Below are 66,899 nucleotides of genomic sequence, written 5' to 3' on the forward strand. Positions count from 1 at the left end.
TTTCTTGGGTATATAGTTTTCTGTATTATTTAATTTCTGTCTTCACCACTAGACTATGAGCTCCTTAAGAGAGGGACTACAACTATATTCCCACTCCTTGGCAGAATATGTGATAGATACTCAACCAACGTTTTTTGAATGAATGATCCCTGTAGCCTAAGCAATGGCTGCTTTTCATGAAGCTTCATCTAACTCCCTAGGGACTCTGTTTTGAACATAGTTTGGGGGGAAAAACCCTAAGTTTTCCTGTGTTGTGTTCTATGAAATCCTGTCTTTCAAAGAACTCACAGTGAGTGGGGAAGGTAGGATGTGTGTGTGTGTGTGTGTGTAGTAGGTATATTATGTGGCACTGAGTTCTGAGCCATATTTTTTCTTCTTTCTGTTTGGATAAAAGCCTCACACACAATGGATATATATATTTAATTCATCTTTATTGTTGTATTACAGCTTTCCCTCTTTATTCCCCATTGAACCCCTCCATAGCACCCCTGCCCCCCCCACAATTGAAATATTTTTAGTGCTCAGGGAAACAACAAATACTAGGCACATGCTTTTGTCAGAGATAACTCTAAAAGTAAGGGTCTTGAACCTTCTTCTCTACAATGAGTAAAAGGAACATCATAAAAACAACAATGGAGTTGGAATCTAAGGAAATTCATACATCATGATCGATGACATAATCTCTTGGTCTTAGAATGCTTGAGCTGCATTAGAATAGAAGATCCTGTGCATGTTTAGTTATATTTCTACATAAGTATTCCATTTTTAAAAAACAGCTATTGTAGGTGGTATTGCTTTTTAATTTTTGGTTTCCAATAGTCCATTGCTTTTATATAAAAATACAGTTGAAAGTGGATTTTTGTGTATTGACCTTGAATCTTACAACCTTTTTAAACTCACGTATTTGTCCCAAGCGTTTTTGTTGTTGCTGTTTTTTGCTTTTGTTGCAGATTCCCTGGGATGTTTCTATGTGGATAATCATAGTGTGTGAGAACAAAGAAAGTTTTATTTTATCCTTTCTGATCTTTCTTCCTCCCTTCCTCCCTTCATTCCATCCATCCTTCCTTTCTTCCTTCTTTTTTTATTTCTTTTTTTATTTCTTTCTTCCTTTTGTCATATTGTAGGAAGCCTTTCATTATACTGGTTAACAGCAGTGGAGGGACTGCACATCCTTGCTTTATTCCCGAGTTAGGGGCAAAGCATTCCATTTATTATCATTAAGTATGTTAGGTGAAGGTTTTTTTTGTAGATTTTTTTTTATCAGCTTAAAGAAGGTCACTTTTTCTCAAGTTGTGACATTTTTCCAGATTCTAAAACTGCTTGAGGTATGCCTTGGGTAGAGTGACCAGGGAAGCTCTTTCACTTCGGTCTTTAGATTAAGATACAACCACCAGGATCTCTTATCATGTTTTTCTTGAGATTCTCTATTTCTCTCTGAAGTTGCTTGCTCTCATTTTGGAATCCCTCCTTTAGTAACGTGGCCTGTTCCTAAAAAGGGACAAATAAAGAGTAAATAAAGTACAGCAGTAAGCAAATCTCAACTTCTAGCTAGTTTCCACATTCTTAGTATTTAATTTTTCTTGAAATTTTCTCTACCATAAATATTCATTATACTTTCTCTTGGACATCCTAGCTGCATGATTGCTTTTCTTGAGCTTCCTTTAACTAAGAGAGATTTTGGCTTATACCTTCTAATATAGTGATAAAATTAAATTGTAAGTACCATTACTTCTATACAACATATGTGGGCAATCTTAATCATATGTTTGTTTTCAAATTTTATAGACTCTTTTACACACACACACACACACACACACACACACACACACTCAGACTGTACACATGACAGAAATAAAAATTCTCAAAATCAAAGGAAGTGCCTGAATCTTAGATCAGGGAATTTGATTTAAGCCTCCACAGCTCGGTGGCAAGAGTAGCAGGATATAAGTAAGGACATCAAGGCCCCTAACTGTCCACACTGGATTTCTGCAGAAAACTCACTACATAAACTAGGAGTAGGGCATAGCAAACAGGCAGGAGTGGCAGACACAGGTGTGAGAGGCAAGGAGTCTTTCTGCTTATAAAGCTTCTCTTAGAACCGAAGTCATACCAGGTGTGACAGGAAAACAGAGACTGTAGATTCCGATAAGTTTGAAGGTGGTTCAGATATCTTACCGATATGTGTAACCCTATAAAAGCTCATCTTTTCTGAACCTCTGTTTCTTCTCCTAAGGTATAGGTACACAGCAATTCTTGCTTCATATAATATTAAGCAAGAAATACAGATAAGACATATTTACAGTGCCTGGAAGATAATAACTACCATTGATTGAAGAATGTACTGATGAAGGACTGGATATGAGATAAAGGAAAATATTTTTTTTTTTTTTAATAAGCACACATAGGCAGGCTCTGAGTCAGGCAGATAGACAGGTATTGAAAGGTATAATTGGGCAAGCAAGGTCCTTCCAGGTTTCATGTTCTAACAGACAGACAAACAGGTCAGGGAGAGTGGACAGAAAACAGAAAAACAGAAACCTCAAGGTGATGCCATTACATACCTTAAGTTTAAGAGCCAGAGCCCTCTCTTGCTCTGCCATTAATTGGGCCCTCTCCTGCTCCATCTTCTCAGTCAATTGTTTCACATGTTCCTGATAACTCTTTTCTTTCTCCTCCATCATCTGCTGACTCTTCTTTTGCATTTCCTCCAGCATTTTTGCTGCAGCCTCTGCAGATTCAGCTTTCACACGTTGCACTGCCAGGAGGAAAGGAAGAAGACAAATTCATGTGGGTGACCACCTTGCTTTTTCTTCTTTGTGAACTTATCTGTCATTGTTGCTGCTGACTGCATTTGCCCCACTGAGACTGACTTTGGCTAGTAATAGGCATCTTTGCTCATCTGGCTCTCCTTTAAGGACCCCAGGTTGTCCAAGCCAAATTATTTAAACTTTTAAAAGCTGTTGAGGCTATGTAGTTTCTTGACTTGCTCCTCACCTTCGATCTCCTTTTCCTTTACGGTGAGAGTCTGGTCTGTCTGTAAAATTGCATCAATCAAGGACTCCTTGGACATCAGGTATGTCTGAAGAACTTCTTCACTCTAGGACCCAGAGAAAATGGCATAGTGATAGGAAATCGCTGGAAGCGCTTATTCCTATTTGCCCACCATCTTTTCCTGTAGGAATCGCTTCTCTTGGCCCTGGTCCTTGTGCTGGTCAAGGTGCCCCTGTCACAGGGTGGGCACATGCTCCAGGTTGGCCAGGCCTGGCACCCAATGAAGCAGAATCCTTTGTAAGAGATTGTTATAGATTGAGAGCCTCTGTTCTCTATGTGAGGGCTCTACTTTTGGAGCTGTTGGTGCTGTGGTCCCATATGGGGTGAGGAATGAAGCCATCGTAGAGAGAGCAGATCCCAGGAAAGGAGGTGGAGGGAGACTGGGAGGAAGGGAAGTGTGGGGTTGAGGGGAGCCAAGGAAAGACAGATAAATGCTGGTTACCTGTATTCCCTTCCTGGGTTCCTGAACATACTTTTTCTTCAGCTCGTGCATAGTCTGCATTAAGAGATGATATCCTCCTGGTTTAGAATAAACCCCCTGCTTTATATCTTCTTCTAAAGAATGGAACATATCCTTAAGTAAAGCTGAGCAGCGATCTGATGATGCTTTGATATTCTCTTTACAAAAGTCATCTCGCCTTTTTTCTAGCTGGTCCTTTAATATGAAAATAGGAAGTAGAAAGAGTACAGAGAAAATGTTAGCTCAACCTTGGGATTTTTGGAAAGGCTTCTCAAAAACCAGTCTGTGATCCCTATACAACTTACAGGCACCTCAGCAGGACCACATCCTTCCTCCTGATCCTATCTTTCTATTGAAGTCCCTTTGTCCTTGGAGGTGAAGTTCATGGCAGAGATTGCTAGCTTTATGTTAGCATTTATGCTACCCATCGGCCGGTCATAGTGGGCCATGGCTTTTTGCACTGCAGCCGAGTTCTCTATCTGGGCCAAGGCCAGGACTGCGTTCTCCATGCAGGGCAGGTCCCCACTGCTGATGGCATTGACATAGGTCAGGACTAGGTTCTCTAGTCCTACACATACACCTTTAGAAAGAAACTTCTGCTTTCAGATTGGAACAGCGATTGTATATGGAAGAAATATGGCTCAATGTAAGCCTGCTCACGATAACTAAGACTACATCTTTCTTTGCTTTTGGCTATAATATTAAATAGTCTGATAACAGCAAGCATGTAACTTGATGAAAAGCTCTGATTGTTACTTGCATGCATTTAACTAAATTATGAGAAAGAGTATTAGTTTATGCATGAAAGGAAAAAAATGTTCAAAACTTTAAGTCAATCACAATGAAATTGGTTCTTCTTATTATAATAATAACAAATAGGGGTTTTTGTCATTTTTGAAGTCTAGTAAGAATTCCTTCTCTCCTAATAAATACCCATTTTATTTTCTAGTAGTACTTTGCTTTCTGAGACCCTAATCTATATAAACATAAGAAAAAAAATTACCGCTAATTCCCTTTGAAATAAATGGTCTACATCCTTGAAGGAATTCTTCATGAAGACTTCAATGGCCTCTTTCTCACTGGCCATGTGCAGGTCCAGGAGCTCTTGGAGGGTTTCTGTGGGCAGTTCAACCTTCTCACCCATCTGCTGGTCATAGTGGGCAATGGCCTTTTGCACTGCAGCCGAGTTCTCTATCTGGGCCAAGGCCAGGACTGCGTTCTCCATGCAGGGCAGGTCCCCACTGCTGATGGCATCGATATAGGTCAGCACCAGACTCTCCAGCCCTACAAATAAAGAAAAAAAAATAATGTTCGCTGTAGGTGGGGTGAGGAAACAGTCCATCCTCTAAAAATCTGGTGATATCTCTCAACACTCATTTGGCTCACAGCATCTATGTCCTCAGCATCACCTAGAAGTTTGCCAGAAATGCAGACCCTCAGCCTTTGCTCCAGATCAACTGAATTAAATCCTCCTCTGGTGAGATCTTGGGTGATATGGATACATATCAAAGGGTGAGAACCTCTGTTCTAGGCACCATAAACCTGTGTTTATTGAGTGCATGTGCTTTACCACTAAGCACCATTAGAATAGGAACTGTACCTCTCATTCATGTCTCTACCATCAGTTCTGGTCCATGGTAAGCATTTATAAAATCAATATTTGTGAAACAATGAAAAAGAAGTCCTCTGCCCTGGCCAGGTGGCTCAGTTGGTTGGAGCATCGTCCCATGCACCAAAAAGTTGTGGCTTTGATTCCTGGTCAGGGCACACACCTAGGTTGCCGGTTTAATCCCTAGTTGGGGCGCATGTGGGAGGCAACTGATTAATGTTTCTCTCTCACATTGATGTTTCTCTCTCCCTCTCAAATTCATGGAAAAACATCCTTGGGTGAGGATTAAAAAAACAAAAATAAATTTTAAAAGGAGTCCTCCATTTTATTTATTCTGGCAGAACACTGTCCAAGAGAACTTTCTGTGATGATGGTCCTGTGCTATATGTGCTGCCCAATATTGGAGACCCTAGCCATGTAATCAGAACTGTTAATCTTCTTTAATTCTAATTAGTCTACATTTAATTTTAGGTAAATGTAGCTACTACACTTGTCTAGTAGCTATTATATGGGATAGTACAGGTCCAGCTTATTAGGGCAATTTTAAGCAATAGAGCTTTTTTATTTGTCCTTTTCTATCTTTACTCACCCACGAAATCTGACTAAGAAAATCTATTAGAAATGTTGTGTCATCTAGAATGTGCCACAGTAATAGTAGTCTTAACAGTGAAAGTAATGACCGGGAAGTGAACTCACGGGGTCCATTGACTTGGATGCCTCCTGAAAGAGTTTTGACTTTGGAATTGGTAAAGATGTAGGAACAGAAGTCAGCAGCTTGTTGCACAAATTCGGGGTCCAGCTCATCATCACACATTGTCTCAAGTTGGCCTAGTTTCTTCCGATGAGTGGGCCGATCAAAAATAAAGCATTTCTTCTTTGGGAAGAACTTTCGGATACAAAGTCGGGGCAGGTTAAAATTTTTATCTTTAGGACTGGTACCTGGGGAGAGATAAAAAAGGGCTTTGCTTAATATAGGTGCCTGGAAACTTTTTCTGTAAATCTCCAAATGGTAAATATATTTTGCTTTGCAGGTGAGGTGGTTTCTTTTCCAAGTATTCAATTCTGCTTTTATAGCATGAAAGCAGCCATGGACAATCTACATAGTATTCATCCAGTAAAACCTATTTGTACGATAGCTGGCAGGCTGCATTGGCCATCATTTGCCTGTGGACTATAGTTTGCCAACCCCTGGCCTAGAGCATTGTTATGCTTTAATCTATTTTCTTTAAATAAATGCCCACTCTACTCCATATTCTTTGGCTAATTACAGCATCACAAGCCCTATGCAGGGAGATAAAAATCAATCTGATCACAGTACAGGGAAAGGTGAAAGATAAAGAAATTTGTTCTTAGAACAGGAGAGAATATACTTCAAAATAAAATCTATGAACTTAGATATAAAACAGGCATTAATTCTTAGAACTAGGCAGCTGAGAAGAAGTAGAAAACTATACATGTAATAACACTAAATAGAAACATAAAAGATTATGGTTGTAGTGGCTTGTGGTTCCCAATAATCAGTTCTCAGTCCCCGTTACCTTGCTTGAGTTTGAGTGAATTCTGCAGGTACTCGTCTGCTGAGACGGGTTGCCCATCTACTTCCAATTCTAGGGAAAAATCCCTCAGCGTCCACACAAAATCTGGAAAGAAGCTCACAAAGTCAGCTGAGTCCTCAACCTCATTTGCATCAGGTGAAGATTTTGCCTTGATTTTATCTGTCAGCTCTGTCACATAGCTGAGTAGCAAACTAAGGAAAAATGGTCTAAAAGAACAGCACCCCTCATGCCATAATAGTCCCACATATTCCAAAACTTTGTTTTGGCTTTGTTTCTAACCCAAGTGTTAATTCTTCCTGCCCTTGAATTATTTTTTATACTTTCTCTTTTTGTGCTTGATTCGCCAGGATTCACATTCTGCGAGCTGATTTTTAAGTACAGGGCTCCCTGCCGGGGTTCTTTTCCCAGCCTTTCAAAGGGTTCAGCATTATGGCGAAAGGGGCTGTGCGTAGATTCAAGAAGGAATCCAAAGACGACGAAAGATAATTTTGAAAGGCATTGGGGGTCAGAGGAGCCTCAGCTAAAGGGAACTGAAGACTCTCCTTCTTCACTCAGGACCCTGCATTTATTCAACACAATTTGTCCCAAGGCAAGGTGGACATAATACACTTCAAGGGGTATGGTATCAAAGGGTAGAGAAGCATTGTCAGTTTGGGGAATAGCCTACAGATGTTCAGGTGTTTGACCAAAAGGAGGCAATAAAATACCCTGAGCTGTCTGGCAGTTAACAATAATCCTATTCAGGTTTGGGGGAAGTGCCTTAGCCGTTTCCAACAGGTAAACTACATATGTGGCTCAGCCATTGCAGAGCCTCCCAAGTTTCACCAACCTTTTGGCGAAACTCTTGTAATTATTCCATGCTGGAATTGGTTCTCGGCACCTACCCTCTGATTTTGATGCTGTTCTGGATCACAAAAAGGATACTGCAATTGGTCCATGGCCTGCTGGTTTATGGTCCCCATGCTATTGTACACAAAGGTGCTGCTCAGCAATATTGCCAGGGCAAAGATCCAGGAATCATTTTGGTTGTCACCCTGGAAATCAGAACACATTTGGGCCAGGATTATGCTTTATTCTCATGGCACTTTCCAGATCAGCAGTAGTAAACGGATGCTCATTTAGTCCAGTGGCTTTTTTAGATTAATGACTTATAAGAGGAAAACAAATCCAAAAGAAAATGATTGTTAGTAAGACTTGGACTTTGAATACTCTTCTGATTAGTATTTTTGGTGACACGTATTCTCACTAAGTCCTCTTATGACCATTGGCAGATAATTGAAAAACAAATAGTCCAATCTGGTGGGCACTCTAAAGCCTTAAATGTAATTTGATTTTCTCTATGTTTTTACAGCAAAATTGACTTATGTAAGAGTAATAATACTTATACCTATTATATCTAGTCATTATTATTTACCTAACACTTTCCATTCTTATTAAATATTAAAAACAATACTATGAGGCAAATATAGACCGTTTGCATGGGTTTTACAGATCAGAAAGCTGAGGTTAAGACAAGTGAAATAATTTGCTAAGACCACTTGTGTTAATGACAGAGTTTAAATTTAAACAACAGTTTAGGACTTCTGAACATTAATCCTTAATTAAAGTTCTCTGTAGGATAGAACTCATGGCTGATTTTGTTTATAGTACCTTTATGCATTGGTGTTAACTGGTTTAGCTTATAACCTCTTGGTAATAATTAGAAAACTATATAATGACCACTATGCTCTTCTGGGATTCTGCCTTATATTTTCATTATCCTTGATTGCAAAACTTGGTCTCCTAGCATGTAAACAGAAATGAAAAAACACATATGGTTTAGTACCAGCTCTTATTTGAATAAAAATAATAATAATAAAATTTTAAAAAAGAAAAGAAAAAATATTAAATAGTGTAGACAACCCAGAAATGAGGGGATTGTGTCCAAATTAAATCTTTAATACTTACCTTCTCTACATCTCCCAGCCCCTCAGTGTCAAGCAGAACTAGGGTGTAGTCTAGTTTCTTAGGGTGAGGCACACACCACATCCAGATGCCTTTGGTGTGAGACTGAACAGTGGAGCCCAGAGAGAAGCCTTCAGAGGGACAGGAGAGGGAGGAAGTTGAGTTTTCATAGCAGATGTGTCTTAAAATGGAGATAAATGTAAACATAATCAAGGTAAGGAGAGACTATAACCAGTGGCCTGACTGGCGTGGCTCAGAGGTTGAGTGTCAACCTAAGAACCAGGAGGTCATGGTTCCACTATGGGGCAGGGTACATGCCCTGGTTATGGGCTCCATTCCCAGTGTAGGGTGTGCAGGAGGCAGCCGATCAATGATTCTCTCTCATCACTGATGTTTCTAACTCTCTCTCACTCTCCCTCCTCTCTGAAATCAATAAAAATACATTAATAAAAAACTACAATCAATATTGATTTTACAGAGAAACAGGGAAATTCAAATATCCAATACATAAAAACATTCAACCCTTTTTATTATAAAAACATTAACAAATTAGGACTAAAAGAAAACTAACTCAACATAATAAAAGTTATATATGAAAATCCTTCAGCCAGCATCACACTCTATGGTGCAAGAGAGAAAGCTTTTCCTTCTACAAAATTATCCAAAATAGTTCAAAGACTACATGCAAGAGCTAAAACTATAAACTTCATAGAAGAAAACATACGGGGAAAACTTCATAAAATTGAATTTGGAATGATTTCTTGTATATGACATCAAAAGCATAAACAACGAAAGAAAAATAGATAAGTTGGATTCAAAATTAAAGCTTTTGTGGGTCAAAGGATACTATCAACAGAGTTTCATAGGTATCCTATGGAATGGGGGAAAATATTTCTTAGTTAAGGGATTGATATCCAGAATATATAAAGAAGTCCTGCAATGCAACCCCAGAAAACAAACAAGCCAATTAAAAAGTGAACCAAGGACTTGAACAGACATTTCCTTAAAGAAAATATACAGATAACCAATAAACACATAACAAGATAATTAACAGCACTAGCTATCAATGAAATACAAATCAAAACCACAATGAGATACTAATTGATACCATTAGGATGATCACTATCAAAAAAATAAAATAACAACCTGGCCAGTGTGGCTTGTGGGTGAGTGTGGACCTATGAACCAGGAGGTCATGGTTCGATTCCCAGCTTGGGTTGTGAGCTCGATCCCCAGTGTGGGGCTTGCAGGAGGCAGACAATCAATGTTTCTCTCTCATTGTTAATGTTTCTATCTCTCTCTCTCCTTGTCTGAAGTCAATAAAAACAAACTACAATAAAAAACACCACACACACAGCAAAATAACACGTATTGGCAAGAATGTGGAGAAATTAGAATCCTGTGCTTTTCTGGGAGAAATGTAAAATGATAGAGTTGTTGGAAATGATACAGTGATTCTTTAAAAAATTAAACATAGAATTCTAGAAAAAGAATAAAAATTATGCCTTTAAAAGGGAAATTAAGGAAAGTGGGAAGAGACAGTGAGTTGACTCTTTCAGATCATAGTAAAGATAAGAACATAATTATAGATTAAAAGCTCGCTTTCAATATTCCTCCCCATCTCTACCTTGCTTTTCCTGTAACACCATACCCAAAGCTGGGGTGTGGGTGGACAGAAGGGATCTGGCAGAGCTTTGCTGGTGCCCCTCACCTTGTTTCTGCCCAGCCAGCTTGTTCATCAGGTAGGATTTGCCTGTGCGGTAGAGACCCACAATGGCCACCACCACAACAGGCTGTGTAATATCAGACAGGATCTTCAAAGCTTCTGGGTTAACCACTAGTTGCGTGTTAGTGTTCTCAATGAGGCACACCGGGCCTGGCATCTGGATGTCTGAGGCCATGTCCAGGGTGTCACCTTATCTGCAAGCAAGGAGATGGGATGGATTAGAACTTCCATTCTTAGTAGATCAAGAACTTTCACCAGGTTATTTTGATCCAGAAGGTAGAGTCATAAAATTCTCCAATGTGGCCAAAAGTTCTGTGTCAACAGTGAGATGGATGAGAGGAAGATTTGTATTATTTTAGAAAGTTACAGAAGTGCAATTGAAGGAGTACATTAAAAAATATTGGTATGACAAAGACATCAACATTTAAACACTTTAATGAACAAAATCTTTAATTTACCATAGAAAACTTTCTTTTTAGGTTCTCAATAAAATATTCATACTAGAGCCCGCCTGGTGTGGCTCAGTGATTGAGGGTGGGCCCATGAACCAGGAGGTCAGGGCTCATTTCCTGGTCAGGGTACATGCTTGGGTTTCAGGCTTGATCCCCAGTAGGGGATGCATAGGAGGCAGCCAATCAATGTTTCTCTCTCATTATTGATGTTTCCACCTTTCCGTCTCCCTCTCTCTAGACATCAATAAAAATATTTAAAAAAAATTATTTGCTAGGCATGCAATATAAAATAGAATAGGGTTTAGAGAGTAGTTTATATCCTGGCCATATGTAAGGAATTTAATATTTATTTGTTAATTAATTCTACTATGAATAAAGACTTTTGGGAATAAATGTTTCATCATTCGATGTATGCTCTTTGGACAATTTTCACAGATTTTTTTTTTTGGTAATCCCCACTGGAGGATATTTTTCCGTTGATTTTTAGGGAGAGTGGAAGGGAGTGGAGAGAGACAGAGAGAGAGAAACATCGATGTGAAACAGACACTTGAATTGGCTGCCTCCTGCACATGCCCCCACCACAAACATTCAATCCACCCTTCATCCAAGGGTTGACACTATAACTACTGTGCAAAAACAGGCAGGGAATTTTTCACAGATATGAAATGTGTGTTTTTTTTACTAGTTGTGCTTATTTTGCAGGAGGGTTCACAGGATTGTTTACACTGCTATTCTGGAAGTGGAACCAATATAACATACATTTGCAAATTTTATAAAAATGTATGACTGTATGAAAAACATGACTAGAACATGCCCAAAGCATTGATATGGGCTTGTGCAAGCCAGGGGCCCTATACAACAACTTCATTAGCTTCACAAAAAATTAGCCTACAGCTAAAAGGGGGTAAGACTACAGAACTGCAAATACTGAATGTTGCCAAAAACCATGTTTGTGTATACATGTGTGTGGTGTAAGGGAACAATAGACTATGAAATATGGATTAAAAGATCAGGAGGCAGATCAGGAGAGCCTAGGTTGCTTGATGAAAATATATTTCCAGTTATACACTTGTAGGTTTTCTGTTTTGTTCTGTTTTTCCATTTGGTAGAGGAGAAGAAGAAGCAGGAAGAAGACAGGAGAGGAGGAAAAGAGCTGAAAGGAGAGAGAGAGAGAGGTCTGTCAGACAAGTAGGTGATGAGTAAAGTTCATGCCAAGCCAAGGAATTCAGAGGCAGTTTCCAGAAAGCAAGAACAAACCTGCTTGAGAGCACAGAGAGGTCAGGTAAACAAAATGTTGGCTTTAGCGATGCAGGTTTATTAAAGAGAAAACTCTTTAGTAATGTAGTGGGGCCAAATTCTACTTGTAAGTGGTAAGAAAGAAGTTGGCCCTAAAAAATTGGATCTAGTGGACTGGGGCTATTTTTTATTTTATTTTATTTAAAAAATTAATATTTTTTAAATTACAGTTGATGATCAATATTATATGAGTTTCAGTGTGCTACATAGTGGTTAGACATTTGTATACTTTAAAAGGATCCCTTCTATGGGTCTAGTTCTAGTACCTACAGGTCAGCATACATAATTATTACATTACTAGAGGCCTGGTGCACAAAATTGTGCACGGGTGGGGTCCCCCGGTCTGGCCAGCGATCAGGGCTCATCGGAGCATCTTACCGAGTCCCAATCAGGGCTGATCGGGGCCAGCTGGACAGGGGAAGGGGCAGAGGGAGATTGGCCGGCCAGAGGGAGGGGCCCAGGCGGTTGGCCAGATGGGAGAGGGAAGGGCTGCAGAGGTTGGCCAGCTGGCAGGGGGGGGGGGTCGCAGGAGGTTGGTCAGCTGCGCGAGGTTGGCTATGGGGGCACACCGACCACCAGGAGGCAGCTCCTGTGTTGAGCCTCTGCCCCTGGTGGTCAGTGCGCATCATAGCGACCAGTCTTTCTGGTCATTCTGCAGTAATGGTTGCTTAGGCTTTTACTATATAGATTATTGACTATATTCCCTAGGCTTTACTTTACATCCCTGTGACTGTTTTGTAACTGCCAATTTGTATTTCTTAATCCCTTCCCCATTTTCACCCAGCCCCCATCCTTCCTCACATATGGCAACCAGAACCTGGGTTACTTTTAAATGAGTAATCCACTTTGAAACAAAGCTCATCTATATGACTGAAATGTCTGGTGATTTTGTGAATCTTCATCTTTCAGTCTGAGTTTCAGGTTTTTCTTTCTTCTTTTTTAACAATGTCAGGTGGCTGTTTATGCTGCATCTCATTTTTTATGCTTCTTTCTCATGAAAATAACATATCTGTAGCCCTTTCAGTGTGTCAGCTGCAGTCAGATCAGATTAAGCAAGTTCCGTCAAAGACAATGGTAATTTAACTGTGTCTGCAGCCAACACAACCTTGGCAAAGAGAAAGACAATCATAATGCATTTCAAACTCTGAGCTTAGCCCCATGTCTGCTGTTGACTAATTCCTCCAGGCACCGTAGTGACACTTAGGGATTGCAGCGACCTGATATCGATGGGATTGAACCTCACCATCTCTCCCACACAGGCTCTGCTGCAACCTATCTTCATGCTCTTTTTTTGGAAAATGATCTGACCCTTATAAATCTCTCCCACCCTGCCCCAACCTTATCCTAGACTTTATTTCTCAGAGTACAGGTCCTGTAGACATGGAGAGAAAGCTGCTTTGAAGAGAAAATAGTTCTTACCTGTTTTTTCTCTTCAGTATAGGTTGCAGTGGTTTCGTCTCTGCCTTTCACTGGATGGGATGATTGGGCTTTTATTTAAACTCTGATGTGACGTGGTGTTCCTGACTTCCTAAAGTACTTAACTAGAAATGAAGGGTTTAGAGTAATGTGAAACTGAAAGCACTGAGTAAAATGCAGTAGTGACTCAACAACCATGAAAAGAATTTCTGCAAGCTATGAAAACGTGAGGGTGCATGGCTTTTACAGGATTTCTTATTTTGTTCATGTCAGGCCAGCAGAGGACATTTGGCTCAGCTGGACTAGAAAGTCCCGAAGGAGAAAGTGGCCCCAGCCTCATTTCATGGAACAACCTGCGGTCACCCTATCTGGTGCAACAGGAGGCAGTCACACAGAGGGCAAGACAGCAGGCCAAGGATAACAACTGCAGCTTACAGCCCACAGCTCAAGAGCCAGCACTAATCGTGTTGAAGGACAATGGACTCCATCTAATCAGACTAGAACTCTTATATCCCCCAGCCTCCGCCCCTTGCGGTTTTGCACATAAAATTCAACCCCAAGGACAGTGGAGAGTGAGTGCTAACCTTCCCTTGTTGTGGCTCCATCCCCCCCATTCCCTCTAATGAACTTCCCTCCTGCTTGTTTGCTGTGTCCACCTAATTCCTTGAGTGACTCTAATCTTACAGTTCAGTTTGACAAAAGCTCCATTGCTGGTGCCTGGTGGGTGTGGTCAATAAGATGTGGCTCCCTCTACCCTCTTTCAAGCAGGGTAAGGTATGTCGCTGCGAGAGGCAAGCCACCAGTATTTCTCATCGCCTCCAACACTGAGTTGCAGACACTGGAGGCTGGGGCTCCCAACCTGCACCCCGGCCCACTCATAGAGTGAAGGCTCTAGCTGATGCATAGCAGGCTGAGATTGCCTGGCCTGATCACCCTCCCCCTGGCTCACTTGCAGGAAGGAGTTTCCAAGCTGGGAGAGGCAAGTGGGGAAGACCAGAGGCTACCACCTCTGCCCAGGGAGGAGCAGTGGCTCAGAGATATTTGTCCGGGGAGAGAGGCAGTGCATAGTCACTGAGATCTCTGAAGTTCTCTCCCAAATAACTGATTTTATTGAAACAGTGTGGGGACTTGAGGAAACTTTATTTCTAGCACATTGACTTTACAAAAAACACGAAAGGAGGTTTTCAGGCAGGAAGCAAGTGACTTCAAATGGAAAAACAAAGAACAGCGCTAAGGGAATTGTGTAATTATAAAAGACAGTATAAATGCAGATTTATTTTCCTTTCTTCTCTTAACTGGTTTAAAAAGCAATTGTATACAACAATTGTATTGCAGGGCCCATGACATACTTAAATGTAATGTATTTAGCATAACAGAATACAGATATGATACCTGATAGTAAGGTGAACTCATAGGAATAAAGAAAAACAGAAATTGTAAGTCAGAAAGCTAATATAACAAGCCCTATACATTTATTCTTTCTCCTTCAGCTTCTTTCAAGACATAAAATTATATAAGTTAATAACTTTCAAAATGTATTGTTGGTGTTGTTACATATACAGATGTAATTTGTAATATATATGTAAAAAATAGCACTAAAAGGGGGTAAGGGAATAGAATTTCAGGAGTAATAGTTCTGTATCTCACTGGAATTAATTTGGCAAAAATTCCAGGTATATTCTTTTTCCTTTTAATTTTATTGAATTTATTGGGGTGACACTAGAAAATAAAATTATATAGGTTTCAAGTGTACAATTCTGTAATGCATCATCTGTATATTGTATTGTATGTTTACCACCCAAAGCCAAGTCTCCTGCCCTCACCATTTAGCCCCCTTTATCCTCTTCTACCTTTCCACCCTCCTTTGCCTCTAGTTATCATAATACGTTGTCTGTATATATGAGTTTTTTTCTTAATTTCTTCGCCTTTTTCACTCAATCTCTCAATCCCCCTCCCCTCTGAGGACCTGAGAGTATTATGCTAAGTGAAATAAGCCAACTCAGAGGAAGATAAATACCATACGATTTTACTTATATGTGGAATCTAATGAATAAAATAAACTAACAAAATAGAGTCATAGATACAGAGAACAGACTGAAGTGCATATATATATATGCATGCCCTGGAGCACCACTAAGAAAACAACAGATCTCAATTAATATCCTTTCATCTTAAGACACTGTAAAATAAGAGCCACCTAAATCCAAAGTAAGCAAAAGGAAAAAAATAGAGATGTATGTAAATGATATCAATGAAATAGATAATGGGAAAAGATAGAAAAAAATCCGTGAAAACAAAAGCTGGTTCTTTGAAAACATAAGCAATTTTGACAAACTTTTAGCTAAACTGGCCATGAAGAGAGGACAGGAGACTCAAATTACTAAAATCAGGAATGAAAAAGAGGACAATACTATTGACATCACAGAAATAAAAAAGATTATAGGGCAATACTATGAACAACCACATGCCAACAAATTAGATTAAAAAGTGAACAAATTCCTAGAAAGACACAAACTACTGAAACTGTCTCAAGAAGAAATAGCTCCTCTGAATAGACTTGTAACAAGTAAAGAGATTGAAAACTACCACCAAGAAAAGCTCTGGCCCCAATGGCTTCACTGGTGATTTCTACCAAACCTTGAAAGAAGAATTAATATCCATTCCTCACAAACTTGGCCAAAAATACAAAATTCCCTTAATGTTATTTTACCACATACTTTCTTTCTCTGTCTGAACTACTTGAGAGTTAGTTACAGACAGAATGTCTCAATAATCCACTGTATATTTCTTTAAAAAATTACCTGGAAGGGTAATTTTTTTAAAGGAAATACATCTTCTGCTTCCAATCACAAAGCCCATTTCCTTCTATATTAGCCATCTGCTGATGTCCTTGTAGATGCTTGTCTTTTTGGTTGTGTGAAGCATGTGTTTGTGATGGAAAAACTGGTTTGTCTCACAGAACTTCATGAGCTGTTTTCCTGCTTTGTTTCTGATTCCCAGTACAAATTTACCAATGACATTTGATTCTGACATTTGATTTTCTACTTGTGCATTCCAGTAACTGATTGTTATCGGCATGTCTTGTTTAGATGTGTGGTCAGTTTCTTCTTGAATACTTGGATAAAAGCATTCAATTTCATTTTATTCAGCTCAGTAAAATGAAAAAGGAAGAGAGATGGAAAAAAGAATAGAAAACCACAGCAATGATTTGCCACTTCCTTCTGTTTCACAGTGTGGGGCCAAACCCCACATGTGCTGGGTCCCTGTTGTCACAATCACCAAACACTGCTGTGGTTCTAAACTCTTTACAGGTTTTATTAACTAAATTCAATTTATTCTTCAGCACATGCATATAATGTAGACATTATTTGCATTTTACATGGCAGTAAATACAGTTTAAAAATATTTAATGTTTTTGTTTGTTTGCTTGTTTTTTTTTAATTTTTTTATTTTTAGAGAGAGAGGAAGGAAGAGGGAGAAAGAAAGAAACATCAACGTAAAGCAAAACAACCTTCTACTTGTCCCAGACCAGGGATCAAGCGCACATCCTGGGCAAATGTCCTGACCTGGAATTGAACCTGCAACCTTTTGCTGCATAGGACAGCACCTGACCAACTGAGCCACAGTGGCCAGGGCTAGTGGTTTGTTGATAGTGTTAGGGTTGCCAAAGGAGGAACACACGGGCCAAAAGGGCTAAAGAATTACGAATTTACTAGAGACCTGGTGCACCAATTTGTGCATGGGTGGGGTCCCTCGGCCTGGCGGGGGATCGGGGCTAACGGGGGCCATCTTGCCCAGTCCTGATTGGGGCCAATCAGGGCCGGCCGGCCAGGGGAAGGAACTGTGAGAGGTTGGCTGGATGTGGGAGGTTGGCTTTGAGAATGCACAGAGCACCAGGAGGCAACTCCTGCATTGAGCATCTGCCCCCTGGTGGTCAATGCACATCATAGCGACCAGTTGGCTGGTAGACAGGTTGTAACAGTCGCTTAGGCTTTTATTTATAGACTAGAGGCCCGGTGCATGAAAATATGTGCACTGGTAGGGGGGTCCCTCAGCCTGGCCTGCACCCTCTCACAGTTCAGGAGTCCTAGGGGGTGTCCCTCTGTGGGAGGCGACCTGGTGGGCCAATCAGGATCAGGGGATGGCACCACCCCCATCACCCCGCTGTGACTTTTGCGGGCCTATCTCTGAGGGATCGGCCCAGCACCACCCCATCACCCCACCGCAGCCGCGCTGGTGGCCTCCCTCTGTGGGAGGCGACCAGGTGGGCCCCCCAATTGCCCCTCAGCCACGGTTGGTCACCAACCCCCCCTTATTGCCGTTCCCTCCTCTGCCTGCTGGCAAGCACCTTGGCTGGCTTGGTACAGCCTGCTCGCTGGCCCCACACCCTGCTGACTAGTCATTCTGCTGTTCGGTCGATTTTCATATTATGCTTTTATTACATAGGATTATATAGGATTAGGTCATCTGGATACCAGATGGGCTGAACCCCAAAATGGCTCCAGCACCGAAAGACGGGAGTCAGAGGTTTTTAAAGGACTCTAGGCAGGATTTTTCTGGGTGGAGAATTCTCTGTGCAGGTCCAGATTCTGGGAAAGCACAGAGGGGAGAGATAATGGTCTTAGCAAGTGGAATGTCCATTGTGAAGTGGCCTGAAGGTCAGTTCCCAGGGGAGGGGGTATCGATTCAATTATTTGATCAGACTTAACAGATAGCAGTTCACTGAGTCATAAGGCCCTGGTGATTGATTTGGGATTTCCTCAAATGATGAGCCAGTGTGTTAAAAGGAAGGTCAGAGGACATACAGAAGGCCAAGAGATATATGAAAACATGCTCAAAGTCACTAATCATGAGAGAGATGCCAATCAAAACAACAATGACATACATTTCACACCTGTCAAAATGGCTATCATCAATTAACGACAAGTTCTGGCGAGGATGCGGAGAAAAAGGAACCCTCGTGCACTGCTGGTGGGAATGCAGACTGGTGCAACCACTGTGGGAAACAGTATGGAGTTTCCTCAAAATATTAAAAATGGAACTTCCATTTGACCCAGTGATCCCACTTCTAGGAATATATCCCCCAAAATCAGAAACACCAATCAGAAAGAATATATGCACTCCTATGTTCATAGCAGCGCAACTTACAATAGCTAAGATTTAGAAACAGCCTAAGTGCCCATCACTAGATGAGTGGATTAAAAAACCATGGTACATTTACACAATGGAATATTATACTGTTGTAAAAAAGAAGGAACTCTTACCATTTGCAACAGCATGGATGGACCTAGAGAGCATCATGCTAAGCGAAATAAGCCAGTCGGAGAAAGATAAATATCACATGATCTCACTCATTTGTGGAAAATAATGAACAACATAAACTAATGAACAAAAATAGAGCCAGAGGAAAAAATATTTTTGAATATAATAGAAGTAATCCTGTTATATGCAGATTTTTAATATTGCCTACAACTTTTGTGATATTATACTATGTTAGTACAGTTTTGGTAATATTATTATACTTAAAATCCTTTTTTCTTGGGAAAAAAAAGGAAGGTCAAATTAGGTTCATCCATGGCTCTGTTTGCAAATGTGGACTGAAATACTGCTGCTGTGAGTCCCCCTTTATCTTCACTGCCTGTGACAGTCTGACCAGCCCTTTTATCAATTAATGTCTCTGACTCATGTTTTTCTCACGAGTGAGGAATATCTTGTGTCCACTAAGGACAAATGGAAAGTATTTGTATTGAACACACATCCTTTGTAAATGGAAGCAGGAATAGACTAGATGTCAAGACAACGGCTCTTTCTTGTTTAGTACTATTAAGTTTGTGCAGTTTTTGTGCCTTTTGTTTTCATGTGAGGCTGTTTGAAAAACATTCTAGGGACTTTTCCTTTTAAATGCTGGGTAGAGAAAGGTGTATTTCCTCTCTTCCCAGTGTATTTGGAGTTGCAGACTCTAGAATACATGTATTATTCTAAAAGATAGCCACAGATCCAGTTAATTTGCATGTTAGTATTATTACATTAAAAATTCATGTGAATTTATGTGCTTAGGGATTTCAAAGGCTGTTCAGACAGACTCTGAATTTCAGGTGTGGGATGTTTTTATACTAATCTGCTTTTCACATGAGGAATTCCATGCAGGATGTTCTAGGGTACTCAGCAGCAGGAAGTCATTTATTTCAACTGGGGTCACTGAGTCTCATATACATTGAGGCAGGACCAATAATCAGCAGCATGTGCGTATAGAGAGTGTATGTGTGGTGTGCACAGCACTGTGCTAGGTGTTCAGGAGTGGATGAAGATTAATTATACCTAGCCATTGTCCTAAAAACTACTTAATCTGGTGGATGAGACTGACTTGTACTCAAATAATAAAAGCAAAGGGATTAGCAAGAGAGGGAAGGAGCTAGTCTCAAGATCTCAAATTGGAACATTTAAAATTTTACCCAAGAGAAATTTACTTTGATGTCAGTCATAGCAAATAGATTGAAATTTAGTTGTTTTTTTTTAAATGACCTGTTGTTCTTATTCATATTTAAATTTATTTCTTAACTATCTATTCTGTTCTGTGGTCTATTTATCCTAGTAAAGCTCAGCACCACACTTTAAATGACTATTATTTATATTTTATTTTAGTAATAAAGAGGCCATTAGTTTCCAGTGCATTGTTTTGCCTTCCCTTACCAACCAATTCTTCTCAGTAAAAATCAGGGCACTTCGTGAAGTTCCTCCAGAATTGGGGTTATATTGGCTATAACAGGCATATATAAACTGATTTGTAGATACCATTTTTAGCTAATTTCTTTCATTTTGGAGTATGGATTATTGCTCTACTTATTTAAAACCCTATTTAGGATTTTATTTGTTTAGCATATTATTTCATTATTATTACCTTTTATTTTGGTTATAAAATCTAGGCTAACAGCTATTTTTTCCCAACATTTCAAAAATATTCTAACCTTGTATTGTTGAAAACCTCATTAATTATAAATTCCTGCTTTTTAAAGAATGTATCATTTGTCTTTGGCTGCTTTTGACATCATACTGTTGTCTTTGTTTCAACAAAAACAAAACAAATCCATAATAAAGGCCTCTGTGATTGGATGGGAAATGCCTCCAACAGGCAGATTGGTTGTTCTGAGTCCATCAAATTATTCTTGGCAGAAAGCCAATTAAATAGAAAACAGACTGAAAGCTACAATTCTATGGCCATACCTTCTTAAAAATATTCTGTATTTGACCAATCTTTACACTCTTCTCTACATCTCTGCCCTCTGCTAAAAATAAGAATTATGCTACCAAACACGAGAGGATTTTTAAAATGACTTAAGTATTTTCTCTAAAAAAATTTCACATCACTCATTCACAGCAATGTTAAAGCAACTATAAAACTAGCTGTTTTAGAAAAATTTAAGGCTCAGTTAAAACTACCACTAGATGGGACTTTTAGAGATTAAGGTCTCTATTTCCTTTTAGCACAACTTACAAGGACTTTTAAGTAGGGACTGCAGAGAACTATCTGACAGCATACAGCTAAAGGCCAACTACCCCCAAAACATGTACTGTACTTTTTCAAAGCCCTGGCAGAATTTAACGTGGGGACAGTTTACTATGTAACAATGCATTCCGTGCTTTTGTTTTTCATCAGCAGTCTAAGCATAAAGATGCTAAAAGCATTTTAAGGCCAGCAAAACCAAATTCCTTTCCAGTGACTGGATGGTTGCATTTTAGCCTTCCTAAAATAGCTGACAGTTTACGCCAACTACCAGCGACCTGCGGTCAATCTGGAGAACTGACACCATGAGAGGAGGAAGCTGATAGGGACAAGTCCTTCATGAGCAGAGTAAGGGCAGATTCTAAAGGACTACTCTAGTTTTTGCCATCTCCCGCTTCCATCGCGTCGCCCAGATAGCAATTGGTCTTCAGTTGATCTTTTGGCCAAAACCCGGTGTCAGGTTTCAAACAGGTTTTCGCCAGCTGGGCTGCCACCAATAGCGAGGGGCTTCCCAAGGCTCCTTAGAGGGTGGAAACCAGGCGAGGAGCGGTTGCGGGGAGACAGACAGCAATCCTTTCCCAGGCCACTTTGTTTGCTGGACTTCCACCCCGGAAAGTGCTATCAGACCGAGAGCCTTCATGTCCACCCATGCCACTGCGCTCGGGGCCCACGCGGGGCTGGAGCCATAAAAGCCCCCACCTGCCTGCAAAAGAGGTGGCGCCCAAACAAACGAGCCGGGGAACTTACCCAGTTTCTCCCACGGGGCGAGGTGACAGGCGAGGACGCCCAAGTGGATGGCAGCGCAAACCTTCGGGGCTCGGACGAGGTGAATCCCTTCTGCTTCTGGATGAGACCCCACAAGTGCCCCCGGGCAAACGGTGCCGCCTCCCGCCGCCCGCCATGCCCGTCGCACACGGCAAAAAAAGGCCACCGAGGAGCGAGCGGAGGCTGCAGCAGCCGCCAGAGCCGGGAGGCCCCCGCCTTCCCGGCAGGGTCGCCAGCCTCTCGGGGAGCCGCCGCCGGGCCTTTCCCCGAGACCTCGCCGCCAGGAAGAGCCGGCTGCGGGGGCTTGTCTTCAGAGGTCGGCTAGGGCTCCACCAGGACGACAGTACCGTCCTCCATGCACTTCCTCCGCCCTGGTGGGAGAAGAGGCTCACTCCCAGCGAGTTCAGCCCCGCCATGGCCGCCGGCTGGCCCGGATCCGCCGCTCCCACGCCGTCCTCTGAATCTGCCATCCCCCCGGCCTTGGAGCTGAAAGGGGGAGGGGGCGGGCCCGGTGCGGAGCGGGGCTTGTCCCTGAGCTCTGGGCAGGAGAGCTCTCCGGGCTCCATTCTTCATGAAATGTGAACACCCACCAAGCTCCCCGACACCTCGGAGCTTAAGCTTGGTTCCATCCTGGCTGTAACCATTTCTTCTCAGGAGGATGAAAGAAGTTCGGTTTTTCTTTCAGATGAAGGCAACCAACCAAACCACAGCTCCCTCAGTTTCCAAGTGAGCAAGAGTGAACGCTCGGAAGGAAGTGACAGACCAAAGTTCAGGATGTAACAGGAAATTGTGCTGTACAGGCACGATGTGGGAAAACAGGATATTCTTGATCCTAAGAAAACATATCATATATCTGTTAAAAGGTGTGCAGTGTAAAAGGATCTCATCTGCTTTGATATTGAAGCAGAATTTTTGGACTGCGCAGGATGTCCTGGACGGGAAGAATGAATCCACCCGCGGAAGGTGGAAATTTATTGAAGAACAAGTACAGACTCCCACACAGGGAGGAGAAAGAGTCCCACTGAGTTCCTTTCCCTACAGCTTATAAAGGCTGTAGATCCTTGTGCCTTGATAGCCCCTCTGATTGGTCACTATTCCCTTAGACTGGTTACTATAGTAACTCCTGAGCTCAAAGGTCCAACCTCACATGGGACCTGTGAGGTTTTTCCCTCCCTCCCCCTTCTTGTTTTCTTATCCCCTTTGGGGTTTCTTCTCCTTCTGGTTGAAGGGCTTCCTTCCCTTTATTCTGTAAACTAGTGGCCCGGTGCATGAAATTCATGTACGGGGGGGGGGGGGGGGGTGTCCCTCAGCTCCGCCTGCACCCTCTCCAATCTGGGACCCCTCGAAGGATGTCCTACTGCCAGTTTACAGGGATCAGACCTAAACCGGCAGTCTGACATCCCTCTCGCATCCAGGACCTCTGGCTCCTAACCACTCACCTGCCTGCCTGCCTGATTGCCCCTAACCACTCTGCCTGCCGGCCTGCCCCCAACTGCCCCCTGCTGCTGGCCTGCTTGCCCCCAAATGCCTCCCCATCAGCCTGATCACCCCAAACTGCTTCCCATACCAGTGTGCCCCCAACTGCCGGCCTACTCGCCCCCAACTGCCCCCTGCTGTCCTGCTCGCCCTCACCTTCGCTCCTCACTGGCCTGCTCGCTCCCAACTGCCCCCCTGCTGGTCTGCTCACCCCCAACTGCCCCCACCCGCCGGCCTGATAACCCATAACTGCTGTCCCATCCTGGCCTGATCACCCACAACTGCCCTCCCCTCTTGGCCTCTAACCACCTCTACCTTGGCCCTGCCACCATGGCTTTGTCCAGAAGAATCTCTGGAAGGTCTCCCATTCTAATTAGCATATTACCCTTATATTAGTATAGATAGAGGCCTGGTGTACGGATGGGGGCCGTCTGGTTTGCCCTGAAGGGTGTCCCGGATCAAGGTGGGGGTTCCCTTGGGGCATGGGGCGGCCTGGGCAAGGGGCCTGTGGTGGTTTTCAGGCTGGCCATGCCCCCATGGGGTGAGGGTCCCTGCTGGGGGGGGGGGGCATGGCCAGCCTGGGTGAGGGGCTGAGGGCTGTTTTTAAGCTGGCCACACCCCCTTCAGTGTGGGGGTTCCTGTTGGAGTGCCTGGCCAGCCTGGGTGAGGGGCTGATGGCTGTTTGCAGGCTGGCCAAGCCCCCCAGCAGGGACCCGCACCCCACTGGGGTGTGGCCAGCCTGGGTAAGGGGCTGAGGGCCATTTTCAAGCTGGCCACACCACCAAGTGACCAAGGCCCCAGCCCCTCCTTGAGCAGAGGGCAGGGCCGGCTGGAAGCCTGCTCTGCCCCCAGCGACTCAGGCCCCCAACCCCTACTTTTTTTTTTCCCAACGCCTCCTTGAGCGGAGGCCAGGGCAGGTGGGAAGCTTGGCTTCCTCCATCACCGGGGGCAACCCAAGCTTCCTACTCACTCCAGCTCTATGGCCGCTGCCATCTTAGTTGGGTTAATATGCATACTTTCATTGGCTTGTGGGTGTAGTGGAGGGATGGTCAATTTGCATATTTCTCTTTTATTAGTGTAGATATGGACCTTTTGCTGTTCCCAGCTCCCTCATTCTATGGGAATATACCTATTGCAGCTTTTCAGCTCCCCTATTCTATGGAAATATACCTTCTGCTGCTATGCAGCCCTGTGTTTCTTCCATGGTCCCCTTAATTTCTAAAATTTCCTAAAACTTGTCTTTTTAACCCCTAAAAATTCCTGTTTCAATATGTAAATAATCTGAAATTTATTCTGTCTTTCTAGACACTTTCAGTCTAGCTATAGGAACATACCCGGTATTGTTTACTCAGTAGTAAAAGAGATTTCTTTCTCTTTTACATTGTTATGGAGAGGAATTTCTTTGTTGATAAGACTTTTAATTCACCAAGAACACGAAAACATAAATTTCCTGCTTACACTCTGAACACCTTTGCAGATGAACAAAGCTATTGTCTATAGATAGATTTGGACATGTTTCTTGAGAATAATTCAATGTGTAATAGGCATAAAATTGGTCTATTTATTTCAAAAACAAACAGATCAGAGTCTTGAACATTATGTACTCTGATATTAATAGCATTTCTAATTCATTGATGTTATTGTATTTATTTTCTACTTATCTGTGTATCGTGAACTTCTTTAATAATTGTGAATTATTTTAAAATAATAGAAAAACAGAGGAGAAACCAAGATGGCGGCATAGGTAAGCACCTAAATTGCTGCCTCGCACAACAATTTCAAAACTACAACTGAAAGACAGAACGGACACCATCCAGAACCACAGGAAAGCTGGCTGAGTGAAAATTCTACAACTAGAAGGAAAGAGAAAAGCTCACAGAGAACTGGAGGTACGGCAAAGGGTCTTTGTGCACGCAGAGAGGAAGGGCGGCTGAGAGCCTGGCTGACTTTCTCTGGCGGAAGGGGGAAGGAAGCCCCTGACCGCACTGAACCCCAGTTCTGATTGCACTGAACCCCAGTTCCGGGCGAGCCCCTGGGGACCCACGCTCTTACGAGGGGAGTCTGGACTCTCGGGCAGAGACTTGGGAGCTGGGGAAGGCGGAGGACTGAAGGTGCGCGCGCGTGCCAGTGTGCACAAAGGCAGCGGAGGTTGCCACAGGCTTTCCCTAGTGGAAGGGAGACAGAGGCTCCTGACTGCACTGAGCCCCAGTTCTGACTGCACTGAACCCCAGTTCCAGGCGAGCCCCTGGGGACCCACGCTCTTGTGGGGGGAGTCTGGACTCTCTGGCGGAGACTCGGGAGCCGGGGAAGGCAGAGGTCTGAAGGCTGACGGGAAGCCAGGACTGTCTGCTCCGCCCTGAGACTCCACCCCATCCAAGCTGAGCACAGAGGCTATTGCAATTTGGCAAGTCTAATCCTATAAGGCTGCCTCCAGCACCGAACTTCTCCCAGCATAGACACAGCTGATCCTCACAACCAACTGGCCTGGAGGTCAATTCCTCCCAGTGATACCAACAACAATCAAGACTTAATTACAACAAGGCTATACACACAGTCCACAAAGGGGTGCACCAAGAGTGTCCACCTCAGGTTAACTGGGGAGGCCGACCCACTGGGCCATATTGGAAACCTAGCACACAAATTTACCTTACCAACTCAGGGAAGCAGTGAAAATGCGGCATCAAAGAAACAGATCACAAACGAAAGAAATGGAGGAAAACAAATGACTGGATATAGAATTCAAAAACCACGGTTATAAGGCTTTTCAAGAATATCCTAGAAAAGGCCGATAAATATAACGAGACCCTCGAAGAGATGAAAAAGGACCAACTAGAAATTAAACATACACTGACTGAAATAAAAAATATTATACAGAGACCCAAAAACAGACTAGAGGAACACAAGAATCAAGTCAAAGAATTGAAATACAAAGAAGCAAAAAACACTCAACCGAAAAAGCAAAAAGCAAAAAAAAAAAAAAAATCCAAAAAGTTGAAGATAGTGTAAGAAGACTCTGGGACAACTTCAAGTGTACCAACATCAGAATTATGGGGGTGCCAGAAGAAGAGAGAGAGCAAGATACTGAAAACCTATTTGAAGAAATAATGACCGAAAACTTCCCCCACCTGGTGAAAGAAATAGACTTACAAGTCCAGGAAGCCCACAGAACCCCAAACAAAAGGAATCCAAAGAGGACTACACCAAGACACATCATAATTAAAATGCCAAGAGCAAAAGACAAAGAGAGAATATTAAAAGCAGCAAGAGAAAAACAGTTAGTTTCCTACAAGGGAGCACCCATATGACTGTCAACTGATTTCTCAACAGAAACTATGCAGGCCAGATGGGAGTGGCAAGAAATTTTCAATGTGATGAATAGCAAGAACCTACAACCAACGTTACTCTACCCAGCAAAGCTATCATTCAGAATTGAAGGGCAGATAAAGAGCTTAACAGATAAGAAAAAGCTAAAGGAGTTCATCACCACCAAACCAGTATTATATGAAATGCTGAAAGGTATTCTTAAAGAAGAGGAAGAAGAAAAAAGTAAAGATAAAAATTATGAACAACAAATACATATCTATCAACAAGTGAACCTAAAAATCAAGTGAATTAAAAACCTGAGGAACAGAATAATCTGGTGAATATAATAGAATCAGGGGCATAGAAAGGGAGTGGACTGATAATTCTCAGGGGGAAAGGGGTATGGGGGGCTCAGGAAGAGACTGGACAAAAATCATACACCTATGGATGAGGACAGTGGAGGGGAGGTAAGGGCAGAAGGTGGGGTGGGAACTGGGTGGAGAGGAGCTATGGGGGGAAAAAGGAGAAACAATTGTAATAATCTGAATAAAGATTTATTAAAATAAAATAAAAATTAAAAAAAATAATAGAAAAACAAATACACTAAGTAAAGTAGCTTATCTTTTAAAACACAAAAGTTATTTATCAGGAAACGTTTTCTGTTACATATTGTGTATTGTCATTTATTGTTCATTCATTTTTTTAGACAAGTATTTGGTAATCAATGATGATATATAAAGTCTGTCATATATTAATGTTCCAATGTGCACAGATGAGTTATTATATTAAAGTATAACAGATAAGAAAGGATGCTTGAAATAAGAAATTTTACTATTCTGATTGGTGTGGACAGAAAGCAAGGGCAATTGATAAAGTTGCAGTGTCCAATAAAAGTGTTTTCTCCAGGAGAGCAAATAAGGAGACAAAGCTTAGGAGAATAGCAGTTTGGAGCTGGGGAAAATTGTTTTATCCAGGAAGTAGTCAAATTTAAAATAATGCAGGAAAAACACTGTGCTGTGTATGTTTGCATGCTGACTCTGGTTGTAAACTCTTGGGGGGGTGGGGGGGATTGGGTGGGGGGAATGGGCATATGAATTGACCAAATCTAGAATAACACCTTGCACTTGGTGATTTAGTACAGGGAGAATTATTTTCTAAATTAATAACAAAGAGCTTGTTAATTGTTGTAAGAGTCAGTTTAAATAATGAAGTCAGTGGGGCTTAAACTATGTGATGGGTTAGGAGATTTGATCTGTTCCTAATACCCTAGTATGAAGAAGTCATACGTATGGCAGGCCCCATAGCTCCTGCCAGCTATGCATGTTCCAGGGCTTACATATGTTGTCCTGCTTCTCTGTACTCCAGAGAGGACCTAACCCCTGATATAATAAGTTCAAGGCCAGAGAACCTGCCATGGAAGCTCCTACATTCAACATGAGTAACCCTTTGTTTTACTGAGAGGAGCATCCCTAGGCTGCAGACATTGTTTCCATGATCTCGCTCTTTGTTATATCCAACCCTATATAATGAAAGCCTACTATGCAAATCGACCAAACGAATGGCAGAACTACAGGTCGCTATGATGCTCACTGACCACCAGGGGGCAGACACTCAACGCAGGAGCTGCCCCCTGGTGGTCAGTGAGCTCCCACAGGTGGAGTGCCGCTCCACTGACTGGGATTAGTAGCACTCCCAGAGCGCCCCATCCCTGCAGGCCATGCCCCCCACCAGTGCACTAATCCTGTGCACCGGGCCTCTAGTATTTTCATAATTGGCAGCATTTAACCTGAGCCTGCAGAAGGAAAAGGAAGACATCTAACACTGTTTTGTCAGTCCTCCTGCTTTGTTAAGCTTTTTCCTATATTGTAGGAGAAAAGTCTCTTCTATTATTATTATTATTATTATTATTATTATTATTATTGTATTTCTAAGGAGTTCCTGCATCTTATCCCCTCTGTACCACTGAAGAATTACCATCCTATATAATAAAGAGGTATTATGCAAATTGACCATCACTCCAACACACAAGATGGCCACCACAAGATGGCCAGGGAAGGGCAGTTGGGAGGGTCCAAGCCTGCAGGGGAGGGCAGTTGGGGCTGATCAGGCCTGCAGGGAAGGTGTGACCAGGTGAGTTAGGTGTGACCAGGCTGGCAGAGAAGGGCAGTTGGGGGGCAACGAGGCCTGCAGGGGAGGGCAGTTGGGGGTGACCAGGCCTGCAGGGGAGGGTAGTTGGGGGCAATTGGGCCAGCAGAGGAGCAGTTAGGCATTGATCAGGCTGGCAACGGAGTGGTTAGGGGCAATCAGGCAGGCAGGCAGGTGAGTGGTTTGGAACAAGAAGTCCTGGATTGTGAGAGGGATGTCCAACTGCCCTTTTAGGCCCGATCCTAGTCGGGCAGTCAGACATCCCTTGAGGGTTCCCAGATTGGAGAGGGTGCAGGTTGGGATGAGGGACACCCCCCCCCCCACCCCGTGCATGAATTTCTTGCACCGGGCCTCTAGTAATAAATAAATGTTGTGAGGACTAGACAATAGCAGTAGAAGATGAGATCACTGGTGAGGCAGGCTATAGCCACATCTGAGGAATTAGTGAAAGGAATGTAGAAATGTCCAAAGTGGCTCACTTCTCACAATGAAAAGCATGGTTGTGAACTGCCTTCCCCCCAAAATTGTTGAAAACATTCTTGTATAGATCTTTTGATTTTTGATCAAGTGGGGCCTCCTCTTCCCCACTGGGTGCTGCTGGAGGTGGAGTTCTTAAGATATCCAGAGAAAAAGAATTTTCTGAGATTTGCACGGAACAAGTGGTCATTATTTGCATGGAATTAAACCCATGTGTTTCTAAAGTCCCATTTCCCTTAGTCCAGTCAGAAGTGTACCTGGGGTTTCCATACAGCATTAGGCTAGAAGCAAAGCCAGTGTCCAGAGTTTCTGTTCCATAGTGGAGCAGGGCCCAGTACAGCATCAGTCCACTGTGTGTGTGGGTTCACATGGCAGTGGGACATGTGAGTAGGCATCAGGAAACCAAGCATAAGCCATGAGCCAAGTGTGCCAGGAGCAACCAAGAGAGAATGAGAGAGAGTGAGAGAACTCCTTTGTTTAGGGGATTATGTATCCCAAATCTTTGTGCCCTTGCAACAACCACATCCATTCTGGCCAATGACTTTTGTTCCCAGGGGTGACTGACAGATAAGTAACTTTCCTATGTCATTCTAACATTACTGGGCATGTGTCCATTTTCCCTTTGTTCAGTCGCCTTCCCCGAAAGTTTTGTGGGGAACATACCTATAATATCTGGCCTTCCCTTTGTTCCTTTTCTATTATTTATAACTAGTTAGTTACAGTGGTATCACTTTGATCTTTTCAATAACTTAACACTTATTTATTAATTTTCAGTATGGCAGAGGCCTTTTCCCTGAAGCCTATTCTTAGATTTGTATAAACTTATTCCAAGGTATGCCAATTTCTGACTAAAGCTTAAAGATTTCTTCTTCTCTGGTTTTGCTGTCCTTCACCTCACTTCTGATTCTTCCTTTCTCTAAGTATGATTATTTCATATCACAATTGTCATGTTAACTGTTTATAATTTGTGTTGTTGGTCATGTGTGTTGGGGAGATTTGATTGGGAAGCAGAACTCATCACTGCGCCTTATCCCTTTACCCACCATCCAGATGTGCAGCATTCAGAGCATTCCTATGGTGATACCAGTGTGTCTGGGGGCTGGATCCAGTGCAGGGCTTCTGATTCCAGTGGCTTTGAATGGGGAAAATGAATGGCTACTGAGCATGATCTCACAACCCTCAAGAAAGCAGGGCTGTGCTTGTAGATTCTACCCCTCTGTCAGCTGTGGGCATCATATTAAATGAGAAATTGATCTTCATAGTAAAAGCATAGTTTTCTTTCAACAGAAGCACCTTAAAGGCACACAAGAATTATGGTGCAAATGAGAATAGAAAATACTGCCTCTTTCTTTACTATTTTAAATGTCATAACTGCACTTTGAGTCAAAGGTGGTGACCTCTTTGCTGGGTAATTGTCATGGGAAAGAAGCTTGAAGAACCCAGAGCACATGGAGGGTCCCGTCCTTCAGAGAGAGCAGGGCAGCAGGTTCACAGGTGTGCATATCCTTTCTGCCACATTAAGTCCATACTTTACTAGTTCCTTAAGCTTTGTCCTTTATTTTGAGAACATAGAGAGCAGTTAATATAGTAAGAAAATGCTAGTTGGGGCCCTGTTGGATGGCAGCTCATAGAATCACCCCTATTTTTTGAACACCTGGTGTGTATGTGGTAGGAGCCAAATATACAATGATGAAGATTATCAAGTAGATGAGATCACGGGGTAGTAAGAGAGACAGTTGTAAACAGGTCATTTTAATTTTGCAATTATATAAAAGTGTGGTAGCTGGGAGATCACAGCACAATGTTTAGCCCAAGGAAGAAACCTGATGCAATCTCAGGAAACCAGGAAATAGCAGTGGCTGAGGAGGAACAGAAGCTGGCAAATAAAGGGAACGGAGTGAGCAGCCGGGTCTTTAAGAAGTCTGTGTCCTGTGTGCAAAGGTCCAGAGTCAATAGACTACGCACAGCGTGTGGAATTACAGGCAATTCATTCTAACCATAAAGGTCTTAAGCCCTACACCACTGAACAGAATTCTTAAAGTGTTGAGCTGACCCTGAAAAAAATCTTTCCTTCTAATTCACCACTTTTATAAATGTGAGGCAGGAACTTGGAGATGATTCCAGTCGACATCCCAGTAGACATTATATCTGAACATAAATTAGGGAGAAATTCCAGGCCTTTTGAGAGGCCCAACAGACAACAAAATTAAGATGCACATCTTGTAACTTCTGTTTCTTGCTGTAATAAGTACACTCTTTCTGTTGAGCATTTAAAATTTTGATGTGTATTTGCCACAGTTTGCATTGTCCCTAGCAAACAGAAGAGACTGCCAGGTTCCTGAAACTTTTGTCAACCTAATGACCTATCAAAATGTCCTTCTGACAGATGACACAAGTACCTTCTTCTTTTACTTTGCATATCTTTATAATCGGTAAAGTTAAATGTTTTATCTCTTTGCCCATTTAAAAAATGTATTTATTGCTCTTTGCTCCCACATTCATAAGGATCATTATAGCTGAAGAAATAAAATAAATAATAATAATACAGATTGCCAATATTTTCCTCATCATACCATTTGTCTTTCTGCCTTTATTAAACATTTACTATGAATAAATTAATTAATTCAATCAAAAGCGAGCTTGTTTTTTTGTTTTGTTTTGTACATCAAATTCTGGTATTTTTTGGTAATCACTCTTTATTTTTAAACTTTTCTTAGGCAAAACTACCATAGCACACATACTAATAAAATGAGCCACAATGTTCTGCTGTTATAACATAAGGAGCCCTTTATAATATCTTTCCTAAACATCCTCAGCCTATCTAAAAAAGAAAACTGGCCTATTATCTTCATTGGACCAGGGAGTGCTCGAGTAGTACGCTGGCTGCCATATAAAAGAGCTCTACAAATATTGAAGGCCAGATGTTTTCAGTTTCTTGAATCTCTTCTTTTAGTTGATTTATCTCTTCCCTCATCTTCTCAGATTCGTTTTCAAATCCCTCAATAAGTAGTTCTTCTTGAATCTGTAGAAGAGGAGAGAATTCCCTTTTGAAAATCCCAATTAGCAGCACTTTGTATTTAACAACTGCAACTGCTAAGCACATGTTCTATTTTTCTACTAACTGAGATGCTCTTTGATACATTTGTCTAAAAATTTCCAAATATTTGGACCTCATAGTGGGAGTATTCATGCTTTATGCCTTTCTAAGATCCCTCAGTGTGATTTCAATGGGGGTAGGGAGGAGCTGGTTTGGGTCAGGCCTGACAACTATGCTTGGAAACTGTTCCAGCCCTGAGGATGCTCTTTGGGAAGTTTGGAGGTTCAATTCAAATAATTTCTCAATTCCACTGAAGTAGGATGACTATACACATGTAACATATAATGGGAATTTCTGACTCTAGAACACTGGTTATAAAACTCCAGATTGGGACAGAGTACGCCTTTTACTCTGGGTGCACAGAATAAATCAGGCAGATCTGGCAAGAAATGCAGCAAACATTAGAGCTTTCTGCATCCTATATAGCATATCAGGCACAATCTGACATTTTCCACCAGATGGATCTACTTGAAGTCTCTTTAATGGTTGTAGCAAACATCCTAAGGACTACAGGACTAAGGTCCTGTTCACTTGAGAGCATAATGAGCCAGTTCAAACCAGGAAATAGCAGTGTGTGAGGAGGAACAGAATCTGGCAAATAAAGGGAACAGGGTGAGCAGCCTGGTCTTTAACAAATCTGTGTCATTTGCACCCTGCAGACTCTAACGCCACAGAAGGTGCCGAATCATAGACTTAGGGCTTTAGAATGACCCGATTAATTTGGCATTTCACTGACTCACATGCCTTTGGGTTCCCTTCAGGGTTTATGACTTCAGTTAAGTGTTTTGTCCTCCCCTTCACGAGGACCAGGTGATTGATTGTCCTCTATCCACTGCCCAGACCCCACCGGGACTTACCTTCTGCTTGTGCTCCAGCATTCTTTCTTGCTCCCTCAGGCGGCTTTCGCTTTGTCTCCTAATCTTCTCCTTCAGTTGGACTAGGTGTTCCTGGAAGCTTTTGTCTTGAGCATCCAATTTTTCCTGCTGTTCCTTCTGCTTCTGTCTTAGCAGCTCCTGTTCCTTCTCAGCTTCCTGATTCTTGGCATGCTCAGCTGTTCCCCAAGGGTTTTACAGAGGAAAGAAAATAATTTATGCTCAGCTGTACCCTTCTCAGCTCAGAGACTAAAGGGACTTTAAAATGGTAAGGAGAATGTGGTGGAAAGGCATTAATTGGCCGATTAAGCTACCAGAATTCCCCTGGTTAGTTTCAGCTTAGTTGACTAGTTTAACAGGACCAGAGCGCCTTGTTTCAGGAAGGTTTTGCTCTCACACCTGTTGCAGGGCACTGCAGGAACCTCCCCTCCCATCTGTGATCAGAGAGCCCTGCCCTGTACCTGCTAGAGCCTTCTCCCCAGCAGTGAGGGCTTTGTCTGCCTGCAGGATGGATTCCTTTGTTGCAGCCTGTGACTGTACAAAGCTTTGGAGGACCTCGTGTGCCTGAAAAAAAAAAAAAAAGGAGGAGCAAGGAGTCTTGTTCAATAAAACTACAAACTCGACCCTCTTCCTTCCACAGTCACAATAAAAATCCCAGCCCTGGCCCATGTGGCTCAGTTGTTTGGAGCTTTGATCCTTATGCCAAATGGTTGTGGGATCGATTCCCACTCAGGACACATACCCAGGTTGTGGGTTCTATACCCAGTCCATGCATGTGTGGGAGGCAACCAACTAATGTCTCTCTCTCTCTTAAATTAAAAAAAATTTTTTTTTCATTAAAAAAATCAAACCTCTTTAGTTAGAATAAAACCCTCAATAGCAACCTCTTTCCTATCTCTCCAGCTTCCTATCCTAATATGCCAGCCACCATCCACCCCAGGTTCCAGACATCCAGGCTTATGTACAGTTCTACACTCATCCTGCATTGTTTGCAATAAGTGCACTTTCTTTTTCTTCTGACTAGATGCTCATCTACACTTTCTTTACTCAAGTAGCATGTATTGATACTTCAACTTGTAGCTTCTCCCTCCTCTTCCAGGAAGCTTTGCTAAACTTCCTTCTGAGATTTGAGTGGCTGCCAGGTACACAGACCTTCCCTACCAGCTCTACCACTTGCTGTCTGTCTGCTTTTAGGTAACTTATTAGCTTCTCAGTGCATCTCATTCCCCAAGTGTATAATGGGGATGATATTATTCTAATAAATTGATCATCGAAACACAGCACCTAAGATGATACGTGTAATAGAAAGTGAGTGCTCAATATATGTTAGGCATCACCATCATCATCAGCAGCAGCAGCAGCATCACTATCAGTGTATGCTTGTATGATGACCATATCCCATCAGATCCAATTGACTATTTATATGTCCCCTTTCAGTAAGGTCATAAGCTTCTTGAGAATGTTGTTTCTTTAATTATATATCTCCTATACTTAGCACAAAACTATTATACTGTTAAATAAAACAAATGTTCTATTTCATCTAGATTTTGGATAATAATAAATCCCATATTTAGGAAGAAATATTTCTGGTTTATGTAAAAGTGTCTAACTTATTATGGCTATAAAAGACAAAAATATAGGTCTTGCCATGCTTTGCTTTTTCTCCATAAATGGTGTGTTGTGGTCTTAGATTTTAAAAAAGCATTCACAAAGACCCTCTGACCTCAATACCCTATCCTTCTCCCCTCTTTGTATATCTCACCTTCACTCCTTTCCTGGGCACCATGTTATAGGACTGTTCCAGCTTGTCCATTGCTTCTAAGTAGAGCTTGTATCCATCAGGCACAGAGAAAGTTCCTCTTGAAATACTTTCCATCAAGGGCTCTGAAAGCTGCTTAAGCTGAGCCTGGCAATATTTGCCAGATGCCTCTTCATTCTGCAGCAAGAAATACTCCTTCTTCATGGTTATGGTTTCCTGTCATGGAAATGTAGAGAAACTCAGAGGAAAGAAGTTGTTAGTAGGGAAGGTCCAACTGTAATCCTCTTGTAAGAAGCTGTCTTACTTGCGGTCAAGATGGTGAAGTAGGTAACTGTTGTGCTCATATCCTCCAGGACCACATTAAATTTATAACTAAATTATAGAACAACCATCAAGAACCACCTGTAGACTAGCTAAAAACAAGTTCTGTTATGGAAAATATAAAGAAGATGCCACGATAAGACTGGTAGGAGGCACAGGTCTCACACTTATGTGTGGCAATTAAGAATTGGGAGGGATAGCTCAGCAGCTGAGCGCCCTCCTGTGGAATGATGGGTCCCAGCCCACACTCGGTTTCCCACTTCAAGGAACCAGTACCAGGAAGAGGAATTCCCACAATGTCTGTCTGTGAAAACCTGGAGGGATTGTGAATGAATGAGGAGGGCTTTGGGAGTCTCAGGCATTCCCTTTGAGGGGCTTAGGAAAGGACTCACATGCTCACAAACTCACTTGCCCTAGTCTTTCAAGGGCAGCATCCAGGGAAGAATGTAATTTACTTGTGTCAGGGCTAGGGTGCAGGGGCAGAGGTCAGGGTGGCTCTCTCTGGGGAGAAGTGGGGGCATGTGTCCATTGCTCCTTTAATAAGCACTCTCCCACCCAGCTGGAAAACACAAGTGGGCACCAAATTTGAGCTCTCCAATAACATGGCTAACATAATTTATACTAGAGGTCCAGTGCACAAATCCATGCACGGGTGGGGCTCCTCTGCCTAGCTGGTGATCAAGGCCTATCAGGGGGCTGGCCCCGTGGGGAGGGACCTCAGGAGTTTGACTGGCTCAGGGAAAGGGCTGAAAGGTGGTTGGCCGGCCAGCCCCACCCCCGATTGGGGTTGGGGGGGGCAATCAATGGTGGGGCGGGCTGGCCCAGCTCCCACAGGGTGGGGGGGGGCAGATCAGGGGCAGGGCCTGTTGGGGAGAGGGGCTGCAGGCAGTTGCGGGGGGTGGCGATCAGGTCCTGGATCGGGCCAGTTGGCCGCCGCAGTGGAACTCATAGCGACCAGTCATTCTGGTAGTTCTGGTTGTTTCACTGTTCAGTCACTGGGCTTTATTTATATAGATTACACTGGAAATTCCTTGAGACACTACTCCAACCAGTTTTTACCTGGTTCAATTGCTTCCAGTAGGTTTTCCACACAAGTGGCCTGTCTTAGCTCACACCAACACTGTCTTAAAATCTTTGAAAGGCCTAGAAATCCCCACAAAGCAGTGGTTGGCTTTGGCATGCCCTGTACCTCTTGCTAAGCAACTCCAAGTCTGATACAAGCAGTGACCTGAATAGGCAAAGCAATCTTGAGAAAGAAGAACAAAATTGGAAGTATCTTTCTACTTGATATGAAACTATACAGTAAATTATAGTAACCCAAACAGTATGGTACACGCATAAAAACAGACACATAAGGTCAATGGAAGAGAATAGAGAAACCATATATAAACCTCCCCCTATATGGTCAATTAACATATGACAAAGGAAGCAAGAATATGCAATGGGGTAAAGACAGTCTTTTCAGTAAATAGTGTTGGGTAAACTGAACAGATCCATACAAAAAAATAAACACAAAATGGATTACAGACTAAAATGTAAGACATGAAACCTAAAAGAAATCATAGGCAGTAAAGTCTTTGACATCACTCTTAGTAATATATGTATTTTTGCATATGTCTCTTTAAGCAAGAGAAACAAGCAAACAAACAAACAAAAAGAAATGTGTCTATATCAAACTAAATAGTTTGAAACCATCTACAAAAATGAAAAAACACTCTAGTGAACAGGAGAAGATATTTGCCAATAACACATGATAGATCTGATAAGGGGTCAATACTCAAAATTTTTAAGGAACTCATACAATTTCACACACACACACACACACACACACACACACACACACACACACACATCCAATTAATATATTGAAAGGGGACCTGAATAGACACTTTTCCAAAGAGGACATACAGAGGGCCAAAAGACATAAAAAGATGCTCAATATCACTAGTCATCAGGGAAATGCAAATTAGAACCACAATGAGAGAGCACCTCACACCTGTCAGAATGACTATCATCAATGAATCAACAAACAACAAGTGTTGGCAAGGATGTGGAGAAAAGGGAATCATCATGCACTGTTGGTGGGATTTTAAGTTGGTGCAGCCACCATGGAAAACAGTGAGGAGACTCCTCAAACAACTAAAAATAGAACTACTGTATGACCCAGCAATTCCACTGCTGGGTATTTATCTGAAGAAATCCAGAACACTAATTTGAAAAGGTATATGCACCCCTACATTATTGCAGGATTATTTACAGCTAGAGGCCCGATGCACAAAAATTCATGCAAGAATAGGCCTTCCTTCCCCCAGCTGCTGGCAATGGCTTCCCTCTGGCACCTGGGACCCAGGCTTCCCTCCTCAGGCTTCCAGCATGCACCCGGGACATCAGCTTGCTTCCCTCCTCCATCCACCTGCACACACCCAGGGCCCAGGCTGGCTTCCCTCGGGCCACCCGCAGACACCTGGGACCTGGGCTGGTTTCCTTTGGGCCACCTGCAGGCACCCAGGACCGGGGCTGGCTTCCCTCTGACCCCAGCTTCATCAGGAAGGACATCTGGAATGATGTCTGGTAAACATCCAGTCCAATTAGTGTATTACCCTTTTATTATTATAGATAGCCTAGATATGAAAGCAACTTAAGTGTCCATCAATAGGTAATTGGCAAAGAAATGGTACATATATACAATGAATATTATTCAGCCATATAAAAGAATGAAATGTTGCCATTGTGACAACATGGATGGACTGAGAAGGTATTATACTAAATGAAAGAAGGCAGACAGAGAAAGACAAATACCATATGATTTCACTTTATGTGGAATTTAAAAAACAAAGGAAATGTAAAAACAAAATGGAAACAAACTTATAAATATAGAGAACAAGTTGATGATTGCCAGATGGGAAGCAGTTTGGGATGATGGGAAAAACAGGGAAAGGGATTATGAAGTACAAATTATCAGTTATAAAAACAGTCACAGGGATTTAAAGTACTGTGTAGGGGATAAAGTCAATAATACTGTAATAACTTTGAATGGTGCTAGAAGGGTACTAGACTTATTGGGGTGATAACTCTGTCAGTTACATAAATTTCTCATCACTATATTGTATACCTGAAACTAATATAATATTGTATGTCAACTGTAATCGAAAAAATTAAAAAGAAAACTAAAAGAAGCAGTGTGATGGCATCAGGGCAGACTGGGAATTGGAATGACCAGGCATCATATGGAAAGTCCCTTATTCACTTTGGCTCAGGCTCAACCCCTGTGAAATTATGAGGTCTGTAGATATGGTGCCTTCCCCCCAAATTGATATATTATTTACAAATGACATTATAATAGTTTCAGGTATACAACTTAGTGAACCATTATTTGTATACATTGTGAAGTGATCACCACAATAAGTCATTAACATCCCTCACTTTATCTATATATATAAAAGGCTAATATGCTACGTGTCCATCTGGGTAATGACATCACTTAGCAATGCCCGGCTTCCTCTCCCTAGCAACGACTAGCCTCCTTGGAGTTTCTTCAGCCCAGGCTTTGTAGCCAGGAAGAAACATTTCACACTTTAACCAAATGTCTGTGAAGTGTTTTGCCATGCTTTATTTCATCTGATCCTCCCAGAAGTCCTGGAGTAGGTAGATAGGAGACTCGGTGGAATCCTGTTTGCTTTTCATTAGCCAGAAAACAGAGATTTAGAAAGCTTAGAAACTCAACCTATCTGAAAAGCAGTAAGAAATGGTGGACCTTGAAAATGACTTCAGGTTTTCTCACTGCACAGAATATAGTCAAACACTGCTGCAGTTAAATATTTCATTTACCCTTTGCAAAATCTACAACAATAATCTCCTTTGTGTTGATATTTACTGCTGTGTTGCTGACAATTACCTGAAAGAGAAGTTGGGGTGCTTCACTGGGCTGGAAAAAATTTAGCTACATCAGAAAGCAGGTCTAATTAAGCAAGTTCATTCTATATATATAAAAGCCTAAGTTGACTTGCACATGCACAATACATATAAAGCACTCACTGGTGCCAATCAATCGCATGCGTGTCATTGTCGATCATGAATTTGGTTGACACATCTATTATAGAGAAAGGGCGAATAGTGATATATTTCTTCTAATTAATTTTCACTCTGTCATTGTCGATCATGAATTTGGTTGACACATCTATTATAGAGAAAGGGCGAATAGTGATATATTTCTTCTAATTAATTTTCTTTCAATGTGCACAAATTCATGCACTGGGCTACTAGTATAGTTATAAACGTTTATTTTTCTTTGGATGAGAAGTTGTAGGATTTACTCCCTAGCATCGTTCAAATTTGCAACACAGTTTTATGCATGGTTCCTTTGTTGGTAGTAGGGTTGACCAACAATGAGCAATGGAGACTTCAGTACAACTTTCTTCTATAAACTTGGGTTGCTATGGATAAAATATATGCATAGCAAATCAATTGCCCACTAATGAGTTCAGTGGTCTCTGAACAGAGTTTTAAACTGCTCATAGTTTTTTTTCAATGAGGGTTTAATTGTGCAAAAATATAGAAACGAAATGTATTTGCTGTACTTTGACATTTTAATGAAGTTGGTTTTATTCTATATGAACTGAGAGATTTTTGTAACCTGTAAAATAGTCAAAGGCACACTCAAAGACAAACTTTCTGTGAAGGTGCTGATAGTGAGTAGAATTTTGATGTCTTCTAAGAGTTCTCTCCCCTGGTGTCCACTCCCTACATAATCCTTGGACCCATGGGTGTGATGAGTATTAATCCTATGATTAGATTATGTTATACAGCCCAGCTTGACTTTAAGATAGAAATTTTCAGGTGGGCATTACCTAACTACATGAGCCCTTTAAAAGAAGATTTCTTCAGTTGATGGCAGAGTAGGTAGTCACAGAAATTAGAAACAATACAAAAAGATATGATGAATCATTGCTGGCTTGAAGATGGAGGGGAGTTTCCCAGAACCTTCATTTGATCATATAAGCCCATTTGAACCTTGTTTTCAGCATGTGGTACACTGAGCAGGGCATCCATATCTTGTTCTGGGATCTGACCTGAAGAACTGTGTGTTTTTGTATGCTGTTAAGCACACGATCTTTTGTTTTGCAATAATAGAACATAAAAAAATAATCTTTTAGAAAAATCATGTACAGTATCCTATAAAGGCCAGTCACTCAGAACAATCCAGGTCCATTCTACAGTTAGAAACACGTGAACTCGGGAGTCACAAAAAAGGAATCTAGGCATCATTACAGAAGGGCAGTTTTCAGGAAGGATGTAAGCTAAGATATCTTACCATAAGTTTCTTCTGGAACACCTGGTTGTCATCCTTGAAGGAGTGCTCCATGAAGACTGTAATGGCTTCCCTCTCACAGGCTGTGTGCAGGTCCAGCAGCTCCTGCAGCGTGTCTGTGGGGAAGCTCACTCTCTGGGCCATCTGCTTGCTGTAGTGGTCGGCTGCCTTCTGCACAGCCACTGAGTTCTCTTGCTCAGCCAGAGTTGTCACTGTGTTCTCCAAACAAGGCACTGCTCCACTGTTGATGGCATCCACATAGGCCTTTGCCAGAGTCACCAGCCCTAAATGACACATTATATTTAGGAAATTAAAAGGAATTTCTCACCCACTGTTTTACAAGCATTCAAGATCAGCATTCTAAAAATCGCAACAATTTTACTGAAATGAAGTGTTCTGTTTTCTTTTTCTTCTCCCCATATTCCTCCTCGTCTTCATCCTTGTTGCCTCCTCCTTTTACTTTTATGTGTCTACTTTCTAATATGACATTACTGTCTATTCTATTCACTCTTTTTTTGATTTATGGATTCATCACATTCTAGTATGAAAATAATAATCTCATCCAACACATTCAAGAATTTCCTAGAATAATTTCCCATTGAAGTTATAAAATGAGTATATCTTATAGGTAAGTAAAGTATGTAATTTGTGGGCACTATTCTAAACTGAATGTGGGGCCCCTTTTTAAAAAATCAAGAATTTCAGGACAGTGACACAATCATTAAACCAAACCTGGGCCCAACTCAGCATAGGGCACTGTGTGTCTGCCCAGTTGGCATATCCGTGAATCTAGCCCTGCACATAAGGCTATAGTTAAAATTTCTCCTCAAACACTAATGAGATTTCAAAGGCTTATGTTCTGCTATATATTTTTTCTAACTGGTGTAAATTCTCAAAATATCTTGTGTATCCTCAATAAGACACACCCATCTCATTGGTCTTATCATCATCATGCAGATTCCTCTCCTTAACAGCAGCTTGTAATTATGTCATTAGTGTATTAATTTCATGAGATACAGTAGGCTTCAATAATCCCTAAAATAGGGAAACTTTAATGAAAAAACATGTATGTCTATGTGTGGCATGGATGTCTGGGTTTCCACATCACATAGAGAAGGGAACAAAATTACTAGCAAATTTCAAGTGCAATCACAAACACTGAACTGCAGAGAAACTTGCTGTAATAATGAAGACTCACCAATTCCAGTGACAATGATTTCTTCTCTTAGAGTCTTGGTTTTTGCATGTGTAAGGATATATTGACAGAAATTTTTGGATTGCTCCTGAAAATTCCATTCTAGTTGGTTTTCTGACATCTCCTCCACGTAGTGTAATACTTTTTTGTCATTTGTAGGGTAGTCAAAGACAAAGCATTTCCGCCTTGGAAAGAACTTCCTGATATACTCTCTAGGCATGTTGGATTTCTGGGTTTGGGGATCCTGGCCTATAAAAAAGAAAAAGAGTAATCACTTATGAGGCAATATTTAGGCAAGGAGGTTGAAAACATTCATTTCCAGGGATTTTTGCATCACTGTAACACTGGTTCCTGTAAGTCTCCTTTTATTTAATCATTTAATCTCCTTTTATTTAATGCTTATAACCTACCAAAGCATAGAAATTGTATTATTTATTTATTTATTAATTATTTCCAGAGCCAGGAGCATAGAAAGTACTTCTGGAGAACACAGGAGTCGGGCCTCTATCCTAAGTGAAGAAATTTATGATTATTTTCCTTAGCCCTTCCATGGTGTCCAATGGTTTAACTGTTTATTATTTTTGAATGATAGATTAATCTCCAAAATGGTGAGAAATACTTCTGATTTTATAGTCCTCATGTCAGAATTAAAATGTGGGCTCTAAAGTAAGAGTGAATTTTTTCTGGTAGAAATAAGGATATTTATGATACTCCTGGGAAAAGTTTCATGTGAAGGACAAACAGTACTCAGAACATTAAAGAAAAACTCCTAAAATTATAGTTAAAAAAATACAAGCAATATAAATACATTCATAGATTTTTTTTTAGCAGACATCATCAAAAAATAATGTTAACTTAATGCCACTTGGAGACCTCACCTGTTTTCTATATCAGTTTATATTGAATGTGACAATGTCACACAGTGTGATTCTAGGCATATATCAGCTGTTCAATAAACAAAGCTTGAATGAATAAATAAATTATTAAATAAGCAAAAATGAATATGTTCTTAGGTACTACCTATTATTCTCCCTGCTAAATGTACTCAGGAGTTTAATATTTCAAAATATTATATGGGGCTACAGAATGAAGAGAGCGATGTTATGAAAAACAAATTATAAAGGATTTGACAGTCTTGTAGGAAGGATATGTCAATGATTTTCTTGGTGGGAAACATTCATATAAATATCCTTTATATGAAGAATGTAACCATGCAAGCTATTAAAATAGACAACATGAAATGTATTTCAAAAATAAAGTCATTTGATATGTTTGTGATTCTGTGTTTATCATCTTCCATACTAATGAGCATTATTTGCTAAATAGAAATACTAGTAGATGAGCTCTGAACTTAATAAGTAACACAAATATTTGAGCCTTAAGAAGTTGTAGCACAGGTTATAATCCTCTAAGTTATTTTTCATGGTGTCAATTTTTCTAAAATCATTTTGTCCAACAATGGATTCTACATCTTCTCAGCCAACTTAAATTCTGGTCACTTGAGTTTTTTTCAGTAATAATAACAACTAAAACCATACCCACCTGTCATACCCATATCACCATTAGCATTGGCCTCAATTCAATAAAAAATAAAGATTGAGCCGAAACCGGTTTGGCTCAGTGGATAGAGCGTCAGCCTACGGACTGAAAGGTCCGAGGTTCGATTCCGGTTAAGGGCACATCTCCAGTAGGAGGTGTGCGGGAGGCAGCTGATCGATGTTTCTCTCTCATCGATGTTTCTAACTCTCTATCCCTCTCCCTTCCTCTCTGTAAAATATCAATAAAATATATTTAATAAATAAATAAATAAATAAATAAATAAATAAAGATTGACCTTAAGTGCTGAGAAACAGGGCTCAGTTAATCACACCTCCCACTGAAACCTCCGCCACTCAGACCGTCCTCTAATACCTGGAACCAACTTCAAGGCATTCTCCAGGTACTCATCTTCAGTGATGGTGCGTCCATCTAACTTCAAGTCCAGTGTGAAATCCCGTACCACCCAAACAAAGTCTGGAAAGAAACTTGCAAACTCCGCTGAGTCATCTACTTCACCAGAGCTGGGAGAGGACTTTGTCCTGATTAGCTTTGTTAGTTCAGTCACATAGCTGGGATTTTAGCTAAGGAATGAGAAATGCTCCCCACCAAAATTTCCAGAGCTCACCCAGAAACAATTTTTATTAACATTCCTATTCACCCTGTGTTCTAGTCACTTCAAATATGATTATTGACATGAGGAAACAACAACATCAAAAATAGTCTCAGTTACATTCCCATAGCCTCCATGGCACATGGATGTCTGGTTCCTGGAAGGATACTGCAGCTGCTCCAGGGCCTGGTGGTTGATGCTGCCCATGCTGTTGTAGACAAACATGCTGCTCAGAAGCACGGCCAGGGCAAAGATCCACAAGTCATTCTTAGGGTCACCCTAGAAAGTGCATTAAGCAGGGGACTTAGGTGTCTATTGTTTTTGTTTGTTTGTTTTGATTTTTAAAAATTAAAATGAAAACTAAATATTAAAAAAGTACTTTTTTTTGGCTAATGCTCACTTGAGGATATTTCCCTCATTGGTTTTTTAGAGAGAGTGGAATGAGTGAAATGGAGGGAGGGAAGGAGGGAGAAAGGAAGAGAGAGAGAGGGAGAGAGATATGAGAGAGACACATCCATTGGTTGCTACCTGCTCCCACCTGGATCAGGGCTGGGATTGAACTTGCAACCCAGGTATGTGCCCTTGACAGGAATTTGAAACCTCAACCCTTCAATGTGCAGGCCAACACTCTAACCACTGAGTTACATCAGCCAGGGCAAAAAAAAAACTACCATTTTTATCAAACTTTGCTTTAAAGATATAAAAATAAAATGAAAATGTTAAAGAGTGTATTTTTTAAATACACTTACTATAAACTTAATGGAAGAAACATTATCAAAGCCAAACTATACATGATGCCTGTATTCTAAGATGTGAACACTGTAATGAAAAGTTTAAGTATATAAATGCACTGATCTTTCCCTCAACAGGCACATTTTCCCAATTTATCTCTCATCTTACAATATAATCCATCACTAACATACAAATTACACCTAAACTGGCTAAATCTAGACTTATTTAGGTTTTAGTCTGTTTTTTTGTTTTGTTGTTTTTTGTTTTTTTTCCACAAAACAAGCTTGATAGCTATAAGATGAGCTAATATTAAATTGTGTATTATGGCTCAAGTCAAATTATAGGATTATGTTTTTCATCACATAAACAACAACGAAAATAAAACCTGGAGGGAGCCCAGTTTAATAAGTGATCTAAAACAAGTGGAACAATGGTGGGAAATGAAACCTTAAGCTACAGAAGCTGACTTGTGTTTCAGGTGGAAACCATAAAGCCTTCTCGGGCCTATGAATTGCACTCTCTCTGCAACAGACTTAGTGTCCCAAACACTAGGAACTAGTAAAAACTTTAAGTTTGAGGAACTACAATGTGGAAAAGCTACTCTAAGCATTTCACCTCAAGTGACTGAGAAGGTACTTAAAAAATAAATCCATGAAAAACCTGAAAGCATGAGACATCCTTTAAGAAAGGGACTTTTAAATGAACTGCTGACTCTGGAGGGCCTCTACCTTTCACTTCTAATTAAGCATGGAAGAAAAACAGAGACTGGCTAATTTTTTTTTATCCAAATAAAATGCTAACTTTATGGAACCCTTAGTTATTCAAAGTCATAGGTGAACCACACAGTACTAGTTACACAGTAAGCCAAGGATAACAATCCAGATCTGTTGTTAAAAGTACAAGTTCATGTACAGAATTATCATAATGCCATCATATATAATAAAAGGCTAATATGTAAATCAACCGAACAGTGGAACAACGAGTCGCTATGATGCACACTGACCACCACGTGGAAGATGCTCAATGCAGGAGCTTCCCCCTGGTGGTCAGTGCACTCCAACACGGGGAGTGCTGCTCAGCCAAAAGTCGGGCTCACGGCTAGCGAGCACAGCGGTGGTGGCAGGAGCCTCTCCCGCCTCCACAGCAGCACTAAGGATACCTGACTGCCATCTTAGGCTTGCTTCTGGGCCTAAGCTGTCAGTTGGACATCCCCCAAAGGCTCCCAGACTGCAAGAGGGTGCAGGACAAGCTGAGGACACCCCCCCCCAGAGTGCATGAATTTCGTGCACCAGGCCTCTAGTTTTAAATATTATCTACTTTCCTAAAAACCACAAATCTTCATCATATAGGTAAAAAACAAATTTCTCATTTCTTCAAAGGAATGTCAATGCTAAATGTGATTAAAACATTTGAGTAAAACCTTTTGTCATTTTTTCCTCGACCTACTGAATATTTTCCAGTACCATTTTGTAGTTTCATTGGATTACTTTGGGAAAATAAGATGGCAAATATTGCTGTATATAATACAAAAGAGGGCTCTCATTTATAAGCAAACCTGGGACATAGAAGGCTGTAAGAAATATGTCAGTGAAGAGCTCACTTAAAAACTATTCAGCATTTAGTATGTAGAGAATTGGAATGCACAATTGAAGACTGTTAGTTCTTGAAGAAGTGTGATAAAACCTCATTTATCAAAAGACCTTGGTGTTAAAGAGTGCCCTTGCACCCTCTTCTAACGTTGTAGGAATACATCAGATTTGGATTTCCCCAGGTCTACAACTTCCTTTAAAAAACAAAAAACAAAAAACAAAAAAAAACAGAACAAGGCTATTGAGCTACAACTACAACTGACTAGTTCAAAAACTGTTTTAAAAGTTAGGTTTGTATATTATTAATTGTACATTCAAAACCATCTCTTACAGTCCAAGGTTAGTAACCCAGCCAGCTTAAATCAAAGGTTTTTCTCACCTAGGTCTCAGAATCTGGATGACTGACTCAAGTACTTACTATACTGGGAAGTAGAGATCAAGAAAGTATTTATTGGTCAAAGCTTAAGTTATACAGGATGTGTCCTTGAATCAGATCCCTCTTCAACTCAAGCACTCCTTTACTGACAGCACTTTGTAAATCACACCACGAAAATCACCCCAAATGACAAAAGCTAACATATTTGAAATGTGGTCACTGTAGCTTTTCACTTGGATGGCAGAAGGAATTGTGGAAGATGGACTGGATCAAGCCTTCCCCAGTGTTGTAGGACTGGGTGAATCAGTGAGCTCCCAATAAAATTATAGTAAATTAGAAATATGCTTATGTAAGCCAGAGGGGCAGAACTGTTAGCCCCAGAGGGAAGGAAACTATCCACTGAACTAGAAGCTTTTTAAATTTAGATTTTCTAATTTCATTCTCCCTCCCCATCTTTTTTTTTCTTCTTCTCAGTAATGGAAGCCAAAGGTGCATTAGTGCTACTTTCAACTTAGACTAAAGCTAACATAAATAAGGAGAAAACATTGAATTGCAAGTAACATTATAAATACAAAATACTTATATTATTCCATAATAGTGCTTTTGGTGGGTCTAATTAGTGTTTTTAGAGAAGTCAGTGCAAAATTCATCTTTAGAGAATACATATTCCTGGTAGCTGAAGCTTTTCTGGAGATTTTTAAGTAGATTATTTCACTGTAACCCATGTTCATGGGTCCTACCTCCAACCCCATTAATCTCTTAGAACTTAACCAGTAGGTCCCATGAATTATAGTTTCCTCTGGGAATGACTGGGTTAGGATCCCAATTTTTGCATCCCTCGTACTCTGTTCTGATAACACTGCATATTACTTAATCCTCAACTATGCTCTTGGTCTTTGCTTCATTCACTGCCATATCTGTAGTACCTAACACAAAGCCCTGAATGCAGCTGTTCAATTAGTATTTAACTTGCACTTTTTGCCCCAGTGTAAAAATAAAAACTTCTATTCAAATCAAAGTATTGAGTTTACCAAGAAAGTAAATTCAACAAAATAGAAGTTTGCCTCATTATTCCTAATTGAATTTGTAACTTAGAGAAATACATCATGAAAGTTGAGGTAGCAAATTAAAATGTAAGTGGAGTATCAAGAACAAAAAGTTCTTTGCCTTACCTTTTCCACATCGCCAAGGCCCTCAGTGTCCAGAAGGACCAGAGTGTGGTTGGGCTTCGAGGGGTGGGGTACACACCACATCCAGATGCCCTTGGTTTCAGACCGCACTGTGGAGCCCAGAGGAAAACCTGTAAAGGAAGGGGAGAAAGCATACAGAGTAACAGCAGATTGTCCAGGCTGCCCATAGGTTACACTGGTTAAACTTGTCAGAATGTGAGTGCCAGGCTGGGAGAAAGGTTGCTTTCATTTCAGCATGAACAGCCTATCCAAATCTTTATACATATTAAGGACCTTCTCAAGAAACACTTTGTGTCCTCAATTTACCTCATACAATCAGTAGTAGTTGAAGCTATGTCACATTACAGAATTAATATAACCTCTACTGACCTTTATATATATATATATATATATATATATATATATATATATATATTGTTTTTAATCCTCATCTGAGGACATGTTTATTGATTTTAGAGAGAGAAAGGGAGATAGATAGGTAGATAGATAGATGATAGATAGATAGATAGATAGATAGATAGATAGATAGATAGATAAAATTTGACATGAGAGAGGGAAACATTGATTTGCTGCCTCTTATACACGCTCCAACCTGGGACTGAACCTGCAACCTACTATGTGCCCTCACCCAGAATCAAACCTGTGACCTTTTGGTGTACAGGACAATGCTCCAACCAACTGAGCCCCCCAGCCATGGCTTGACCTTTATATTCTTTTCTGACACTGAAGAGCTCCCTTGTCCTTCAGGTTCTGGTGGAGTTCAACCAGTGGGAGGCATCAAAAGGAGACCAGAGGTCAGACATGTGTTCTCCTCACTTCCCCCCTAGTGAGCCACCATGTCCTAGTGACTCTGTACCTTTACCTTTGGTCACACCCCCTTCCATGCCATATCTCTGGTCTTTGCCACATTCTGTTATCCACTTTTGCTTGCCTCATCTGCTATAGTAGTTATAGAGTCTACCTGGCCATTGCTATTGCCACTCTCTATATGCATCCTCATCCCACATTGGTTCTTTGTGCTGTGCTTATGCCCTTGTAAATCATCCCTCATTAAATGCTCTTCAGTACTCCCGAGTAGGTCATTGGAGTCCTGCCAGGACCTGGATAATACATCAGCTTTTGTTGGAATTTTTCCCTCCCCTTTATCTTTGTATTTTTCTCAATTTTTTTCTCTTCTAAAAAATGATGAGTTCTTTGCTCACTGCTTCAAGTGGTGACAAAATGGAGGGGAAAAGAGGAAGGATCTATGAGATTTTCTGGATCCTCTTTCCAAAGGCAGAAATTAAACACACAGTGGGAGAGGGTGTGAGGTATATGCCAAGGAACCCACTGATGATATATCTTGTCCCACAGTCTAGGAATTTGACTGTCTGCCATCTTCCAATGTCTCCTTCAATAAAGAATGGAAATGAACATGATAAAATACCTAGGGGAAGTTGAGTCAGCATGGCTGAAGCCATTCAATTTCTACATCCAGATTATGTTCCACAGACAGGATATAAAGCCTGAGGTGGTCTGCATTCTTCTACATGTGATAATGTTTGATTGTTTTCTAACTAACCCAGAGTAATCTGAAGTTCCCATTACCCCAGCAAGGAAAGGCAAGGTATAATTGGAGGTCATTGGTCTCAGCTAAAACAAGTTGTCAACAAAGAGAAGAGGAGAGAGAGAGAGAGAGAGAGAGAGAGAGAGAGAGAGAGAATTCATCAAAGTTTTGTTATGAAATGGAGCAAACAATTGGATGGTAGCCCCATTGAAATATGGGATATACAGAATACACTGCTATTTGTTTATCTCCTATCCCTTTTTAAAAACAGCAACTATTGAACAATATTTGTATGCTAGAGTTTAGAGCAGAAGTAATGTAGGAGAAAGGAAGGGAATACTTTCTGGAGCTGAGCTGACTAATGGGTGGATCTTTGATAGGGCTAGGGAACTCTTTATTACTGAACAAATGAGCGATATTTTGTGGACAGATGGGGTTGAACTTATAAATCTAGCAATGAAACTTAAAAGTTTTCTTCACTGGGAGGAATAGGTCTTTTTTAAAGATGGCCACGAGAGAGGCATGATCAGCCTCTGTTATCACTGTCTCCAAGCAAATAGCCCCCACCCCAAAACAACACTCACCCTGGTTCTTTCCTGCCAGGCGGTTCATCAGGTAGGATTTTCCTGTCCGATACAGACCTGCGATGGCCACCACCACCACAGGCTGAGATATCTTGTCTAGAATCTCCAGTGCTGTTGGGTTTACTGTCAGCTGATTATTCTGATTTTCCACCAGACAGATGGGGTCCATCAGGGTATATTCAGAGGCCATGGTGAGCTGTAACCCAGAGGAACAACTCAGTACAACACAAGATCCTGAAGTCATATCTAATGGTTACAGAGGTCATTTGCATATCAGCTTTACACTCCTGGAGAGTATATATCAGTTTCCTACATTTTGCAACTTTCTAAAAGATAAGTATTTAGCCTAGTGTGTCAAGGCCTACTACAGATTCCTTATGTACATTATATTGATCTATAAATGAACCTTAAAACAACCTTGCCCATGTGATGCATAAAAGGATTATAATGAGAAAATCAAACAAACCACTGATGATGGAGCTTTGAGAAGGTTAACATACGGGAGGCAAGTTGAGGCAGATTGGGACATGTAGGACATGAGGCGTGACCAGAGAAGATACCGGGAATTCCAGAGTGATTTGGTTTCTTGTTAACTGCATACATTCTCTGAGCACCTACCATGTGTTGGACACTGGTCTATGTGCTCAGTATTAAGTGGTAAACAAAATGGATACCAATTCCTGCCTCATGAACCTATCCTAGTGGGAAGAGACAGACGATACAGAAAGCAAATAAGCAGCATGTATTGTATATGTATATTAGATGAGTTTACATAGAGTTTCTATAGAGGGAGGTCAGGGAAGCTCTGCCTCTCAGAGAAAGAGAAATAAATGTGATCTTTGACCTTGAGGAGGACAAGTTTAGTAAATCCCAGAGCAGGAGAGGGCTGGAAGAGGGGAGACATTGAAAGGAAGATGAAGAGATGAAGAATGTGGATCCTTCTCAAAATATAATAGGACAACCCTAGCCAGTTTGGCTCAGTGGATAGAGCATCAGCCTGCAGACTGAAGGGTCCCGGGTTCGATTCCAGTCAAGGTCACATGCCCAGGTTATGGGCTCAATCCCTAGTGGGGGCATGCAAGAAGCAACCAATCAATATTCTCTCTCATCATTGATATTTTTATCTCTCTCTCCCTCTGCCTTCCTTCTAAAATCAATAAAAATATATTTAAAAAGCACACAATAAGACAGAGAAAGACAAGTATCACATGATCTCTCTCATATGTGGAATCTAAAGAACATAAGAAACTGATGAACAAAATAGATCCAGAAACATGTAAACATGGAACAGTCTATGGAATCTCAGAGGGAAGGAGGGGGTTGGCGGGTGGGAAGTGATTAACCAAATAACTTGTCTGCATATATGTATAACCAGTGTACACAGACAGTAATGTGGTGAAGGCCGGAGGAGGGGGAGGTGCAGGCTAGAAGGGGTCAATGGGGAAAAAGAGGGACCTATGGAATACTTTCAACAATAAAGATTAGAAAACACACAATAGGCCAAAGCATTACTGGACCCAGATAAATTAATGGGTGCAGGAATTAATTTAATTGGAATCAAAGGACATTATTCCTTACTTTTAGGCTGACAAGGAAGAGAGGCAGTAGCCAGCATGTTTTAGGGTGTGCCCAGATCTGCCAGAGTCCCACAGCTGGACAAGGCCCTACATTACTGTTTTCATCATAGTGGGTATAAGCAGGAGAAATTGCAGAGTTTATTTCTTGAACTGAAAATTTAAAATTTTGGTCAGAATAGATGACTTCATAAAAAAATTTTTTTAAATGCAAGTAAACTGGAATACCCAATCCAAAAGCTGGTAAGTTCAAATAAAGAAGTAAAATGAAATAGTTCTCCTGTGTGGCATTAGATGGTTTCCAAAGTTTATTCCTCAGGAGAGTCAGTCATCTGAAGTGATGGTGAAAACTACCCCAAGCCTTGACTTCTCAGCAAGTATGACAGGATATTCTGAGACGGTTCTTGTATGGACCAAACATGAGAAACAATGCCTGGTAAACAAGTACTATTAGATCTTATAGTTATTTTTAACAGTTGATCAGTGAACATGAAATTGAATTATTCTATATAACAGAACTTTATGCTACCTTTGGAATATTAAGTATTGCTGATACAAAAAGAATCTGTGTCAAATCTCTTAAGATTTAAATTGTCTGTAAATTACGGACCACCATTTCTCTCAGTTTCTCCAATACCTGGAGATGGGGAGGTGGGGGTGGGGAGGTGATGTGGTGGTGTTCAAGGACAGTCTGATGAGGGACCGGGGGGACAGTAGGGGGAGAGACTCCACCAGGAGCCTCTGCAAGTGGATGGGGTTTACTCCATCCATCCCAGGAAAGGTTTAGCCCCTTTTGGCATTTGAGGGACTATGCATTCCTCCTCTCCGCATGGAGGGCTGTTTGTGTAGCCCTGGGAGGGTGCCAGAGGGGCAGCTCACCCTGGAGACAAGGTGGATGAGCGCTGGTCGCTTCACAGAGAGGCCTCTGATTCAAACAGAAAGTCTGAGCTGCTGGTAGCCAGGCCCAGTACTAGCCTCCCAGTGTCCTCTGCCCCCCAGTGCCAAACCTGGGCTTCCAGTGTGGGGTGTGCGTTTAGGCACCTGTTGTTGTTGCTGATGATATTAAGGAACATGGGCCTGGAAGAGCAAGTCTAGGAGTGAACTTACTTGTCTCCGTGACTCCTGTGCAGCAAACAGGGGACAAGTTTTCAGCTGTCCTAGCTCTTTCCTCGCGTGTTCCTCCTGCGTCTGGCTCATCCAGATACTGACTGTTCTCTTTAAAAGCTGAAAGTCATGCCAGATATTACAGCCAAGCAGTTTTGGGTTGGGTTGATAAGAACCCAAATCGAAAGGCCATGCGCTTCTTTGAGAACTGAATCATTGGGTTTCCCCTATCTCCCTGCCCTCACCCTCTTTTTTTTTTTTTTAAACTGAGGCAGGAGAGCAGGTGACCTGGGAGGAAAGTTGAGGTTCCTCACACCTGTTCTCAGAATTCCAGGTTGGTCCCTCCTCAGGTGGTTTGTGTTTCCTCAACCCACAAGGAATACAGAGCAGCAGGTTAAATGTGAGCCAAGGGACAGCAGGGGTAGTTTTGTGAGGAAAGAGGCTTGTTTTTTAATCTCTTTTCCTTAAATTTTTTCACTTGTTCAATTATTTTTGTTCAACATAATTTTGTTTCATTAGCAGGACAACAACAATAAGCAAACAAATAAAAAACACTGTGTATAAATATCTTGATTTTATAACCCAGACAAACTCACTGTTCTTCTGTTACATATTGTTGGTTTCTTGTTTATACAAGGGTGGATTCAGATTTGGTGGGGGAGGGAGGACAGTATAATTTGAAAGCCTGTTTCAAATAAAGCAATAGAAAAATACAAATGAAAAAGTAAATGTTCAGTCTGGCCAGCATGCTCAGTGGTTGGACTCAAGCACCTAGAGGTCACTTGTTAGATTCCAAGTCAGGGCACATGCCTGGATTGCCTTCTTGATCCCCAGTGCAGGAGGCAGCCAATCATGTTTTTCTCTTGTTGATGTTTCTATCTCTCGCTCCCTTCCTCTCTCTCTAAAAAACAATAAAAACATATCTGAAAAACACAAAAAATTAACAAAATATATTCAAAATGACCAAAATGATGTACTAATCCATATATATAAAGACCATGGGCTGTCACGACCGAAACAACTGGATGGACAACCAAACAGGCTGCATGGGGTGACCAGGCCGGCAGCGGAGTTAGTGAGGGATGACCAAACGACCGAACAGCAAGCTGCATGGGGTGACCAGGGTGGTGAGGGGGGCAGGTGGGTTGACCAGGTTGGTAGGGGGGCACTTGGGGGCAACCAGGCAGGCGGGGGAGGGGGAGCGCAGTGAGGGATGACCAAATGACCAAACAGCAGGCTGCTTGGGGCAACCAGGCCACAGGGAGGGCAGTGAGGGGCAATCAGGCCAGCAGGGAGGTGGCAGTCAGGGGTGACCAGGCTGGCAGGGGGGTTCAGTTAGGGGTGACCAGGCTGGCAGGAGGGGGGCTGTTAGGGGTGACCTGGTCAACAGGGGGGCAGTTAGTGGAGATCAGGCTGGCAGGCAGAGGCGGTTAGGGTTGATCAGGCAGGCAGGCAGGTGAGCAGTTAGGAGCCAGCAGTCCAGGATTGTGAGGGGGATGTCCGACTGCTGGTTTAGGCCCGATCCCTGGGATCAGGCCTAAACCGGCAGTCGGTCATCCCCCGAGGGGTCCCAGATTGGAGAGGGTGCAAGCTGGGCTGAGGGGACCCTCCCCCTCCATGCACAAATTTCATGCACTGGGCCTCTAGTCCTATATAATAAAGAGCTAATATGAAAATGGTCATTTCAGCATTTCCCCCTTTTTGTTTTCTTAATAAATTTAGTAAGGTGTGTGCCATTTGCAGGGCTTGAGTCCTTTTAAGACTTTTAGATTCAATGAAAAGGACTTAGTCCTTTTAAAAATTTTTGTCAGGCATTTAAGGAACTAGTTTGCAGTCGGCTCCTTACTGGGCCAACAGTACTTTATGGGTTCCCTTCTCAGTCACTGTGCCCTGTGACATGACAGCAATGATATTCGAGTTCTGGATGGTGGACAAACGGTGGGCAATGACAATGCAGGTCCTTCTTTGTCTTTGTCCAGGACAACCTGTACCTATGCACAGCTGATGACTGCTAGAATGGCAAGGCATCTTTATCAACCCCCATCTCTGGACTGTTTCTTCTCTGTCTCGTCAGTGTGTTGCTTGGGGTTACTGCTATCTGTGGTTGGAGTAGTCTGGTCAGTTCTTCTATCAGATCCGTTGCAGGAATCCACATGGGCTTGGAGGAGTTTTCTGGAAATACACAAGCATATCCTCACCCAAATGTTAACAAGGGGATCTTTCCATAAACCAGACTCTGGATCTTTCCATTTAACCAGACTATTTTCCTTTGGCTTATTCTGACACCAGTGTAATCCTATTGGTGTCTTGCCATTAGCATTACAAGTGAAAAAAAATTTAAATTAATTAAGGCTTGATGTAGTTTACTTACAGCAGATTTCTTCACTATTCCCCCTTTTTCGCTTTTCAAGTTGGGATTTTAGAGGCCCTTGAGGCAGATGTATAAGCTTTGTTTAGTGAGGCAAAATGCAAATTACTTACTTTTCTTTTTGAGGCCTAATATATTGATTTTTAATTACTGTTTTCTAGATATTTGAAGGGAATCTCCTCCTGTTTTTTCTCTCATAGTAATTTCTAGGCCACATTTAGGGAGTTTCTTTTAAAAACCTTTTTCTTTCTTTTAAACAGAGCAACAAACTTGGTTACTTTTCAGAAATACCAATAGGAGAGAGGTATGCTGGCCAATACTGCAATGCATACATATCAAGTGTTGGGAGCGGCTCTAGGGTTAAGCCTTGGATTGACCTGTGGCAGGGCCACAAACAAGTCCCAGCTTGGAGGGCAGAGCTCTCCTAGCATAATTAAGCCTGACCTTGTAACCCTCCCTAATTCCTGCTTAAGTTCTTAAGTAGCTAATGGGCTGTGGGAGGTGCAGCAAGTGTTGCCAAAACAAGAATATTTGTATACATGTTAATTTACCCTTGTTTTAATCAGACTATAAAACAAAGCATTGGCTTGCAGGCTGGGTCTTTTGTGTCCTCATCCAAGCACAGGAGATCCACTGAGACCCAGCTGTATTCTCTTGTCTGTCTTTTCTTCAATCCCTCACCGCCCCTCTTCGGGTTCACCCTTGGCCATGCTGCCATGGCATAATCAAGTAAAAGAATCAAGTAAAAGTAACTCTCTTTTTACTTATTGTGTCTTATTAATGGTGAGATTTAATGCTTGAATAGTAACTTTTAGTTTATTTTGTAAATAGTAGCGGAAGAGATTTTAAAATTTCTCCTTTTTATTAAGCTTAAAATTTACTTTTAAACAATATTTTTTTTGGCTAGTGCTCATTTGCATATCTATGCAAATTTTATTTTGGACTTTGTTAGACCCAATTGCTTATAAAATATTGGCTTCTTATATAACTGAGTTTATATGAGACCTTGATTATATTGCAAAAGCTAATTTATTAACATGCTAAGCACCCAACCTGCTTTGTCTTCCGGTTGGGAAGTATAGTGTCAGTCACTGATGACTGACAGGGAGCTTAATATTTTAAGCAACTAAAGTAGGCATCTTTATTGAAAAAAGTAAAGTAAGTAATTCATTTGACCTAGGAGGTATAAATCCCACCCACCATGCAACCTATCTAATACGCAGGCTGTTTGAGGGCTCCCATCTTAAAATTCCATTGCTGAATAATCCGGTTCTGCTTAAGAAGTATTCAGCAACTTTGTCCTGCCGAGCTTAGAGGTTGAAACCTTTATAATATTTAAAATATATGTATATAAATATAATATAGTTATTAATTTTTATTTGCTAAAGCTTCTCACATTATTTCAAGTATATTTGATTGGACTAATTTAGTTCAAAAATATTTCTTTTAAGAAGAGAGTAAATCCTTGAATCATTTCTGGGCCCTTGAAATGTCCCAAAACTATCTCTCAGTTAAAGTCTTGAAATTTAACTTGGAAAGACTATCAAATATATATAACCCAAAGATTATATGATATATTTTTGTAATTATTCTAAAAGTTATTAATTAAATTTAAACAGGTTTTTATATTAAAAATTTGGTTCAGACCATAGAATTAATCTTCTTTTTTAATTAGGCCAATAAAATATTATATCCTAGGTTGAAATTTTATTACACGTAGTACATATAAGGACTGCAATATATTTTGAACTACAAATTTCTTGAGAGAAAATACAAGAATTATTTTTCTTAAAAATGAATTTCTAAATTTTATGTATTTTGTTATTATAACTATATAATCTTTTCCAATTTTATTTGAATTTTTAACTTTTAGAAGCCTTAAATTTTAGGTGGCAAGTTTAATACTTAGCATTTCTTAGATTAGTAATACCTTCACATTTTTAAGGATATATTTCAAATAGAACACCAGACATAAATAATTAATAGATTCAATTCTATCCTCTAGATTTTTTATATGAGGCAAACTCATATTAATATTTCAGTATTTTGTCATTTTAAAATATCTGGATATTTCATAATTTTTGTTATTTAATTCAGTAATGCTCCCAAGTTTTAAGTTACCAAAGACTTTGGAAAAGTATGTTTAGACATATGAGCCTGGTGAGTATCCCCACCTGTCATACAGAAGGCTGATGAAAAGGCAGGGGGAAGAGGGAGCAAGCCTCCAGGTCCTTTGAATTTTAAAACTGCCACATTTTTCCTTAGAGATAACATCTAAGGTTGCTGCTGCTGGGTTCTCTGCTTTTACAGGGGGAGAAGAGCAACTGGCCCTTTCCTCCAACAGAGAGTGCAGTCAGCCCTATCCTGAGTGACTGGACCCTCATCATTAATATATTTAGAATTATTACTGATAAGCTTCACCACAAATTCTTCATTTTAGCTACATCCATTCACCCATGTTTCAACAATTTTAAGATTCCAAAGCCAGTTATCACTATCTAAGGCATTTACTTTGGCAAATTCTGTAACAGAGATAACTGACTGACTTTCAGTGGCTTTAATGTTAACCTTGGAATGTGACCTATTATTATTCAAGAACTGCCCATTATTATGAAAACACTAATCTTATAGCCCATATACAGCCTGTATATTTTCCTGTGTCATTTTTGCCATTTTTCAAAGCCCTAAATTCTGAGAAATGTCTCATCTATCCAAATTTCAAATGACGGACTGGGAAATAAAAACATGGCAAAAATGAGACTTTTAATAGCATTCTTGAGAGTGGGTGTCCATTTTTCAAGATCACCAAAAGACCTAGTAATTAATGGGCTGGGGACTTTTTTAGATATTTAGTAATGGCCTGTCTATCTACTATTTCTTTTCTTGTTATACTAATTTAAAGGCATACTTAATAGACTAACAATAAACAACCAAGAGAGATAAAACAATGATGAACAGACAAGCACCCATAACATATAGACAAGACTTAATAAATCAGAGTTCTTTTCATGGATCTTATCCTATTCTACTTTCCATAGTATTGACTGGCCTCTAAAGTTATGTTAGCTAAAATATGCCTGTCCCAAGGCATCATATGGTAATTTTCAGACAAAGCATTAAGGAGTCCTTTTGTGAAAGGATTGATAGCCCCATTTTCTCTAGGTGTTGAGCCTTTCCACCCTAGAGGAGGAGGATCTGGGGCCTTAGGTATTACAGACTTTGGATCCCCAATATGAATTAGGCATAATGCAGTCTGAACAAGAGCCCACCTAGTTAAAGAGGACAAGGGCATTTGTTTCCTTGAGCCTGATTTAAGAGAGTACCTTTTGACATTTTAATTCTTTATCCTTGAGCATACAAGCTAAAAATTTACAATGATGTTTTTGCCTTTTACTCAAATTCTACCCCATTTTGGCCTGGCTTGAAATAAAAGACATTCCCACCCACTTACGACTCGCAAGTTTCAAAGCTGGTACACACTTTGTGCACAGTGAATCTCCCCACACTTTTGGTGTACTTGCCACCTTTCCCGTGAACTTGCTTCATTTTTCGCTCCAGTGAATCTTCTTCTCCAGGTCCCTTTTTGAGGCACCAGAATGCCGCAACATTTTGCAGCAAGGATTCAGGATCTGGAAAAGGGGCTGTGCACAAATGATATTTTGCTGCTTTGGGGTGAAATGCTCTGAAAATATCAAATCTAGTGTGTCATTTAAGGGCACTGTTTTCTTGTTGGGGCTGAGACCACAGATCTTCACCACAGTGTCTATGTGGATGCTGCCTCAGGCAAAAGGCATTGAGCCTTCCTTGTCGGTCTTTACTGCTCACGGGGTTCAGCCTCCCTACTCACCCATAGCCCAAGCCATGGGGGCCCTGTGTGATAGCATGGAGTTGAGGGCAGTATACCCAGTGCCACCAGGTGCTTTTCCAGTGCCATTTTCATCACAGGCTCTAAAATCCCCTCAGGCACCCTGGAGTCCAGCACTCAGTCTTCAGCTTTGCCATTAAACTGTGTGACCTCAGGCATAGGACTGCCTTCCTTGGCCTCATTTCCTTTTTATACTTAGAAGGCCCAACAGCTGCTCTTTGAGGTCATTTGGGTTTGGACACGCTGTGAGTGGGAATCATAGGGGGAAAAGTTACCATGATCTGCCTGCCCTGCTCTCAATAGCTTACTTGCTCAGGGCCTGGGAATAAAGCTCTTTGTGGATGAGGCCATGTCAGCCATTTCTAATCCGATTTCTAGAAATTCTGTACCAGGGCCTGGAGCACAGAATCAATTGGCTGGAGCCTCCTGAGAAAGTTTCAGACTTTCCAGCTTAGTAAGAAAAGCCAGGAAAGGGTTTACTGGCTCCAACTATCTTCTGAGGCTGCTGTGATTATATAAACACTACCCACCTGTGGGAGCACTCACTCCTCAAACATGCACATACTTCTGAATCCTGCTCACAGGGCCAAATGTCAGAGCAAGTTCCTCCTTGAACCCTGCTCCCTGTACTAACTGTTGAGAACTTAGTTCCTCCCTTATCATCTGCTTGCTGCATCATTGTTGGAAGCACAGGTCCTAATCCTGCCCTACCAACTCTTGGGTCTGAGCTCCTCTTCTTGGATGCTGGTGGTAGAAGGAGAAGCCATGAGAAGTTGTGGGTGTATAAGAGAATCTTTATTGTAGGAGCCAGCGGCCATGTAACCATTGCTAACAAGGAGCCACTAGACAAAACAGTTCTTCAAAGCAAAGTCCCATACAGCAGATAGCCGCATACCAGCTTGGAAATAATATGTCTTTCCTACACAGCAGCAGCAGCCTCTGTACCCATAGCCATTATCTGAGCAGCCGCACCTGCTGGTCAGTAATATACCTTTCCCATAATGCAGCCCCACATAATAGCAGCCTACCTTACATAGGAGCAGCCCCGTACTGGCTGGTCAGTAACAACTCAATACTACTTAGACAAAAGAGGCTTCTTTCTAGATAGTGACATCTATCATTTGGATTATAGAAGGGCATGTTTGCCCAGTGCGTGGGTTGCTGCACCCTTGCATCTGCCCATAGCATCTTAGCCTTAAACACTCTGATTAATATTTCCATGCTCAGAGTGGCCTTGGACATCCGGTGTACTCTAAACAAGGCCTCTATACTCTAACTGGCGTTGACCATCCGGCATGCTCTAGACAGGGACCGACACCATCTTAAGGTGGGACTGAGGATTCTCTTATGTGGGTCTCTGAGGAAGCCCCACATGGCCCATGTGCATTGAAAGCAGCAGGTCAGGTACCACTACAGGGCCTGTATGGCCCTCAAATGAGTGTTTCTCATTTCTGGGATGTATTTGTTCTTGTGTGTGTGTGCATGTGCTCTGTGTGTGTGCTTTTATTCACATGAGGGTGCATCAAAGTTCTGCTGCAGAAATGTGTGCCCACCTATGTGAGAGTGTGCCCTCCTAGAAACCAAAGTTGAGACATCCAAAGGTAGGTTTTCTGCCCTCTCTGAGTTCACAGGGTCAGTTGGTGTATCTTCTATGTCAGTGGTCGGCAAACTCATTAGTTAACAGAGCCAAATATCAAGAGTACAACGATTGAAATTTCTTTTGAGAGCCAAATTTTTTAAACTTAAACTTCTTCTAACGCCACTTCTTCAAAATAGACTCACCCAGGCCGTGGTATTTTTGTGGAAGAGCCACACTCAAGGGGCCAAAGAGCCTCATGTGGCTCGCGAGCCACAGTTTCTCAACCACGGTTCTTTGTGACTCTCACTCTGTCTTCACTTCAAGTGCCCTGGGATCTAGCATTCGGGGCAGGGCTCTTTCTGAGGGCATGATAACTGTCCCCATCTCCTTGATGATCTAGGGCCCTTTGGTACCCCTTCCCTCAGCAACTAGACAGCTTAGTCAAGTTTCTTGCAGATCCTCTGAGGGAAGGTGATTCAGGATGTTGGGGTCAGGGAGCAGCTCTCCTGGGGGCAAAGGGCTGAACCCCTTGCCTGGACCGTGGACATGGTTATATGTCCGCGGGATACAGAACTGCAGGAATGGCCCCAATTTCACCTCTGTTTATCCTGTAAACTGCAACCTGTAAATAGCAGTTAGCATTCCTATTGTAACAAAATAAACTTTTATGAAGTAAATTATGTTTCCTAGCCTAACAAAAACTCCACATTATAAAACAAACAAACAAACAAGCACACACATAAGCAATAAAAAGCACTCAATTTATTTGTTAAAGAAATTTTGTTTGATTTTAAAAGCAAAATTGTTACAAAATAAATAAAATAGAACACTAGAGAATAGAGAGGGTATCCAACAAGGTAGGAAAATAGGCTGGACTGGGTTACTGTGGAGTTAATGACTTGTGGTTCCCCTCAAAGATGCGCTAACAATGGTATCGTCTGCCTCCTATATCTTCAGTAAAATCTACTACACTCACAAGTGCTTTTGGATTGCCTTGCATTGGCACATGGGTGTTATAGAAAGTTTTATATCTGGCTCTATCTCAAATTGCATTATCATCCCCAAATTGAGAAATGACCTTGCCATGACTTCACAAGTCATGGCTGGGAGGAATCAGTCAATGACCCAGCATGATCTCAGCTAACCCTGGAGAACTACCCAAATATAACAGAAAAACCATGAGAATCATTCCTGCATTTCTGTTTGGGGAGAACAAGTCATTTAGATGCCATTTTTCAGTTAGAGAAATGTTGTTATTTTTTAATATGTGATTCCAGCAAAGTATGTCCATTATGAACTAGCACACGAGAGAGAGTTGTGAATATTAATTACCAGTTAAGAGAATGGATGCCCATGGCAATATATGTAGAAAATCCTAAAAGCTCAACATAAAATTATTATAACTAATAAATGAATTCCATAATTTCATAGGATACAAAATATACATATAAAAACACAGTTGCATATCTATACACTAACAACAAATTATGCAAACGAGAAATTAAGCAAAGAATCCCATTTACAGTAGCATTATAAAGAATAAAATACTTAGAATTAAATTTGACAAAGGAGATATAAGATTTGTATAATAAAAACTAAAACACTGATGAAAGAAATTAAAGCAGACACAAATAAATGAAAGAAAATTTTGTGTTCAAGAATGAATATAGTTAAAATAGTCATACTACACAAAGAAACCTAAAGATTTGATGTATTTCTTGTCAGAATCCTAATGACTTTTTTTACAGAAATAAAAAGAAATTCTACAATCCATATAGATCCACAAAAGACCCTAAATAGCCAATGATATTTTGAGCAAGAAGAACAATGCTTGAGGCATCACACTTACTGACTTCAAAATATATTACAAAATGATGGTAATCAAAACAGTATGATGCATGAAAATTGACAAATAGACCAATGGAGCAGAAGAGAGAGCCCAGAAATATATCCATACATATATGGTCAACCGATCTTTGGCAAGGGTGTCAAGAATACACAATGGGAAAAGAGATCCAAGATGGCGGCGTAGGTAAACACCTAAACTGCTGCCTCGCACAACAATTTCAAAACTACAACTAAAAGACAAAATGTCTATCACCCAGAACCACGGGAAAGCGGGCTGAGTGGAAGTTCTACAACTAGAAGGAAAGAGCAAACAGCATTGAGGGGTGCACAAGCGCTGAAAAGCTGAGGTACGGAGACGCACGAATCGGGCTGGAGACGGGTGACTGGGAGCGCTGCTGTTTTCAACCCGAAGGGAGATAAGCTCCCGATTACTCTGAACTCGTTTCTGGGGAGACGCGGGGAACCCAAACTCCTATGGGGAGAAGCTGGACTGTCTGCCGTGGGGTCGGAAAGTGAGGGAGGCTTGCTTGCAGGGCTGCGCGCAGGAACAATTGTTTATTGTGCTGGGGCGCAGGACGTGGGGACATGGTCGGAGACGCAGAGCCTCAGAGCCGGCTTACTGGCAGCCATCGCTGTTTGCCACTCCCTAGCCTAGTCACGCCCTGAGACCCTGCCCTGCACAATCTAGGAACCCACCCAAGCTCCAAGCAGCGGCTTTAGCATATGAATGGCCTGCCCTATCTCAGCTTAACCTAGCAAACTTGCAGCCCGGGTCAGACAGCTCCAAAACCTCCAAACCCCAAGCAAAGAGGAGAAAACTGTAGTTCTTGCTGTAGCTCCTGCTGAATGGCCTCAGACAGTAGCTGACCTGCACCCATTGGAGATCCAGAAGCCAGTGTACCTAGTGGTCAGTGTGAGACACCAGATTTCAACTCCTCACATCCATAAGTGATACATTCAAGAGGCAGACTCAGTGAGCACCAAAGCCCCACTGAAACAAGTCCTGCACCATAAGCGTGTCTCCAGCGCAGCAGTTCTTCCATTATAGACACAGCGGGTCCTCACAGCCAATTGGCCTGGAGGTCAATTCCTCCCAGTGTACCAACAGCAATAAGGCTTAACTACACCAAGACTTTGCACTCAGCCCACAAAGGGGTGTACCAAAGGCGTCCACCTCAGGTGATTGGGGAGGCTGAGCTACTGGCCCCTATAGGTCACCTACCACACAAAGCCACTCCATCAACATAAGAAAGCAGCAAAATGCGGAGACAAAGAAACATGTCACGAATGAGAGAAATGGAGGAAAGCAAACTAATGGACGACATAGAGTTCAGAACCACATTTATAAGGTTACTCAAGAATCTTCTAAAAACCGCCGAGAAACTTGATGAGACCTCCGAGGAGCTTAGTGAGACCTTCAAGGACCTTAATGAGAATGCCAAAAAAATGGAAAAGGACCAGTCAGAAATTAAGCATACACTGTCTGAAATAAAGAATATACAGAAACTCAACTGTAGATCAACGTACCCCAAGAATCAAACCAAAGATCTGAAATATGAGGAAACAAAAAACACCCAACCAGAAAAACAAAAAGAAAAAATCCAAAAATATGAAGATAGTGTAAGGAGCCTCTGGGACAACTTTAAGCGTACCAACATCTGAATTTTTGGGGTGCCAGAAGAAGAGATAGAGCAAAATATTGAAAACCTATTAGAAGAAATAATGACAGAAAACTTTCCCTACCTGGTGAAAGAAATAGACCTACAAGTTCAGGAAGCACACAGAACCCCATACAAGAGGAATCCAAAGAAGACCACACCAAGACACATCATAATTAAAATGCCAAGGGCAAAAGACAAAGAGAGAATCTTGAAAGCAGCAAGAGAAAAACGGTTAGTTACCTACAAGGGAGCACCCATACGACTGTCAGCTGATTTCTCAGCAGAAATTATGCAGGCCAGAAGGGAGTGGCAAGAAATATTCAAAGTGATGAACAGCAAGAACCTACAACCAAGATTACTCTACCCAGCAAAGCTATCATTCAGAGTTGAAGGTCAGATAAAGAGCTTCACAGACAAGAAAAAGCTAAAGGAGTTCATCACTACCAAACCAGGATTACATGAAATGCTGAAGGGTGTTCTTTAAGAAGAGGAAGAAGAAGAAAAAGGTAAAGATAAAAATTATGAACAACAAAATGACATCAAATACATGGCTATTAACAAGTGAATCTAAAAATCAAGTGAATAAAAAATCTGAAGAACAGAATGGACTGGTGAATATAATAGAATCAGGGACATAGAAAGGGAGTGGACTGACAATTCTCGGGGGGGGGGGGGAGGGGGTGTGAGGGGTGCGGGAAGAGACTGGACAAAAAGCTTACACCTATGGATGAAGACAGTGGCGGGGGGTAAGGGCATGGGGTGGGGTGGGGAATCAGGTGGAGGGGAGCTAGGGGGGAAAAAAGAGGAACACCTGTAATAATCTGAACAATAAAGATTTATTTAAAAAAAAAAAAAAGAATACACAACGGGGAAAAGTAGCCTCTTCAGCAAATAGTGCTGGGAAAACTGGATATCTGCATGTCAAAGAATAAATTGGACCATTATTTTACACCATACCCCAAAACTACTCAAAATGGATCAAATGCTTAAATGTAAGGTTTGAATCTTAAAACTGCTAGAAGAAAACTCAGGGAGAAAGCTTCTTGACATTGGCCTTGGCAATGCCGTTTTGATCTGACACCAATAGCACAAACAACAAAAGCAAAGTAGACAAATAGGATTATAAAATAAAAAGGTTTTTCACACCATAAGATACAATCAATAAATGAACATGCAGTCTCTGGAATGGGAGAAATATTTTCAAACCATATATCTGATAAAAGGTTCATATAAGAAATATATAAAGAAGAACTTCTACAACTCTATAGCAAAAAAACAAATAAACCAATTTTAAAAATGAACAAAGTAACTGAACAGACATTTCTCCAAAGAAGACATAGAAATGACCAACAAGTATGTGAAAAGGCTTTGAACATCACTAATCACCAGGGAAATGCAAATGAAAACCACAATGAGATATCACCTCCCACTTTCCAGAATGTGTATTAAAAAACAAAAAGAAAAGAAAACAAATGCTGGCAAGAATGTGGAGAAAAGCAAATCCTTGTACACTCTTGGTGGGATTGATTATTGGTGCAGTCACTATAGAAAACAGTATGTAGTTTTCCCAACAAATAATTTTTAAAAAATAGCACTACCTTATAATCCAGCGAGCCCACTTCTTGATATGTATATAAGGAAATGAAAACATCCAAGAGAGATCTGCACTCCCATGTTTGCTGAGGCATTGTGCACAAGGACCAAGACTTGGAGGTAACCTAAACATCCTTTGAAGGATGATTGGATAAAGAAAACCTGGTATTTACATACAATGGGATGTAATTCAGCCTTAAAAAAAATAAGTACTGAAATTTGTGGCAATATGCATGAACCTGGTTCATGTTATGTTAAATAAAATATGCCAGACGCATATACTACATGATACCACTTATATGAGGAATGAGAAACAATGAAAGTCAATGGAGCAGAGATTAGATGGGTGGTTTCCAGGTGCTGGTTGGTATGCCTATTATTTAAGGGCATAAAGTTTCAGTATGTGAGATTGATTTAAGGCAACAATTTTATTATTTATTTTTAAAAATATATTTTTATTGATTTAAGAGAGGACGGGAGAAGGAGAAAGAGATAGAAAGAGAGAATCATTGATTGGCCACCTCCTACACACCCTAAACTGGGGATGGAGCCCACAACCCAGGCATGTGCTCTGACCAGGGATCAAACCATGACCTCCTGGTTCATATGTCAACGCTCAACCTCTAAGCCATGATAGCTGGGAATTTTTGACTTACTTTACACATTTCTGCTACTCTCTACCCCCTGCCTCTGACAACCCACAATCTATTCTGTTAATAAATTGGCTGGGGCCCTAACCAGTTTGGCTCAGTGGATAGAGCATTGGCCTGTGGACTCAAGGGTCCCAGGTTCAATTCCGGTCAAGGGCATGTACCTTGGTTGCGGGCACATACCCAGTAGGGAGTATGCAGGAGGCAACTGATCAATGTTTCTATCTCTCTATCTCTCTCCCTTCCTCTCTGTAAAAAATCAATAAAATATATTTTTTTAAAATTGGCTGGGTTTTTTGAGTCCACATGTAAGTAAGATCATATGCTATTCATCTTTCTCTGTTCTGACTTATTTCACTTAGTATGTGCTCTTAAGGTCCATCCATTTTGCAGCAAATGGCAAGGTTTCCTGTTTCTGTTATGACTAAGTAATATTCTATTTTATATGTACTAGTGGCCCAGTGAACAAAATTCGTGCACATTAAATGGGGATTAATTAGAGGAAATATTTTAATATTGCTATTTGCCCCTTCTCTATAATAGAAGTGTCAGAGATGAAAAAAAAAATAGTAAAATGTATATGAAAATCTTCCTCCTGTTAGAGTCTGGGGCATGCTGCGGGATCCACAGTCAAGTCCTCGCCCATCCATGGAGCCTCAAAATCTTGTGAGACCCAGACCCAGCTTGCCTCACCACCATTGGTTGAGATCCGGACCCGGCCAGCCCCACCCTTGTCAAGCCCCGCCGGTCGGGGGGCGCAGC

The 66,899-nt window shown here is 41.3% G+C and overlaps 2 protein-coding genes across 4 annotated transcripts; both read right to left on the reverse strand.

The window, feature by feature from the left end:
- Positions 1-413: 413 nt before the first annotated feature.
- On the reverse strand, positions 414-22,610 carry LOC308242862 (guanylate-binding protein 1-like). Of its 3 annotated transcripts, XM_080657559.1 has the most exons (12): positions 21,759-22,610; positions 13,514-13,635; positions 10,332-10,540; positions 8,624-8,751; positions 7,601-7,710; positions 6,659-6,855; positions 5,817-6,059; positions 4,515-4,795; positions 3,494-3,706; positions 2,995-3,097; positions 2,562-2,755; positions 414-1,488 (listed from the first exon to the last, which is right to left on the reverse strand). In XM_080657559.1, the coding sequence occupies exons 3-12, from the start codon at positions 10,519-10,521 to the stop codon at positions 1,372-1,374; spliced, it is 1,776 nt and encodes a 591-aa protein (XP_080513685.1). In that variant the 5' UTR covers positions 10,522-10,540; positions 13,514-13,635; positions 21,759-22,610; the 3' UTR covers positions 414-1,371. The 3 variants fall into 3 exon arrangements, with proteins under 3 accessions (XP_080513685.1, XP_080513686.1, XP_080513687.1); XM_080657560.1 differs by lacking the exon at positions 13,514-13,635; XM_080657561.1 differs by lacking the exons at positions 13,514-13,635; positions 21,759-22,610 and having other exon boundaries at positions 8,624-8,801; positions 10,332-10,466.
- An 8,298-nt stretch (positions 22,611-30,908) lies between these two features.
- LOC308242860 (guanylate-binding protein 7-like) lies at positions 30,909-52,654 on the reverse strand. Its single transcript, XM_080657557.1, has 11 exons — positions 52,577-52,654; positions 49,896-50,091; positions 47,748-47,875; positions 44,048-44,157; positions 43,641-43,837; positions 41,733-41,978; positions 40,538-40,818; positions 34,909-35,121; positions 33,608-33,710; positions 33,132-33,325; positions 30,909-32,199 (listed from the first exon to the last, which is right to left on the reverse strand). Exons 2-11 carry the CDS (start codon positions 50,083-50,085, stop codon positions 32,026-32,028), a joined length of 1,836 nt encoding a protein of 611 aa, XP_080513683.1. The 5' UTR covers positions 50,086-50,091; positions 52,577-52,654; the 3' UTR covers positions 30,909-32,025.
- Between the last annotated feature and the right edge of the window lie 14,245 nt (positions 52,655-66,899).

Source organism: Plecotus auritus, assembly GCF_963455305.1.
Source record: "Plecotus auritus genome assembly, chromosome: 2".
NCBI lineage: Eukaryota > Metazoa > Chordata > Mammalia > Chiroptera > Vespertilionidae > Plecotus > Plecotus auritus.

Coding starts and splice junctions, on each gene's coding strand:
- LOC308242862 (XM_080657560.1), bottom strand. CDS start 10,521: ATGGCCTCAGACATCCAGATGCCAGGCCCGGTGTGCCTCATTGAGAAC. Junction 3,707..4,514: donor TATTTCAAAGGGAATTAGCG/GTAATTTTTTTT, acceptor TTCATATTAAAG/GACCAGCTAGAAAAAAGGCG. Junction 3,098..3,493: donor AACCCAGGAAGGGAATACAG/GTAACCAGCATT, acceptor TCTGGGTCCTAG/AGTGAAGAAGTTCTTCAGAC.
- LOC308242860 (XM_080657557.1), bottom strand. CDS start 50,085: ATGGCCTCTGAATATACCCTGATGGACCCCATCTGTCTGGTGGAAAAT. Junction 44,158..47,747: donor GCCTTGGCGATGTGGAAAAG/GTAAGGCAAAGA, acceptor TGCACTTTCTAG/GGTGACCCTAAGAATGACTT. Junction 33,711..34,908: donor TGCCCAGGAAAGGAGTGAAG/GTGAGATATACA, acceptor TTTTTTTTTCAG/GCACACGAGGTCCTCCAAAG.